The 71,039-nt window shown below is 43.8% G+C and overlaps 4 protein-coding genes and 1 non-coding gene across 5 annotated transcripts; 4 read left to right on the top strand and 1 right to left on the bottom strand.

Moving 5' to 3' along the window:
* The first annotated feature begins 589 nt into the window (after positions 1–589).
* Positions 590–4,821, top strand: LOC119934672 (keratin, type I cytoskeletal 24-like). Its single transcript, XM_038754237.1, has 8 exons — positions 590–1,153; positions 1,479–1,561; positions 2,803–2,959; positions 3,097–3,258; positions 3,362–3,487; positions 3,858–4,075; positions 4,492–4,583; positions 4,718–4,821. The coding sequence occupies exons 1-8, from the start codon at positions 590–592 to the stop codon at positions 4,819–4,821; spliced, it is 1,506 nt and encodes a 501-aa protein (XP_038610165.1).
* A 15,786-nt stretch (positions 4,822–20,607) lies between these two features.
* LOC119935112 (keratin, type I cytoskeletal 24-like) lies at positions 20,608–25,579 on the top strand. The gene is made up of 8 exons (XM_038754752.1): positions 20,608–21,204; positions 21,521–21,603; positions 22,591–22,747; positions 22,884–23,045; positions 23,155–23,280; positions 23,591–23,808; positions 25,226–25,332; positions 25,533–25,579. Exons 1-8 carry the CDS (start codon positions 20,608–20,610, stop codon positions 25,538–25,540), a joined length of 1,458 nt encoding a protein of 485 aa, XP_038610680.1. The 3' UTR covers positions 25,541–25,579.
* Positions 25,580–44,498: 18,919 nt separating this feature from the next.
* LOC119935113 (keratin, type I cytoskeletal 24-like) lies at positions 44,499–49,121 on the top strand. The gene is made up of 8 exons (XM_038754753.1): positions 44,499–45,074; positions 46,165–46,247; positions 46,649–46,805; positions 46,993–47,154; positions 47,250–47,375; positions 48,083–48,300; positions 48,542–48,615; positions 49,018–49,121. Exons 1-8 carry the CDS (start codon positions 44,499–44,501, stop codon positions 49,119–49,121), a joined length of 1,500 nt encoding a protein of 499 aa, XP_038610681.1.
* Positions 49,122–57,093: 7,972 nt separating this feature from the next.
* On the top strand, positions 57,094–65,002 carry LOC119935115 (keratin, type I cytoskeletal 27-like). The gene is made up of 8 exons (XM_038754755.1): positions 57,094–57,438; positions 57,787–57,869; positions 58,966–59,122; positions 59,350–59,511; positions 59,992–60,117; positions 62,896–63,113; positions 63,305–63,342; positions 64,834–65,002. The coding sequence occupies exons 1-8, from the start codon at positions 57,094–57,096 to the stop codon at positions 64,932–64,934; spliced, it is 1,230 nt and encodes a 409-aa protein (XP_038610683.1). The 3' UTR covers positions 64,935–65,002.
* LOC119935423 lies at positions 59,778–59,916 on the bottom strand. The gene has a single exon (XR_005453306.1). It is a non-coding gene; the product is annotated as a small nucleolar RNA SNORA7 (small nucleolar RNA).
* Positions 65,003–71,039: the final 6,037 nt, after the last annotated feature.

The raw sequence follows: 71,039 nt of genomic DNA, 5'->3' as shown, positions 1-71,039 counted from the left end.
AGTCAGACTGCAACCAAGAGAGCTTTGTCAATTAGGAAATTTAGAAATAACGGTGCATTATCGTAATAATAATAATAATGGCATTTATTAAGCACTTCCTATGTGCAAAGCACTGTTCTAAGCGCTGGGGAGGATACAAGGTGATCAGGTTGTCCCACGGGGGGCTCACAGTCTTAATCCCCATTTTACAGATGAGGGAACTGAGAGAAGTGAAGTGACTTGCCCAAAGTCACACAGCCGATTAGTGGTGGAGCCGGGATTAGAACCCTTGACCTCTGACTCCAGAGCCCGTGCTCTTTTCCACCGAGCCACGCTGCATTACCTGCAGAAGGATTGGCATATCTTAATAACAATTTGCATTCCTTCTTCTCCACCCTCGTCCAATCTCTTCTAATAGAAATTGGCCCGATAGGGAGGAGTTAATTGAGGCATTATCCCATTATGGATTAGGGAGGAGAAACCGTCACGATGAAGTCAAGAAAAGAAACACCCTAAAACTGGGGATAAAAGGCCCAAGAGCCACCAGATCAAACTACTCTTCATTTTCACCCTTTTCCTCTGGGACAAATCCAACCGCGGCTGAAGCATCATGTCTTGCCTCGCTAGAGCTGCCGGCCGGTCCGGAGGGAGCGGATCCGTCCGAGTGTCCGCCGGAGGAAGCAGTTTCAGCAGCGGAAGCCGTTGCGGCATCGGGGGAGGCTCGGCCTACGGGGCCGGAGGAGCCGGCAGCTGCAGGATGGGTGGGGGAGCAGGGGGCGGATTCGGAGGAGGCTTCGGAGGTGGATGCGGGAGCTCGGTAGTAGGAGGTTACGGAGGTGGCTTTGGGTCCGGCTTTGGTGGAGGTGCCGGCGGAGGACACGGCGCTGGGGCTAGTGGAGGATTTTATACGTACGGCGGTGGGGTCGGTGGCGGCTTTGGTGACAGTCCTGGGGATGGCGGCCTCTTCTCTGGAGGCGAAAAGCAAACCATGCAGAACCTCAACGACCGCCTGGCGAGCTACCTGGACAAGGTGCGAGCTCTGGAGGAGGCCAATACCGATCTGGAGGCCAAAATCAAGCAGTGGTACGAGAAATTCGGCCCTGGATCCAAGGATCCTGGATCTGGCCGGGACTACAGCAAGTATTACCCCATCATCGACGATCTGCGGACCAAGGTAAGAAGTCACGTGCTCCGCTTCCGTCTTTTGAGTTTTTCTAATGGCTAACTCAAAGTATGGAAAAATCTGCTTCCCCATAAAAAGCTCATGTCAGTAAACTGTTGTTTCAAATGCTCAAAACCGTAAATGCGTTTTAATTGAAAGAAACCCTGATGATATATCTGAACTCTGTTGTTAAATCTACTTGGAAATGATCACAAACGAAACAGTGGTCTTCAAATAGTTCTTCCTCTCTGAAAATAATATTGTTCAACTGGAACTGACCAATGACAGGGTCTATAGATGCACTGATCCATTCTTTCTGAACCTCTGCATTTCCTAGATCATCGCCGCCACTACTGACAATGCCAGCATCATCTCCCCGATTGACAACGCCAGGCTGGCTGCTGAGGACTTCAAGTTGAAGTAAGTTCTCCAGGATCCATTATTTCTAAGAACGTCTTAGTAAAAAGTTACCTAACCCTTTATTCACTCATTTATTTAGCCTCAAAAAGTATGCGGGGAGTCAACCTGGAGCCGGACCTCAAATACAATCTCAATATTCCAATAGCGCTTAGTACGGCACTTTGCACACAGTAAGCGTTCAATAAATGCAATTGAATGAATAAGTCAGATGTTCGTAAACCTGGTTCGTAAAGTCTGAATTGGGAATGAGAGTTAAAATGCTCTATGTAGATTAATAAATATAGAATTGGGGCCTATAGGGAAGTATAAAGCGTACTCTCCCAGCCGCTTAGTAGAGTGCTCTGCATACAGTAAGCTCTCAATAAATGATGATGGTGAGGTGATCAGTGCAGGAATACTGTTCCTGTCTTCACCTTCGAATTGACAAGGGTGCTTGTGGATTCATTCATTCAATCATATTTATTGAGTGCTTACTGGGTGCAGAGCACTGTACTAAGTGCTTGGGAAGTACAAATCGATGGTCCCTACCCAACAACGGGCTCCCAGTCTAGAAGATCCAATCCCCCAACCCCTCACCCTCAGACACATACTTTAATAATGGGTTGCATTACATGCATATTATGTGCCATATAACTATGGTCATCACAGTGCCCATGGAGCACCGAGGAGCAGCAATAGGGAGTACTGAGGTCCAGTCTTTCAGCCCAGGGTTACGGGGGATTTCTCAACGCATCTGCAGTGTTGAGCATGTTCCTGAGCTACTGCTGGAGGGTTTAGGGAGGAATGGGGACCTAGGACTGCTTACAGAGGGCAGAAGGGAGAGCAGTGTCTCAGATCCATAGTAGACAAAGCCCAGGGAATAGGATGGAACACAAAGCATGACAAAACTCAAAAGCTCAGTTATAGGGATTGGCAGCAGGAGGTGAGCTTTGGAGTCGGGCCCTGAAACCGGGAGGTGGAAAATCCCAGAAGCAGAGGGTTTACGCTACTTGCTGCCATTTTATTTTTGTGTCAAAAACTGCTTCCAAAGCTGAAAACAAACAGGGAAAGAGCCCCGGCTTTTTATGACTGGGGTTCGTGAGTCAAGGAAGGTTTGTGATCTTTGCTGTCTAGCATGTCCACACGGATGCCATTCTATTTGAACCCCTTCACACATGGTGGATATCGGAGAATTGTACACAGGACTTTTTCGAGCAATCCCAAGTGGTGATTCTCAAGCCACATACGCATAAATCTTTCAGGTATGAGAATGAGATGTATCTTCGCCACTCGGTCGAGGCTGATAACAATGGCCTGCATAAGGTTCTTGAAGATATGAATATGAGCACATCTGACCTGAAGATGCAGTTTGAAAGCCTGACCGAAGAGCTGGACTTCCTCAAGAAGAACCACGAAGAGGTAGGGGTGCTTAATTAGACTTTCCAACGAGTCCTCCCCTGAGATTTCCCATCTTATATCCTCTTGCCCCTCAATTACCAGCTGGCGCAGCTGAGAAATTCTGCTACCAACATTCCTGTTGCTTTCTCTTCCCCCAGGAAATGAAGGGCATGCAGGGAACCACGGCTGGGGACGTGACCGTGGAGATGAACGCCGCTCCGGGAACCGACCTGACCAAGCTGCTCAACGACATGCGTGCCCAGTACGAAGCTCTCGCTGAGCAGAATCGCAAAGAAGCCGAAGACCAGTTCAATAAGCAGGTTAATTTCCCCAAGATGAGTCACTGCAAAACGTTGCGAAACACTCTCTTGCCCCTCTCCTGCCCCGTGGCATTTTATTCACGGTTCTCTGATCTCGTCGTAGAGCACTTCACTGCAGGCCCAGATCTCCACGGATGCCGGGGCGACCAGCTCGGCCAAGAGCGAGATAACGGAGCTGAAACGCACTCTCCAAGACCTGCAGCTCGAGCTCCAGTCCCTCATGTCCATGGTGGGTCAATGCCTAAACCCAATATGCACCTCTAAAATTCCTAGAACGCTTGCGTGCATGTTCTTTTTACAAGGAATATAATTTGAATTCAGGGAGAGAAAGGATGCGTACAACAAAATTGATGCACTAAAGGAAGTAACCATATAGAAATCCTAAATGTTGATTAAATAATTGTCGTTAAAATATGGGGCAGGGTCGATAAAAGGTGAAAGTGACCCCACTGGGGTGGGAGAGAATCGTAGCGGTTTGAAGACTTTACAAAAACCCACCATCCGTGCCCCTGACTCCTTTCCTTGTGCTAACCACAAGTGCTTGACGCATCGTAAGCATTTAAGAAGAAACTAATACTACTTTCTTCACCTTTTTGTAGCAATGCTCCCTGGAGAGCACCTTGGCAGCCACAGAATCCGGCTACGTCACGAAGCTCTCCCAGATTCAGCAGCAGATCAGCAGTCTGGAGGAGCAGATCTGCCAGATCCGGGGTGAGACCGAATGCCAGAACGCTGAGTACGAACAGCTCCTGGACATCAAGACCCGCCTGGAGAAGGAGATCGAGACCTACCGCCGCCTTCTCGACGGAGAGGCAGGGTAAGCAGCGTGGCTCAGTGGAAAGAGCCCGGGCTTTGGAGTCAGAGGTCATGGGTTCGAACCCCAGCTCTGCCAATTAGCTGTGTGACTTTGGGCAAGTCACTTAACTTCTCTGTGCCCCAGTTACCTCACCTGTAAAATGGAGATTAAGACTGGGAGCCCCATGTGGGATAACCTGATCACCCTGTGCTTTGCACATAGTAAGCATTTAATAAATGCCATTATTATTATACTCTTTCTTGCCTCTGTTACCAAAATTTGAACTGGAAGTTTCACATCGCAGTATGGAATAGGAACAATTTCTGGGAGTCCCGAGAATGATCATGTGGATTTTTCCTCTCCTGCGATTTCTGAACGGGCCTGGAACTCGGAGGGTTAGCTATAATGGTCCCATTTATCCAACAATTTTCTTTTAGGGGTGCCAGCTCTGCAGGAACAGCTTCTAGGAGCACAGGATCCAGGGCTTCGGCATCTTTCGACGGAGCAAGCGCCGCCACCGCTCCCCGAGGTAATTAGAGCATCTTCAAACGCTATAGTAACTGTTTCAATCTGATTTATAGCCACTCTCTTTGACAGGCATTTGCTAATCTCCAAAAATTCTCCTCATTCTCCTTACTACCAATGTTCCTGTTTGCTGTACAGATCCCAACAAAACCAGAGTGACCACGACCATAGTGGAAGATCTTGTGGACGGTAAAGTCGTCTCATCCCAAATCAGCAACGTCTCCGAAGTGCGTGTGAAATAAACTCCAAGAAAGAGGAAACGGAGATCACGCTTTCTCTGCCATCCTACCTTTTGGGAAGTTCTTAGTCAAACTAGACACTCCACTAAATGTGCAACACTTTCCCTTCCTGCCTTGTAGGAGTAGTTCTGAAGCGGCTCTGCTGTCTTTGCTTTCTGTAACTCAATAAACCTTCGAGCTATTGCAAGTTACCCAAATCTGTCCTGGTCTTTTTATTCAATTACGTCAGCAGTTCTGACTTTTTAAGTTAGCATTTATCATAGACTAATTAATAAGTCCTGATCGATATCAGTCTTGTTTTTCCTTTCCTTATAGGTAAGCTAGGTTCCGAGTCATGAAACGTTCACAAAACTTTGGCAAATTCATTCATTCAATCGTATTTATTGAGTGCTTACTGTGTGCAGAGCACTGTACTAAGCGCTTGGGAAGCACAAGTCGTCAACATATAAAGACGGTCCCTACCCAACAATGGGCTCACAGATTGGACTCAGAATAACTTCAGCTTCTAAACATCCACTTACTGCTGTGTCCTCTTCAGGTTTTGTGCAATCAGAGTTGATGAAGAAATGTCAATCAATCCACCAAGCAATTAGTATTTACTGAGCACTTGCTACGTGGAAAGCACTGTACTAAGCGCTTGAGAGAGTACAACACAACAGGATCAGCAGACACATTCCCTGCCCCAAACTATCTCCTTCCCTTCCTGCCCAGGGATGGGGATCCCTGCTTCTTCCGACATCCAACTTTCTCCAAACGTTTTTGCCAATTTGGGACACAGTCACTTTTTTGTGTGGCTCCTGGGATGCTATCTGACAGAAAACAAGGATTACGTTCCAAATATTGGCTAGGAAGGCATTGGCTCCATGACTAGAGTCTTATAAAAGATAGTTTAATCCTCTCTTGAAATGATACACATTGAAGTAATTGAAAAATCTAAAAAAGCCTTTTTAAATTCATAGATGTTTTTGTACGATCACATCAGAGTTGGGTGGTGATTTAGAGTTTAAAAACAGGTTCATAACATAATTCTGTGTTTGCAGAATTACTACTGTTTTTTCAGAAGCAGCGTGGATTAATGGATAGAGCACAAGCCTAGGAGTCAGAAGGATCTGGGTTCTAATCCCATCTCCACCATTTAATAATAATAATGATGATGGTATTTGTTAAGCGCTTACTATGTGTGAAGCGCTGGGGGGATACAAGGTGATCAGGTTGGACCACGGGGGGCTCACACTCTTAATCCCCATTTTTACAGATGAGGGAACTGAGGCCCAGAGAAGTGAAGTGACTTGCCCAAAGTCACACAGCTGACAATTGGCGGAGCTGGGATTTGAACCCGTGACCTCTGACTCCAAAACCCGGGCTCTTTCCACTGAGCCACGCTGCTTCTCAAGTACTTCTCATGTACTAACTCAAATACACATATCCACTTTGTCGTCTTTTCATTCATTCATTCATTGAGCGCTTACTGTGTGCTGAGTACTGTACTAAGTACTCAGCTTGGAATGTACAAGAAGAATAATGGAGAATAGAAGGGGACGAAGAACTGAACCTTGGGGACCCCTGAAGTTCTTCCTTCTATCTGTAAAACTATTTGTCTCCCTTCTACATTGTAAGCCCTTCAAGGGTAGGGATACTAGGTAATAATAATGATGCATTTATTAAGCTTGGAAAGTACAATTCAGCAATAAAGAGAGACAATCCCTGCTGACAACGGGCTTACAGTCTAGCGGGGGGCGGGGTGGAGTCAGACATCAAAACAAGTAAGCAGGCATCAATATAAATATAAATAAATAGAATTATAAATAAATACATACATTCATATACACATCTATACATACATGCTGCGGGGCGGGGAGATGGGGGGAAGAGTAAAGGGAATGAAGACAGGACAGATGGAAGCGAAGTGAGAAAATTAGCATCAGAAGAGCGGAGCGTGCAGGCTGGGATGTAGAAAGAGAGAAGGGAGGTGAGGTAGGAGGGAGCGAGGTGAAGGAGAGCTTTGAAGCCAATAGTGAGGAATTTTTGTTCGATTTGGAGGTTGATGGGCAACCACTGGAGATTTTTGAGGGGAGGGTGGCATTCCCAGAAGGTTTCTGTAGAAGGATAATCCAGGCAGTAGAGTGAAGTGTGGACTGAAGTGGGGAAAGACAGGCAGTTGGGAGGTCAGAAAGGAGGCTGATGCAGTAATCCAGTCGGGATAGGATGAGTGACTGTACTAACGTGGTAGCGGTTTGGATGGAGAGGAAAGGGTGGAGCTTGGCGATGTTGGGAAGGTAAGCCGGGCAGGATTTGGTGACGGATTGGATGTGTGGAGTGAATGAGAGCGCGGAGTCAAGGATGACACCAAGGTCGCGGGCTTGTGAGACGGGAAGGATGGATGTGCCGTTCACAGCGATGGGAAAGTTTGGGAGAGGACAGTGTTTGGGAGGGAAGATAAGGAGATCTGCTTTGGACATGTTGAGTTTTAGGCGGCGGGAAGACATCCAAGTAGAGAAGTCCTGAAGGCAGGAGGAAATGTGAGCCTGGAGGGAGGGAGAGAGAACAGAGGAGGAGATATAGATTTGGGTGTCACCCGCATAAAGATGATAATTGAAGCCGTGGAAGCGAATGAGTTCTCCAAGGGAGTGAGTGTAGATGGAGAATAGAAGGGGATGAAGAACTGAACCTTGAGGGACCCCTGCAGTTCTTCCTTCTATCTGTAAAACTATTTGTCTCCCTTCTACATTGTAAGCCCCTCAAGGGTAGGGATACTAGGTAATAATAATGATGGCATTTATTAAGCACTTACTATGTGCAAAGCACTGTTCTAAGCGCGGGAGCACACTAACTCGACTAGAAAAGCAGCATGGTGTTGTGGATAGAGCCCGACCTGGGAGTTAAAGGGTCAAGGGTTCTAATCCCACTCTGCCACTTGTCTGCTGTGTGACCTTGGGCAAGCTGTGTGACTCAGTTCCCTCATCCGTAAAATGGGGATTGAGACTGTGAGCCCCATGTGGGACAAGGACTGTGTCCCACACAATTTGCTTGTATTCACCCCAGCACTTAGTACAGTGCCTGGCATATAGTAAGCGCTTAACAAATACCGTCATTATTAGTATTATCTCAGTAGAGTGCTTTGCACAGGGTAGGAACTTAATAAATACCATTAAGTGATTGATTGGTAATTGAGAGATGACAACCAGAGGAACTGCATGTGGATTTTAAGATAAAAGTAATTATATTAAAAAAATCAACTATTGGGTAGTGTGTGTTTACCAGGGGTGGGGTGGAAGGTTGGGGGGGAGGGGGGATAAGGGAGTGAGGATTCATTCATTCATTCATTCAATCGTATTTATTGAGCGCTTACTATGTGCAGAGCACTGTAGTAAGCGCTTGGGAAGTACAAGTTGGCAACATATGGAGACAGTCCCTACCCAACAGCGGGCTCACAGTCTAGAAGGATAGCATTACCATCAGAGAGACACCCCCATAATGGAGAGAAGCAGGGTGGCTCAGTGGAAAGAGATCGGGCTTTAGAGTCAGAGTTCATGGGTTCAAATCCCAGCTCTGCCAGTTGTCAGCTGTGTGACTTTGGGCAAGTCACTTCACTTCTCTGTGCCTCAGTTACCTCATCTGTAAAATGGGGATTAAGAGTGTGAGCCCATGTGAGACAACCCAATCACCTTGTATTCTCCCCAGAGCTTAGAACAGTGCTTTGCACATAGTAAGCGCTTAATAAATGCCATTATTATTATTATTATTATTATTATTATTATTATTATTATTATTATCTAAAGTCCAATGTTTCACTCTAATTTTCCTTGGTACTAATATTCCCTCCAATGTCGTGGAGAAAAAGGAACACACATATTTTAAACGTGTTTGCGCTCTACTTCTCCTATCCCTAATCTATTGTAATATCTGTTTCCCCCAAAGACTATGAACTCCTCGTAGGCAAAGATTGCTTCTTCCAACTCTGTGGAATCATACGTTCTCAAGTGCTTAGTAAAATGCTCAGCACACAGTAAGGGCTCAATAACTACCATCGATGATGATAATGATGGTGATTAAATACCATTGATTAATTGATTGGGGGAAGGGAAGAATGCAGGTGAGCCTTGGTCTGGGGCAACCCTAATTTCTATATCCTGGGTCTACCAGAGGTCACCCTCTTCCCTCATTAATTGGAAGGAATTAACTGTCCAGCCTTGGGACCCCGTAGCATCCTAAAGATTGCTGGAAAATGCCACCTTGTTCTTTAGGAAAAAAGAATTCTCCTAACCACCTGGTTCCTCCGCTTCTTCCTGCACCCTGCTCTAACTATGCTGCCTGAACAGTCTATCAATCAATCAATCAATTAATCAATCAATCAATGCTACTTATAGAATCCTTACTAAGAGCTTGGGAGAGTACAACACAGCAAAGTCGATAAACATGTACTCTGCCCACAAGAGAAGCTGTATTCATTCAACCGTATTTATTGAGCACTTACTGTGTGCTGAGCACTGTACTAAGTGTTTAATGGCCTAGTGGATAGAGCACGGACCTTGGAGACAGAAGGACCTGGGTTCTAATCCTGGCTCGATCGCTCGTCTGTTGTGTGATCTAGGGCAAGTCACTCAACTTCTCCATGCCTCAGTTTCCTCGTATGTAAAATGGGGATTAAGACTATGGGCCTCAGACGGAACAGGGATTGGGTCCAACCTGATTAGCCCGTATCTACGCCCGTGCTTAGTACAGAGGCCGGCACAAATACCGTAAAAAGGAGTTTACAGTCTTAATTCCATCAGAACTCTTAACAGTAAACCCACAAATCCAAGTGAAATTTAGTGACGGGGTGATTCTCTCCATGAGAGTGAATGACGGGGTGTGGCTGACCACAGGTGGATGCTTTTGTGTATACGTACTTGTGAGTTCATTAATCTCCCATTTTCCTGCCTTTGTCTTTCTATTTTTAATGGTACTTGTTAAGTGATTACAATGTGCCAAACCCTGGCCTGGCTACAAGATCATCAGGACGGATCCAGTCCCTGTCCCAGAAGGGTTTCACAGTCTGTAGGAGAAAGTAGGATGTCAGGAGAAGCAGCGTGGCTCAGTGGAAAGAGCCCGGGCTTTGGAGTCAGAGGTCATGGGTTCAAATCCCGGCCCCGCCAACTGTCAGCTGTGTGACTTTGGGCAAGTCACTTAATAATAATAATATTAATGTTGGTATTTGTTAAGCGCTTACTATGTGCCAAGCACTGTTCTAAGCGCTGGGGTAGATACAAGGTGATCAGGTTGTCCCACGTGGGGCTCACAGGCTTAATTCTCATTTTACAGATGAGGGAACTGAGGCCCAGAGAAGTTAAGTGACTTGCCCAAAGTCACACAGCTGACAAGTGGCGGAGCCAGGATTTGAACCCCGACCTCTGACTCCAAAGCCCGTGCTCTCTCCACTGAGCCATGCTGCTTCCCTAGTTAATGTAAAATGTTAATGCAAAAAGTTAATGCATCATTAACTTCTCTGGGCCTCAGTTCCCTCATCTGGAAAATGGGGATGAAGACTGTGAGCCCCCCATGGGACAACGTGATCACTTTGTAACCTCCCCAGCGCTTAGAACAGTGGTTTGCACATAGTAAGCACTTAATAAATGCCATTAAAAAAAGTCACTACACTTCTCTGGGCCTCAGTTCCCTCATCTGGAAAATGGGGATGAAGACTGTGAGCCCCCAGTGGGACAACTTGATCACTTTGTAACCTCCTCAGCGCTTAGAACAGAGTTTTGCACATAGTAAGCCCTTAATAAATGCCATTAAAAAAAGTCACTACACTTCTCTGGGCCTCAGTGACCTCATCTGGAAAATGGGGATGAAGACTGTGAGCCCCCCATGGGACAAACTAATCACCTTGTAACCTCCTCAGTGCTTAGAACAGTGCTTTGCACATAGTAAGCGCTTAATAAATGCCATTAAAAAAAAAGTCACTTCACTTCTCTGGGCCTCGGTGACCTCATCTGGAAAATGGGGATGAAGACTGTGAGCCCCCCATGGGACCACCTAATCACCTTGTAACCTCCTCAGCGCTTAGAACAGTGCTTTGCACATAATAAGCACTTAATAAATGCCATTAAAAAACGTCACTTCACTTCTCTGGGCCTCAGTGACCTCATCTGGAAAACGGGGATGAAGACTGTGAGCCCCCCGTGGGACAACCTGATCGCCTTGTAACCTCCTCAGCGCTTAGAACAGTGCTTTGCACATAGTAAGCGCTTAATAATGCTATTATTATTATTATTATTATTATTATTATTATTATTATTATTACCTTCCCTGAGACAGACCACGGGAACATACTATCCTGTTGCTCTACAACCCTGCCACCTTGTGGCCGAAAGGCCTCATTACAAGAACCAAATCCCTGCTTCTTAATAATAATTCCTCAATCTCTGACTTGATTCTTCAATCTATGACTGTCCCGGCACCAAACACATGACTCGAGGCCTTGGAAAATCCTTCTGAACTGTACGCTCCCTGAAGGCAGTGACTGTGGGCTTCTACCTCCATTGTACTCTGACAAGCACTGAGTGTAGTGCTCCATTGCACAGGTGCTCAAGAAATCCTACTGACTGGCTGTGCAAACTACAGCAAATCAGTACTATTTATTGAGCAATAATAACAATGATGATGATGGCGTTTGTTAAGCGCTTACTATGTGCCAAGCACTGTCCTAAGCGCTGGGGGGATACAAGGTGATCAGGTTGTCCCACGTGGGGCTCACAGTCTTAATCCCCATTGCCGACTTGTACTTCCCAAACACTTAGTACAGTGCTCTGCATACAGTAAGTGCTCAATAAATACGATTGAATGAATGGATGAGGGACCTGAGGCACAGGGAAGTGACTTGCCCAAAGTCACGCAGCTGACCATTGGCGGAGTCGGTATTTGAACCCATGACCTCTGGCTCCAAAGCCCATGCTCTTTCCACTGAGCCACACTGCTTCTCCAAGTACTGACACTCACTGTTTTAGCTGTTCATACAGATACTCCAAAGCCCTGACTGTGCCTTTAGGTAAACATTCCCAGTATCTTCAGATTTTACAAGAATATTTATATTCTTCTTGCCAATTCAGCTCAGTAATAATAATTGTGGTATTTGTTAAGCGCTATATGCCAGACTAAGCACTTGGTAGAGAACAATACAATTGCGTTGGACTCATTCCCTGCCCACAGTGAGCTTACAAGCTAGAGGAGGAGGGATTGTCCCTACTTTTTTGAATTGTATTTTATGAAAATCTTAGTACATCTTTGCACACAGACATTAAAATAAATTACAGGTGGTTAGGTATATTAATAATAATAATAATAATGACATTTATTAAGCACTTACTGTTCTAAGTGCTGGGGAGGTTACAAGGCAATCAGGTTGTCCCACCTTAATCCCCATCTTACAGATGAGGTAACTGAGGCACAGAGAAGTTAAGTGACTTGCCCAAAGTCACACAGCTGACAATTGGCAGAGCCGGGATTTGAACCCATGACCTCTGGCTCCAAAGCCCGGGCTCTTTCCACTGAGCGGGGTGAATATCAAAGTGCTTAAGGGGATCAGATCCAAGTGCATAGGTAATACAGAAGGGAGAGCTTAGGCAGGGAAGCCTCTTGGAGAAGTTATGATCTTAGTAAAGTTTTGAAGATGACGAGAGAGGTGGTCTGTCAGATATGTTAGAGAAGCAGTGTGGCCTAGTGGAAAGAGCACGGGCTTGGGAGTCCAAGATCGCGGGTTCTAATCCCAGCTCCACCACTGGTCAGCTGTGTGACTTTGGGCAAGTCACTTCACTTCTCTGGGCCTCAGTTACCTCATCTGTAAAATGGGGATTAAGATTGTGAGCCCCTTGTGGGACAACCTGATTACCTTGTAATAATAATAATAATAATGGCATTTGTTAAGTGCTTACTATGTGCCAAGCACTGTTCTAAGCACTGGGGGGGTACAAGGTAGGTTGTCCCACGTGAGGCTCACACTTTTAATCCCCATTTTACAGATGAGGTAACTGAGGCACAGAGAAGTTAAGTGCCGTGTCCAAAGTCACACAGTTGACAAGTGGAGCTGCATCTTGCTATGTGGGGCTAGGTTTGGACCCTTCTAGTCCCTTCTAGACTGTGAGCCCGTTGTTGGGTGGGGACCATCTCTATATGTTGCCGATTTGTACTTCCCAAGCGCTTGGTACAGTGCTCTGCACACAGTAAGCGCTCAATAAATTCGATTGAATGAATGAATGAATGAATGGTGGAGCCGGGATCAGAACCCGTGACCTCCGACTCCCAAGCCCATGTTTTTCTCACTGAGCCACACTGCTTCTCTGCTTCGCCGCTTTTATCTCCCTCAGCGCTTAGAACAGTGCTTGGCACATAGCACTTAACAAATATCAACATTATTATACGAAGGGGAAGGGAGCACCAAGCCAGAGAGAGGATGTGAGGAAGCGGTTGGCGCAAGAATGACAAGATTGAGGTAAAGTTCGAAGGTTGATATTACAGGAACTAAGAGGGCAGGTCGATCAGCGAAATAAGGCCGGGGTACCGGGGTAGAGAGCCAATTTGAATCCTTAAAATCGACGGTAAGGATGGATGGGAGGTGGTTTGAGGTGAAATGAGCACATCTCTGTTCTCTCCCACTAACCATTACTCCATCAACTTTGTACCCCCCATCTCTGGCCTGACAACCGCATCCTTACTGAGGGCAATCTCTTCCCCCGCCCTCCTCTCTGCCCACCCTGCTGAATGCTTCCACTGTGACCTGCTTCACCTTGGGATATCACCTTTATTTTGGATCCATTCCTGACAAAATCAATCCATCTCTTCATCCATTACGAACATCTGGCTCTCTGCTGATGACACCACCTTCCTTTACATTCCCTCACTTCCCTCAACTAATAGAGATTGTAGATTTGTCTATGATTCGCTTCCCGCCCTCCTCCTCCACTACCCGGGAAAACTTCTGGAACATCACATCCATCATTCAGTGAATGAATAGAAGCGTAAGAGTCCAGCGCCGACGAAAAGGTTGAGCACGACTCGCTTAGCATCCGAAAACAGCCACCAGAATGGTCATTTTCAGTTCATCCGGGTGATTTGGGTGCCCTTCCCGCTGCTTTCCCCTACTCTGCCTCTGCATTTATTTCAAAAACCAAACCAAGCCAAAAAAAGCCTCAAAATTTGTGCTCTAGGTTTTGGTTAAGGAGCTGTAGATATCATGAGAGTCATCCAGGGTGAAGGTCCTTATCCCTGAGATCACCAGGCACAATTGTTTTCACTAAATGCTGAGTCAAGTTGGAACGGCAGGGAGGTCACTGAAAACATTTAGACAAAGTTAAAAATGGGCCAGATTTGACTCATTGTTCTTTAATGCTGAGCAAGTAGTGTTGGACTCATCTTTGTACATATCTATTCTATTTATTTTCTTTTGTTAATATGTTTGGTTTTGTTCTCTGTCTCCCCCTTCTAGACTGTGAGCCCACTGTTGGGTAGGAACTGTCTCTATATGTTGCCAACTTGTACTTCCCAAGCGCTTAGTACAGTGCTCTGCACACAGTAAGTGCTCAATAAATACGATTGATTGATTGATTGATCATTCACTTCCCACCTTTTGAAATCCAACTCATTTAACTCTACCACCACTAAGCTCTAGTGAGAGCTTAGAGTTGGCGTTTTCCATTGCTCTCCTGGATCTACATCTACATGTGCGGATAATAATAATAATAATAATGGCATTTATTAAGCGCTTACTATGTGCAAAGCATTCATTCATTCAATCGTATTTATTGAGCGCTTACTGTGAGCAGAGCACTGTACTAAGTGCTTGGGAAGTACAAGTTGGCAACATATAGAGACGGTCCCTACCCAACAGTGGGCTCACAGTCTAGAAGAGTCTAGAAAGTCTAGAAAGCACTGTTCTAAGCGCTGGGGGAGATACGAGGCGATCGGGTTGTCCCACGGGGGGCTCACAGTCTTAATCCCCATTTTACAGATGAGGGAACCGAGGCACAGAGAAGTTAAGTGACTTGCCCAAAGTCACACAGCTGACAAGTGGCGGATGAACTCAATGCTTTGAAGAAGAGAGTATATATGGCCCTGACTACGCTAGCATACAAAATGTTTTTGGAAGGTTTCTAAGGAGTGGGAAAACAGTCACAGAATGATTTTTCTTAGAAAAATGATCCAGGCAGCAGAGTGACCCATGGACCGGAGAGGGGAGAGGCTGGAGACGGAGAGGTCAGTGAGGAGATTGACTCATTTTTGAGGTGGAATATGACAAATTCTTAGACCAGCAGGCTGGCAGTTTGGAAGGAGGAAAAGGGGTGGATTTCAAAGGTGTTGTGAAGGTACAACTGACGGGATTTTGGTGACTGAATATGTAGGGTGAATGAGAGAAATGAGTTAAGGATAAAGACTAGATTACAGGCTTTATGAGACAGCAAGGATGGTGGTGCTGTCTACAGTGATGGGAAAATTTGGGAGAGGACAGGGTTTGTGAGGGAAGATGAGGGGTTTTCTTTTGGACATATTAAATTTGAAGGGTCAATGGGACACCCAAGTAGAAATGTCCTGAAGACAGGAGGAAATGCAAGACTGCAAGGGGAGAGAGCTTGGGGTTGGTTAGGTAGATTTCAGAGTCATCTGCTTAAAGAGTGTATCTGAAGCTGTGGGGGAGAATGCATTCTCCAAGGGAGTGGGTATAAACGGAGAATAATAGGGGGCCCAGAACTGAGCCTTGAGGGACTCCCGCAGTTAAGAAGCGGGAGGCAAAGAAGCCAGGAAAAGAGATTGAGAAAGCGCAGCCAGGGAGGTAGGAGAAGAAACAGGAGAGGACAGTGTCAGTGGAAACACACCTGAATATTCTTTCCAGGAGAAGGGGATAGTTGAACAGTATCAAAGGCAACTGGAAGTCGAAGAGGATTCAGTTGGAGTAGAGTCTGTTGGATTTGGTAGGACGGGGGTCATTGGAGAGGGCAGTTTCAGGGGGGTTGAGGGAGCAGAAGCCAGACCACATGGGATCGAGGAGTGGCGGAGAAGAAGAGAGGCAGCAGGAAAAAGGCTGTCAATATTCATCTCAAAGCTCAGCAGCTTTGTCAATCAAGTTTATGGGCTTGAGTCAGACCTGGAGAATAGTACTCTTCAAGGTTCCAAAGCCATTCCGCTGTCATCCCAGCACTCACCCAACAGGAGTAGGTTTGGTCACGGGGACTTGTTCTGCATAATTCATCCATTCATTCAATCGCATTTATTGAGCACTTACTGTGTGCACAGCACTGTACTAAGTGCTTGGGAAGTTCAAGTTGGCAACATATAGAGACAGTCCCTACCCAACGGCGGGCTCACAGCAAGGTGTGTGGGCTGGGTTATAATAGGAAAATAGGATTGGGAGTATATGATCCCAGATTCCTTTATGTCTGCAGTTTTATTTCCATCTCCCAGCCTCCACTGGCCTCCGCCCCTGCTGCCAAATTCCGCATCTCAGATGGGGCGCCTGCCTTCACAGGGGACCCATGAGGGGGGATTGCATTGGCTCTGGAGCAAGTAAAAGGGGTAAGGGATTTCCCCCTCACCCCCTCGAAAGACATTTAAGCTTAGGGTCTGCTCAGCATTCCTCTGCAAAATGGCACAGATGACATCATGGTGTTACCCAATCTGCCCGCCGTAATGCATGGGATGTCTGGTGCATCTCAATGCCTGGAGTTCCTCAGTGTCATCAGCGGTCACCCTCGGGAAAGATATGAATATAAAGAATATATAATATATTATATTCATTCATATATAATATATATTATTTATATATATTATATTATTCATATATAAGATATGAATATAAAGAATATAATCGACGGCAATGATTGAGTGATAGAGTGCTTACTTGCAGGCAGAGCACTGTACTAAGAGGCAGTGTGGCTAAATGGATAGAGCATGAGCCTGGGAATCAGAAGACCTGGGTTCGAATCCCAGCTCTGCCACTTGTCTGCTACGTGGCAAATCACTTCACTTCTCTGTGCCTCAGTTACCTCATCTGGAAAATGGGGATTAAGAGTCTGAACCCCAGGGACTGAGTCCAACCAGATGAACTTGTATCTACCCCAGAGCTTAGAACAGTGCTTGGCACAAAGCAAGTTCTTAACAAGTATCATATTTATTAATAATTATTAAGCACTTGGGAGGGTACTCTACTATTTCCCCTCTCGGTCATTTATTTTAATGTCTGTCTCCCCCTGTAGACTGTAACCTCCTTATGGGTAGGGAATGCATATACCACCTCTATTGTGTTGCATTTTCCCAAATGCTTAATATAGTGCTTTGCACACAGTAAGCGTTCAACAAATACCAGAGATTGATTGATTGACACAATATGTTACAATTGATAGACATAATCACTGCCCACAATGGCAGTCCAGAGGAAGCCTACAGTCTACAGCGTAGTCGACACCACCTAATACGGTATTATTCCTGGCTTTCTTTGGCAAGAAGTGGCTAACGAATGTCCCCCTTTCAATATCCAAAGAAACTAGCCTGCAATACTCGGTCCCTAGACTCCACTCAGCTGCAAAGAGATGGGGGGGAAGCAGCGTGGCTCAGTGGAAAGAGCCCGGGCTTTGGAGTCAGAGGTCATGGGTTCAAATCCCGGCTCTGCCAATTGTCAGCTGTGTGACTTTGGGCAAGTCACTTAACTTCTCTGGGCCTCAGTTCCCTCATCTGTAAAATGGGGATTAAGATTGTGAGCCCCCCGTGGGACAACCTGATCTCCTTGTAACCTCCCCAGCACTTAGAACAGTGCTTTGCACATAGTAAGCGCTTAATAAATGCCATTATTATTATTATAACGAATGTCCCCCTTTCAATATCTAAAGAAACTAGCCTGCAATACTCAGCTGCAAAGAGATGGGGGGAAATATACCACCAAAGCCAGAAAAAGAACCAGGACACTTCGAGGTTAATTGGCTTCCCTTAAGCATAGAACTGTGGCAGAACAATTCGGTGAGTTTACCTTGAGTTTACACGGCAGGATGAAAAAGAAACTCCCGACACCACAAAAAGTTTCTTAAATCCTCCCTCCAGAAACCCGTAGCAAACATCTGATTCAGAGGGGCTTTGGTGAATCTAGGCTCGCTGACCTTAATCTGCTCTCATTTCTTTACAAACCATCTCTCAGAACATCCTAACGCCTACTTAGTCAGCTACTTCATCCTGAGTGGGTATGCTGAGGCTTGCTGACTAAGACGCTCCACGGATGTGCAAAATCAGACATCACCTTGGCTAGGGTGGCTGCGATGCCCATTGGGAACCCCAAAACGTGGGGAGGGAATGGTGCTTGTAATTACCTCTGGATTAAAAAAATAATAACAAGCGTAAGACGGCCTGTCAGTTTACCAAGGCGTCTCTGAGGGAAACTGAAATGTGACTAACTCTGACCTAGAAGCAAATAATTCTTTGGAAACGAGCCACGAGCAGAGGGGTTTAGGTACCACTGCAGGGGTCTCGGCCCTCTGCAACTTCCTACCTTCAGCCTGTGGGTACATGTGTACAATTTTCATGTACTTTTATGTTCTTTATCTGAACATTCAATTATTTGTTGTGAAGCAAGGCGTCACTGAGGGAAACTGAAACGTGATTAACTCTGACCGAGGAGCAAATAATTCTTTGGAAACGAGCCACGAGCGGAGGGGTTTAGGTACCACTGCAGGGGTCTCGGCCCTCTGCAACTTCCTACCTTCAGCCTGTGGGTACATGTGCACGATTTTCATGTACTTTTATGTTCTTTATCTGAACATTCAATTATTTGTTGTGAAGTAAGGCGTCTCTGAGGGAAACTGAAACGTGACTAACTCTGACCGAGGAGCAAATAATTCTTTGGAAACGAGCCACGAGCGGAGGGGTTTAGGTACCACTTCAGGGGTCTCGGCCCTCTGCAACTTCCTACCTTCAGCCTGTGGGTACATGTGCACGATTTTCATGTACTTTTATGTTCTTTATCTGAACATTCAATTATTTGTTGTGAAGCAAGGCGTCACTGAGGGAAACTGAAACGTGATTAACTCTGACCGAGGAGCAAATAATTCTTCGGAAACGAGCCACGAGCGTAGGGGTTTAGGTACCACTGCAGGGGTCTCGGCCCTCTGCAACTTCCTACCTTCAGCCTGTGGGTACATGTGCACGATTTTCATGTACTTTTATGTTCTTTATCTGAACATTCAATTATTTGTTGTGAAGCAAGGCGTCTCTGAGGGAAACTGAAACGTGACTAACTCTGACGGAGGAGCAAATAATTCTTTGGAAACGAGCCACGAGAGGAGGGGTTTAGGTACCACTTCAGGGGTCTCGGCCCTCTGCAACTTCCTACCTTCAGCCTGTGGGTACATGTGTACGATTTTCATGTACTTTTATGTTCTTTATCTGAACATTCAATTATTTGTTGAGAAGCAGTGGCTCAGTTGGAAAGAGCACGGGCTTTGGAGTCAGAGGTCACGGGTTCAAATCCCAGCTCCGCCAACTGTCAGCTGTGTGACTTTGGGCAAGTCACTTCACTTCTCTGGGCCTCAGTTCCCTCATCTGTAAAATGGGGATTAAGACTGGGAGCCCCACGTGGAACAACCTGATCACCTTGTATCCCCCCCCCAGCGCTTCGAACAGTGCTTTGCACATAGTAAGCGCTTAACAAATGCCATTATTATTATTATTATTATTCTCTGTGCCTCAGTTACCTCATCTGTAAAATGGGGATTAAAACTGTGAGCCCCCCCGAGACAACCTGATCACCTTGTAACCTCCCCAGTGCTTAGAACAGTGCTTTGCAAATAGTAAGCACTTAACAAATGCCATTATTATTATTATTATTATTTATTTGTTTTGGCTGTTCAGCCCTGATATATTTGAACTGCTTCCTGCTTCTTACTTGCCCTTTCTCTGCCTTTCATGGTCAGTAAATATTTTTTGTCAATCTTCCCCATTAAATTGTACAGTGCTTAAGGGCAGGGAATGCTATCACTGTTCTCACCCGAGCGCTTAGTTTAGTGCCTAATTCTCCAAAGGCGCTCAGTAAATGCTGCCAGTTGACTCACTGCTGTCTTCTCAGGAGAGCAAGAGCAAAGTAGTTGATGACCAGGGACAAAGCTCCACCCAGAGCCGGGACCACATCTAATTCCCAACTGGGTATTCTTTCCCAACGGTTAGTACAGTGTTCTGCCCACAGTAAGCGCTTAATAAACACTATTGTTCCTCCCAACAGTTCAGGGGTGATAAACCTGGATTAGAGCTCATTTTTAAAAACTTTTGCCTTTCCAATTTATTAGAAATGCTTTGCCCTCTCTAAGTTCGAAAAAGAACCAAGTGGGAATGAAATAAAAAATGTCCAGTTGGATTTTAAATCATCAGAAATCAAGCACAGGAGGATCCCAGATGAATCTCTGGCCCAAGACCTCAAAAAAATTTTGTACACCTCAGACGTTGCCAAAGTACAGCGAAGTGAGCTCTGTCACTAACTGAGCAGAACTAAGCAATTTAGAAATAACGGCTCCTGCCCTTCTAAAGGATTAGCATGAAGCAATTTTCACTCCACCCAACCTTTATCCGACCTTTTCCAATAGGGAAATTGGCCCAATAGGGAGGGGTTACTTAACAAGAATTAACCCATCATGGATTAGAGAAGAAAAACTATCATGATGAAGCGAAATGAATAGTAGGAACACCCTGAAAAGCGGTATAAAAAGACCGAAGAGCCTCCAGATCGAGACACTCTTCATCCTCACTCTTTTCCTGTGGGACAAGATCAACTGCAGCTGAAGCATCATGTCTTGCCTCGCTAGATCTGCCGGCCGGTCCGGAGGGAGTGGATCCGTCCGAGTGTCCGCCGGAGGAAGCAGTTTCAGCAGCGGAAGCCGTTGCGGCATCGGGGGAGGCTCGGCCTACGGGGCCGGAGGAGCCGGCAGCTGTAGGATGGGTGGGGGAGCAGGTGGCGGATTCGGAGGAAGCTTCGGCGGTGGATGCGGGAGCTCGGTCGTAGGAGGTTACGGAGGTGCTGGGGCAGGATTCGGCGGAGGTTACGGCGCTGGAGCCAGTGGAGGATTTCATATGTATGGCGGTGGTGTCGGTGGCGGTGCCGGTGGTGGTTTCGGCGGCGGTACTGGTTTCGGTGGCGGTGCTGGTTTTGGTGGTGGTCTTGGGGATGGCGGCCTTTTCTCTGGAGGCGAAAAGCAAACCATGCAGAACCTCAACGACCGCCTGGCGAGCTACCTGGACAAGGTGCGAGCTCTGGAGGAGGCCAATACCGACCTGGAGGTCAAAATCAAGGAGTGGTACGAGAAATTCGGCCCCAGATCCAGGGATCCTGGATCTGGCCGTGACTACAGCAAGTATTACCCCATCATCGATGATCTGCGGAAGAAGGTAAGAAATCACGTGTTCCGATTCCTTCTTTTGAGTTTTTCGTTCAGCTAATTCAAACAGAGCAGGGAAAAATCTGCTTCTCTGTGAAGATCTTGGGCCAGTAAACTGTTGTTTCAAATATCCAAAACTCTAATTGCATTTTAACTGAAAGAAACCCTGATGATATAATATCTGAACTGTTGTTAGATCCACTTGGAAATTGCCTCAAACAAAACGTTGGTCTTCAAACACTTTTTCCTCTCTGCAAACGGAACTGATCAGTGGCAGGGTCTATAGATGCATTGATCCTTTCTTTCTGAACCTTTGCATTTCCTAGATCATCGCAGCAACTATTGACAATGCCAGCATCGTCTCCCCGATTGACAATGCCAGGCTGGCTGCTGAGGACTTCAGGCTGAAGTAAGTTCTCCTGGAGTCATTTTATTCCAAAAATGTCCGAGTAAGATGGGATCCAACCCTTTATCCGCTCATTTACTCTTCCTCAAAAAGGACGAGGAGAGAGTTTATCCAGAGCCAAAGCCCAAATATTATCTGTAGAATCAGTGGAAGATGTTTCGTAAAGCCTGAGTTGAGAATATGTGTTCAAATAATGTACACATCCAAAAAAAAATAGATTTATGGTCTTCCTGGCAGTAAAAGGTGATCATTATAGAATAATGTTCACATCTCCACCGTGAAACTGAGAAGGGAGCTTCTGGAACCATCTCTCCTTTACCTCACCCTATCGTGTTCACGGTATAATTATGGTATTTATTAAGCATTTATGGAGTGTCAATCACTGGAATAACCACAGTGCTCATGATTTCTGGGGAAGCACTGAGCTTGAACCCTGAGGAACAGCATTAGGGAGTACCGGGGGCCACTCTTGCAGCCCAGAATTATTGGGGATTTTCCTACTCCCTATTGTGGTATTTCTGGAGTGCTCAAAAGGAATGGGGAACTAGGACCCCTCTATCACAGAAGGCAGAAGGGAGAGCAAGGTCCCAGATCTATAGGAGTCAAAGCCCGGGGAGTGAGATGGAACCCAAAGCACGATGAAATCCAAAAGTGAGCTTTGGAGCCGAGCCCTTGAACAGGGAGGGGGAAATAATCCCAGAAGCAGAGGGTTTAAGCTACTTGATGCCGTTTTATTCCAGTGTCAAAACTGCATTTAAAGCTGAAAACAAAAAGGGGAGGAATGCTGATTTTCTATGTCCGGCAGAATTCTTTGACAGGGGGTTTGCGAGTCAAGGAAGGTTTGCGATCTTTGCTTTTTAGCATGTGCAAAAAGGATGCCACTCAGCTTGAACCCCTTCACACAAGGTGGATATCGGAGAATTGTAAACGGGTCTTTTTAGAGCAATCCCAAGTGGTGATTCTCAAGCCACATTCGCATAAATCTTTCAGGTATGAGAATGAGGCATATCTTCGCCACTCGGTCGAGGCTGATATCAATGGCCTGCATAAGGTTCTGGATGATCTGAAACTGAGCACATCTGACCTGAAGATGCAGTTCGAAAGCCTTACTGAAGAGCTGGCCTTCCTCAAGAAGAACCACGAAGAGGTAGGGGCACTGAATAAGACTTTCCAACTTGTCCTCCCCCGAGATTTCCTTTTTATATCCTCTTGCCCCTCTACTGCGAGCTGCTGCAGCTGAGAAATTTCACTATCAACGTTCCTGTTGGTTTCTCTTCCCCCAGGAAATGAAGGGCATGCAGGGAACCACGGCTGGGGACGTGACCGTGGAGATGAACGCCGCTCCGGGAACCGACCTGACCAAGATGCTCAACGACATGCGTGCCCAATACGAAGCTCTCGCTGAGCAGAATCGCAAAGAAGCCGAAGACCAGTTCAATAAGCAGGTTAATCATTTCTCCAAGATGAGTCACTGCAGAACACTGCAAAACCAAACTAACTTGCCCCTCTCCTGCCTCGTGGTGTTTCATTCACAGTTCTCTGATCTTGTTTCAGAGCGCTTCGCTGCACGCCCAGATCTCCACGGATGCCGGGGCAACCAGCTCGGCCAAGAATGAGATAACGGAACTGAAACGCACCCTCCAGGGCCTACAGATTGAACTCCAGTCCCTCCTGTCCATGGTGGGTCAAGGCCCAAACTCAATTGGCCCCTCTAAATCCCTGAAACACTTTCATGCACATTCCTTGTGACTTAAGAAACTCTCAAGGTGTCACACTGAAATGTAGGTGAGAAATAGGTTTGTGCCACAAAATATGAGCAATTAAAGGAAGCCACCAAATAGAAGTCCTAAAGCCGGGAGAAAATAACTTCCTGCAAAATATGTGGCCAAGTCGATAAAAGTTGGGAGGGAAGACTTTGCCGCCACTAAAATCCACCACTTATGCCCCAGACTCCTGTCCTTGTGTTAACCGTTTCTTCACTTCTTTGCAGCAAAGCTCCCTGGAGAGCACCTTGGCGGACACAGAATCCAGCTACGTTATGCAGCTCTCCCAGATTCAGCAGCAGATCAGCAGTCTGGAGGAGCAGATCTGCCAGATCCGAGGCGAGACCGAATGCCAGAACTCTGAGTACGAACAGCTCCTGGACATCAAGACCCGCCTGGAGAAGGAGATCGAGACCTACCGCCGCCTTCTCGATGGAGAGGCAGGGTGAGTGAAAGAGTGAATTTTCTTCATTTGGAGAGCTCATAAAGGGGTGAGTTTCTGAAAACGTGAAACAAAAAGATGTAGACTGCATTTATGAAACGAGAGTTGATTTTCTAAGTAATTACTAGGGTGTGCCCAGGCTTAAGATATTGTAAGCATTATTCAAATGCCTCGCGAATTTTATTTTTGATATTTTTGCCCTTCTCTATCTGATTTTGAAGAAAGTAAATCAGATCCTGGCAGTAGAAGCCCTGTTTAAGCCTTCCCTTCTGCACTTGAGCCTGTATCCCTTCAGCAGTTTGATATTCACTCCACCCCCAGCCCCACAGCACTTCTGTACGAGTCCACCTGTAATTCAGTTTCTCTCTCCCCCTCTAGTCTATTAAGCTCCTTGTGGGCAATGATCATGTCTACTTACTCTATGGTATTGTACTCTCCCAAGCACTTAATACAGTACTCTGTGCACAGTGAGAATTCAATAAATATCATTTTGGGGGGTATTTGTTAACCACTTACTTTATGTCAGGTACTATTCCAAGTGCTGGGGCAGTTACAAGCTAATCAGGCTGGACACAGTCACCGTCTTACACGGGGCTCACAGTCTAAGTAGGAGGGAGAACTCGTATTGAATTCTCCTTATTGCAGTTGAAGAAACTGAGGCACAGAGAAGTGACTTGCCCAAGGTTCCACAGGAAGCAAATAGCAGAGGCAGAATTAGAACCCAGGTCCTCTGGCTTCTAGGCCTGTGCTTTATCCACCAAGCCCCGATCAGTCAGTGATTGACTGATTAATTGAATAGATGTATTTATGCACTCCTACCAAAGTCAGGCATCTTAATCAATCACTTTCTGGCATCTGAGCACTTACTGTGAGCTGCACATTTTTACTAAATGTTTGGGAGAGTTTAATAGTTAGAAGATACGATCTTTGCCTTCAAGAAAGTTACATTCTAGCAGGGGAGGTGGATGCAAAATAATTTTCAGATGAGGAAGAAGAGAATGGAAATTTGGATATATGGGTGAGGAAAGTGACTGAGTAGCAGGGTATGTAAGCTTAGTTGCAGATAAGTGCTACAGTAAGAGCCTAAATTCAGAGATGGTGCAGAGGTGCTGGAGTTGGTCCCTGGGGTAAGCGCTTAGTACAGTGCTCTGCACATCGTAAGCACTCAATAAATACGACTGAATGAATGAATGAATGGAGGCTACGACCTGGGAAGAAGGATTAACCACTCCTGAAGGAGGTGGGATTTCAGAAAGGCTCTGGAAATGAGAGAGCCGTGGTCTGGGGAAAATCTGATGATCCTTGCTCCAGGTGATGGGGAGAGTTTGAAATCCACCCCCTCCCACCCTCCCTCCCCAACTCCTTTCACCACAGAGAAACATTGAAGTATCATCACTTTTGTTTCTTTCCTTTTTTACAGTGGCTCTGGGGGCGTAGCTTCTGGCATGGGTATGACCTCAGTCACAGGCTCGAGGAGTTCTGGAGGTGTGGACGTACGACGGGGAAGCAGCACAGTACAATTAAGAGGTAGCTAAGATTTGGTTTCCCTTATCAGTGCTCGCTTGCATTTTTCAGAGAATTCCATTTTTCTATATAAAATTAAATTGGGTGGCCATCTCTCCAGCCCTGCCGAAGTTTTCTGAGACTGGGGTTGAAACTGAGATTTAGCATCTTGAGTGCTTCTCGGTCTGAGATTCTGAAATTCTTGCTTTTTCATTTTTTTACAGAGAAGTAAAACCAGCATAATCAGGGCAAGGATGGGAGAATTAACGGCTGGCAAGGTTGTCTCCTCATAAATCAGCGATATGAGGTTAAAGTTAAGCAAACAAGACTACGATAACCCGGCAGAGTGTTCAGCACAGAGCTGTCAACTGAAGAATCCCCCCAAACAGAGGAGTGCGCCAATTCTCCCTGCCTTAAAAGAATAGCTTTTCGGTGTCTGTTGGAGCTGCTCATTTTTCCTCTCATTCTTTCTGTCTCCATACCTATCATTCAATAAACCTTTAGCTGTTGCAAGTGAACTAATTTTGTCGTTTTGGTTTTGAGGCAAATGAAACACTTTAAATCTTACTCACCCACCTCTGCCACCTAATCCAATTACTTGTTACAGTCATTTGAGGCCTTTCCCTAGGCCCTGCCTCCAACTTTCTGAACCCTTCTGATGCCTTTTTCACATCCTTTTTCTCCTTCCCCATCCCTACACTACTTCTCAGGGCCCTCAATATCCATGTAAACGTTCCTGACGACCCTTACAGCCACCAGTTTCCTCTTATTCCTGCTTCACCCCACCTCTCTCACTAATTTAGACACACGCTTGATCTCATTATGTCTAAGCACAGTACGATCTCTAAATTCAGCAACCCTGAAATCCCACTCTCCAATGACAACCTCCTCAACTGCCTTCTCTACCACACAACCCCTTCCCAAGAGAATTGTTCGGCCTCCCACCCCCACAGAGACATCTATCTCTTGGGCCCCTCCAATTATCCCAAATCATCAGACTCCCTTTGGTCTCCCTACTCAAACTACCACCTTTTGACTCACAAATCCACGCCCTCGACTCCGCCCTCTCCACTGCACTCGATTCCTTTCATCCTTCTCCCTCCATCATCTCCTACCAACAACCTTCAGCCCTGGATCACCTGTTCAGTAGAGTTCATCCACTCTTGTGCTACCTACGCAGAGCGTTGCTGGAGGGAATCCAAACATCAGGCCAACCTTGTCTACCTCAAACTCTTCCTCAACTGCAATACAGTGCTCTGCACATAGTAAGCACTCAATAAATATGATTGAATGAATGAATGAACTCTGCCCTCTCCTCAGCCCAGCAACAATACTTCTCCAACCTTACTGATGACCATGCCCATTGCCTGCACCTATTTCTCACTTTTAACTCCCTCCTTAGACACCGCTCCACCAGCCTCCTCCATCTCCCACCCCAGTGACCTTGCCGTCTATTTCATCAAGAAAATTGAAACCATCGGGAGTGAATTCCCTAAGCTCTCCCCCACACCTCTCCAGTCTTCCTGCTCCCTCATCGACTCTCTAATCTGTCCAGCCATGTCTCTAGAAAATAACTCTGGCCTCTTTTCACAACCCCACCCCTTCTACCTCCAACCCCATCCCTTCTCATTTTATTCAAGCACTCAATCCCCTCCCTTTTTCCCTCACTGACCACCATCTTCAACTACCCCCTCTCCAATGGCTCCTTCCCCACTGCTTTCAAACATGCCCACATTTCCCCTAGATTGTAAATTCTTTGTAGGCAGGGAACATGTCTACCAAATCTGTTACTCTCCCAATGGCTTAGTAAAGTTCTCTGCCGACAGTAAGTACTCCATAAATACCATTAATTGATTGATTGATCTCTTATCCTAAAAAAACTCCCTTATCCTCACGGCACTCTCCAGTTATCACCCCATTTCCCTCCTTTCACTCCTTCCCTAACTCCTCTAAAAAGGGTGGTTACACCCAATGCCTCCTCTTCCTCTCCTCCAACTCTCTCCTTGACCCCCTAAGACATGACTAACAACCCCTCCACTCCACAGAAACTGCACCCTTCAAGGTCTCCAAATGACCCCTTCTTACCAAATTCAATGGGCCCTAATCCATCCTAATCCTCCTCAACCTTTCAGCTGCTTTCAACACTATAAGACCACCCCTTCTCCTGGAAACACTATCTAACTTGGTTTCACTAATACTGTCCTCTTCTGGTTTTCCCTGTATCTCTGGACACTCCTTCTTAGTCTCTTTAGCTAGCCCCTCCTGTGTCTCCCACCCCCTTACAGTGGGGTCCCTCAAGGCTCAGTTCTGGGTCCCTTTCTATTCTCCATTTGCACCCACTCCCTTGGAGAACTCATGTGTTCCATGGCTTTTACTACTATCTCCACATGGCTGATCCCCAAATCTACCTCTCCAGCCCCAGCCCTCTCTCCTCTGTAGTATCGCATTTCCTCCTATCTTCAGGACATCTCTAGTGAACGTCCTGCCAACACCTCAAATTTAACGTGTCCAAAACAGAACTCCCCATCTTCCTACTCCAGCCCTCTCCTCCCATCAACTTTCCCATCACTGTAGACAACACCGCCAAACTCCCTATGAGTCCCCGACCTTGGCATTATCCTCAATTCATTGTTCAAATTCAACCTGCATTTGCAGTCAAATATCAAATCCTGAGGGTTCTACCTACTAGTAGTAGTAATAATAATAATAATGGCATTTATTAAATGCTTACTATGTGCAAAACACTGTTCTAAGCGCTGGGGAGGTTACAAGATGATCAGGTTGTCCCACGGGGGGCTCACAGTCAATCCCATTTTGCAGATGAGGTAACCGAGGCACAGAGAAGCTAAATGACTTGCCCAAAGTCACACAGTGACAATTGGCGGAGCCAGGATTTGAACCTATGACCACTGACTGCGAAGCCCGTGCTCTTTCCACGGAGCCACACTGTTTCTCTAGTAGTAGCTCTAATACTAATATTCTTACCCTATTGAGTCCTTAATGTGTATATAGCACTGTATTAACTGCTGGGGAAAAAACACACAGGAGGGGATTGGATGTGCCCCCGTCCCTTGTGGGGGACTCAGAATCTAAGTGAAAAGAAGGGACTTGAGACAAATACATGAGGAATGATGAAACATTAAAACACAACACAGACAAATAAACAAAAAAAATGAAATCAGTAGAGTACCGTGATTAGAGGAACAGAATTACAGGCTTTTCAGAGCTCAGAGTTCAGGGCACCCCCATTGCTAGAGCAACCAATCCATCCCCTCCTCACCATAAAAACTGCTACCACACTGACCCAAGCACTTATCATAACCTGACTCGACTTCTCCATCAGACTCCTCACTGACCTCCTTGGCTTCTCCCACTCCAACCTTCCAATCTTCCTTGGCTGTCTATTCCACCCCCGCACATGGTTAATTAATAAATCAATCACATTTACTGAGTTCTGTACTTAGCGCTTGGAAGAATACAATATAACAGAGTTGGTAGATACGGTCCCTGCCCACAACAAGTTTACAGTCTCGAAGGTTCTGCCTTATGTCCAACAGACACCTGCTTTAAATTGGGTCCATCTCCTTCTGTTTGGTAATAATAATAATAATGATGGTATTTGTTAAGCGTTTACTATGTGCAAAGCTCTGGGGAGGTTACAAGGTGATCAGGTTGTCCCATGGGGGGCTCACAGTTTTAATCCCCATTTTACAGATGAGGTAACTGAGGCACAGAGAAGTGAAGTGACTTGCCCAAAGTCACACAGCTGACAGTTGGCGGAACCGGGATTTGAACCCATGACCTCTGACTCCAAAGCCCTTGCTCTTTTCACTGAGCCACGCTGCTTCTCCATGTTCTCCATGGTACTCAGTGGACATGGAGAACAGCAATACCCTCCCCTCAAGAACTAACTGGTAATCCAAACTGGGCATGATACTCTAACAAGGATCTGATCAACACAGGACAGAGCAGAATCACCGTTTTCAAGTTCTTACATAGCATTGTCCCATTGATAAATACAAAAAAAACCCCACAAAAGAAACAATGGCGTATGTTAAGCATTTACTTCATGCCAAGTGCTGTACTAAGCACTGGGGTAAATACAAGATAATCAGATGGGACACAGTCTCTGTCCCTCATTGGCTTCAGTCTACGTAGGAATACCAAAACCATGAGCCCATTGTTGGGTAGGGACCGTCTCTATATGTTTCCAACTTGTACTTCCCAAGCGCTTAGTACAGTGTTCTGCACACAGTAAGCGCTCAATAAATACGATTGAATGAATGAATGAATGAATGAATGAGCAGGGCTTCTAGTATTTGGACAAATGACTCTCACATCAACAATCCCATTTAATGTTAGATTCACACCTACTACAGTGCTCTGCAAACAGTCTGACGATAATGATGATGATGATTATCATAATGACACTACATTATGACTCACATTAGGCTCATAATTGACTCCAACCCCCATGTACGCATGATGGTGACGATGATAAAGACGTTAACAATGACAAAACTCTGAACTGACCTTCATAGCTTCCCTTCTGGTTTCTGAAACTAGGAGTACATAGAGCTTAAGATACACAATTCAAATATGCATTCATTCATTCATTTAGTCATACTTATTGAGCGCTTACTGTGTGCAGAGCACTTGGAAAGTATAATTTAGCAACAAATAAAGACAATCCCTGCCCAACAATGAGCTCACAGTCTAGACGGGGGGCGGCAGATATCAAAACAAATAAACAGGCATCAGTAGCATGAATATAAATGAATAGAATTAGAAATATATACACACCAGTAATAAAATTAATAGAATACACAAGTGCTGTGGGACGGAGAGGGTGAGGGGGAAGGGAGGAGGAGCAGAGGAAAAGGGGGGCTTAGTCTGGGAAGGCCTCCTGGAGGAGGTGAGCTTTCAGTAAGGCTTTGAAGGGGGGAAGTGTGCTAGTTTGGAGGATGTGAGGAGGGAGGGCATCCCATGCCAAAGGTAGGGTCAGAGTCGACGGCGGGACAGGCGAGACCAAGATACAAGGAGAGGTTTAGCACCAGAGGAGCAGAGTGTGCAGGTTGGGCCATAGAAGGCGAGGAGGGAGGTGAGGTGAGGATGGAGAGCTTTGAAGCCAATAGTGAGGAGTTTTTGCTTGATACAGAGGTTGCTAGGCAACCACTGGAGATTTTTGAGGAGGAGGGGTGACATGACCAGAGCATTTCTGTAGAAAGATAACCCAGGCAGCAGAGTGAAGTATAGACTGAAGTGGGGAGAGACAGGAGTCCGGGAGATCAGAAAAACTCTAACCCCTTATATTCCTGAATTAAGGTTTCATTTTCAAAAGGTTTACAATCAGTGTACGGAATGCTCATCTTGAGTCAAACCTCAAAAATGAAACACAAAATCTGAAGTCTTCCTTGCAAAGAAAACTAAACTTCAATTTTTACTGCCTTTTTAAAGACCCCTTGCCCACTATCTGCATAATACTAAACTCCTGGAAATCGGATTCTCATCTGAGGCTCTGCTAGTTCCCATTGGGATTAAAACCTATGATTTAAGGAATTATGACTCCATACTTTACCTGACAAACACCATTCCTCGCTCACCCATTCAACCACAAACATATCGCTGTCCTTTGTACCAAAAGACGAGTTGATTCACTATGTGCATTTCAGAGTAAAGTTGGCCATACCAGAGTCTGATCAATACTCTCTTTCACCAGTTTTCATGCAAAAACTGCCTTGTTTGGCTGGAATTTCTTCAACTCCAATACCCAGCCCTGTCTAACAGACTGCCTCTTGGACTCAAATTTCAAAGTCACTCCATTCTTAAGCGCTGTTCAAAAAGTCAGTCTGTACAACACTTCTACCTCCATCCACTTATCTTCACCGCATCCCCCTGCTTGACCTTATTTTCGCCCACCTTATCAGTATCTACTGAGCACCTTTACGTCAAAACCCCAACTTGTTTCCAAGTGGGAATTGTAAAGAAACGTTCAGATTTGTCCCTCACACTCAAGAAACTTATAATTTGAAAGAGAATAAACATTAACGCCTGAACTTTCATTTACACAAAAAAGTGCAAGTATCATAGGCATAAAACTTTGAGTATTGAGAGACAGATAACTATCCATAAGATTGACAAAAACCCAGATAATACTGGGGCAGCCAGAGTTCGACTAGGGAGTCATTCTTCCAGGAAGGCTCATGGAGATGCAACCTCATTGGAATTTAAAAGAGGAAATGGATCGGGATAGAATTGGGATTGGGGCTGAGATAGGATTGGGATAGTGAGGTGGGCATAGCAGGAAAGAGAAAAGAAACAGGCGACCATTTGGAGGCACTTAGAGAAGCAGCATGGCCTAGTGAACAGACAATGGACCTGGGAATCAGAAGGACGTGGGTTCTAATCCTGACTCGGCCACTTGCCTGACATGTGACCCTGGGCAAGTCACTTAACTTCTCTGTCTTCAGTTTCCTCATCTGTAAAATGAAGATTAACACTGTGAACCCCACGCGGGACAGGGACTGAGCCCAACCTGATTAGTTTGTAGCTACCTCAGTGCGTAGTACAGTGCCTGGCACATAGTAAGCACTTAACAAATACTATTTAAAAAGAGTTGTATGGGGGAGCAGTAAGCAGATTTGGATAGAGTAGAAAGCACAGGATGGAGGGTGGGAACGCGATGAGGCCAATTAACTGAGAATTTTTAGTCTGATGTGAGAGGACAAGAGGAGTCAGTGTAGGCTTTTAAATAGACAGAAGACATGAATAAGATTCTTGTGGGTAGGGAACATACTATTCATTCATTCATTCATTCATTCATTCAATCGTATTTATTGAGCACTTACTGTGTGCAGAGCACTGTACTAAGCGCTTGGGAAGTACAAGCAGGCAACATATAGAGATGGTCCCTACCCAACAACGGGCTCACAGTTTAGAAGAGGGAGATGGACAACAAAACAAAACATGTGAACAGGTGTCATCAGAATAAATAGAAGTAAAGCGAGATGCACATCATTAACAAAATAAAATAAATAGAATAGTAAATATGTACAAGTAAAATAAATAGAGTAATATATAAATCTATCAACTCCGTTGAATTGTACTATCCCAACCACTTGGTACAGTGCTCCAGCATGGCTTAGCGGAAAGAGCCCAGGCTTGGGAGTCAGAGGTCGTCAGTTCTAATCCCGACTCCGCCGCTTGTCAGCTGAGTGACTTTGGGCAAGTCACTTTCATTCATTCATTCATTCAATATTATTTATTGAGCACTTACTGTGTGCAGAGCACTGTACTAAGCGTTTGGGAAGTACACGTTGGCAACATATAGAGATGGTCCCTACCCAACAGTGGGCTCACAGTCTAGAAGGGGGAGACAGACAACAAAACAAAACGTATTAACAAAATAAAATAAATAGAATAAATATGTACAAGTAAAATAAATAGAGTAATAAATATGTACAAACATATACACATATATACAGGTGCTGTGGGGAGGGGAAGGAGGTAAGGTGGGGGAGATTGATTGGTAGCCACTGGAGATTTTCGAGGAGGGGAGTAACATGCCCAGAGCCTTTCTGCACAAAGATGATCTGGGCAGCGGCGTGAAGTATAGACTGAAATGGGGAGAGACAGGAGGATGGGAGATCAGAAAGGAGGCTGATGCAGTAATCCAGTGGGGATAGGATGAGAGTCGGGATAGGACTTTACTTCTCTGTGCCTCAGTTCCCTCATCTGTAAAATAGGGATTAAAACTGTGAGCCCCACGTGGGACGTCCTGATAGCCTTGTATCTACCCCAGTGCTTAGAACGGTGCTTGGCACACAGTAAGTGCTTAACAAATACCATAATAATAATAATAATAATAACAGCAAGTTCTCAAAAAATACGATTGATTGATTCATTGACTTGATTGAAGCTCATGACAATTCTTATTGCAGAGGGGAGGATTGGGTGGAGGGGTGAGATGGAAGGCAGGGAAACCAAAGTGTTTAGCGATGGGACTATGTGAGCCCACTGTTGGGTAGGGACTGTCTCTATATGTTGCCAACTTGTACTTCCCAAGCGCTTAGTACAGTGCTCTGCACACAGTAGGCGCTCAATAAATACGATTGATGATGATGATGATCTCAACTTGACTATTGTTAATCAGCCTCCTCAGTGGTCCCCCTGCCCGCAGTATCTCCCCTCTCTGGACTATAATTCATGCCACTGCTCAGAATGCTTTTCTACAGTGTATCTCCACACTTACCTAACCTCCAATTGTTATTTATTCATCTTTGCATTATCAAACAGAACCTTCTAACCATTGGTTTTAAGGCATTCAGTCAGCCCCCTCCTTCTTGTCTTTCATCCCTCCATATGTATCTGTCACCAGTCCTCTCTTCCCACTTACCTTCTTACCTTATGAGCTCCTTGAGGGCCAGGAACCATGCCTAATTCCCATTTCTAGGGACCGTCTTTATATGTTGCCAACTTGTACTTCCCAAGCGCTTAGTACAGTGCTCTGCACACAGTAAGCGCTCAATAAATACGATGGAATGAATGAATTTCTGTATTCTTCATCATGAGAAGAAGGTCCTGGGTTCTAATCCCGGCTCCACCACTTGTCTGCTGGGTGACCTTGGGCAAGTCTCTGGGCCTCAGTGACCTCGTCTATAAAATGGGGATTAAGACTGTGAAGGGACCTGATTACCTTGAATCTACCCCAGCGCTTGGAACAGTGCTTGGCACATAGTAAGCACTTAACAAATTCCCAGACTGAGCCCCCGTTTTCCAGACGGAGCCCCCTTTTTCCTCTCCTCCTCCCCACCCTCCCACCCTACCTCCTTCCCCTCCCCACATCACTTGTATATATATATTTGTACAGATTTATTACTCTATTTATTTGACTTTTACATATTTACTATTCTATTTATTTTGTGAATGATGTGCATAGAGCTTTAATTCTATTTGTTCTGATAATTTTTACACCTGTCTCCATGTTTTGTTTTCTGTCTCCCCCTTCTAGACTGTGAGCCCGTTGTTGGGTAGGGACCCTCGTTATACGTTGCCTACTTGTACTACCCAAGCACTTAGTACAGTGCTCTGCACACAGTAAGCGCTCGATAAATACAATTGAATGAATAAGCACCTGATATTCACCCCACCCTCAGCCCCATGGCACTGAGGTACAAATTCATTCATTCAATCGTATTTATTGAGTGCTTACTGTGTGCAGCGCACTGTACTAAGCGCTTGGGAAGTACAAGTCGGCAACATATAGAGACGGTCCTTACCCAACAACGGCACACAGTCTAGAATGCTTTTATTCTGCCATTTCCCCATCTGTCTTTTATTTTAATGTCTAAAATAAATTTCTTCCTCTCTAGACTGTAAATTTTCCGTGAGAAGGAATCGTGACTACTAACTCTATTGTGCTTTTTAATGGTATTTGCTAAGCACTTAAGTGTACCAGGCACTGTACAAAGCACTGGGGTAGAAACAAGATAATCCGGTTGGACATAGTCCCTTTCCCAAATGGGGCTCAAATCTTAATCCTCATTTTACAGATGAGGTAACTGAGGCACAGAGAAGTTCAGTGACTTGCCCAAGATCACGCGGCAGAGAAGCAGTGTGGCCTGGTGGAAAGAGGACCTGGATTCTAATCCCAGCTCTGCCAGTTGCTTATTATGTGACTCTCCTACTTAGACTATGAGCCCCAAGTGAGACAGAAACTGAACTTGTATCTGCCCCGGTGCTTAGAACAGTGCTTGGCGCATGGTAAGTGCTTAAAAAATGCCGTACTAATAAATAAATAATATCATCATCATCAATCGTATTTATTGAGTGCTTACTATGTGCAGAGCACTGTACTAAGCGCTTGGGAAGTACAAATTGGCAACATATAGAGACAGTCCCTACCCAACAGTGGGCTCACAGTCTAAAAGGGTGGTGAATAATAGAATAATAGAGTGGTGAAGCCGGGATTACAACCCAGATCCTCTGACTTCCATTCGTTCATTCATTCAATCGTATTTATTGAGCGCTTCCTGTGTGCAGAGCACTGGACTAAGCGCTTGGGAAGTCCAAGTTGGCAACATCTAGAGACGGTCCCTCCCCAACAGCGGGCTCACAGTCTAGAAGGGGGAGACAGACAACAAAACAAAACTTATTAACAAAATAAAATAAATAGAATAGCAAATATGTACAAGATAAATAGAATAATAAATCTGTACAAACAGATATACAGGTGCTGCGGGGAGGGGAAGGAGGAAGGAGGGGACTCAGTCTGGGCCCATGCTCTCTCCACTAGATATTGTACTCTCCCAAATGCTTAGTGCAGTGTCCTAAACAATAAGCTCTCAATAAACACCACGGATTTTTGAAGGAATGATTACTATTACTTTTAGACTGTGAACCCACTGTTGGGTAGGGACTGTCTCTATATTTTGCCAATTTGTACTTCCCAAGCGCTTAGTACAGTGCTCTGCACATAGTAAGCGCTCAATAAATACGATTGATGATGATATTACTACTACTAGGCTGACCTTTCTACTCTCTTTGCATACTGTACCCCAGAGCGCACTCTCCATTCCTACTAGTTTGCTTTCTCACTCTGCTTTTTTCACAACTCTCCCATCTCTGACCTCTGGTTCATGGTCTTTCTTCTGCCTAAAATTTAGTCCCTCTTTAAATCCACAAGACCACAGGTCTTTCCGGCTCTCCCTATTTTCAAGCACCTTCTGAAATCCCACCTGCTTCAGGAAGCTTGCGCCTCACTTTTATAGCCAGGTGCTCCAGGCATTAAAATCTCATCTCCTCCAAGAGGCATTCCCCAATTAAGCCCTCATTTCCTCTACTTCCTCTCCCTTCTGCATCGCCCTTGCACGTGGATTTGTCCCTTTTATTCATCCCCACATCAATTATGTACATATTCATTATTTATTTATCGATATTAATGTCTGTCCTCCCTTCTAGACTGTAAACTCATTGTGGGCAGGAAACGTGTCAACCCAATTCCGTTATACTTTACTCTCCCAAGCGTTCAGTACAGCGCTCTACACACAGTAGGCACTCAATAAATACAATTAATACAGCTAATGTTTCTTCTTCGTCCCCAGTCATATCTTCCCTACTATCATCTCAGTATTCAGCACTTTTACTCACTACTTCTCATCACATTTTCACCCGTTAATTCACCAACTTGGTCTTATTTGTAAATTATTCTACGTTGGTCTTCCAAATCAGATTTTAAACTAATTGGGTTTAGGGATTTACTCACTACTTCTCATCACATTTTCACCCGTTAATTCACCAACTTGGTCTTATTTGTAAATTATTCTACGTTGGTCTTCCAAATCAGATTTTAAACTAATTGGGTTTAGGGATTTACTCACTACTTCTCATCACATTTTCACCCGTTAATTCAGCAACTTGGTCTTATTTGTAAATTATTCTACGTTGGTCTTCCAAATCAGATTTTAAACTCCTTGGGTTTAGGGATTTCGTCTTTCATCTCTCTTGTACTTTCCCAAGCACTCTGTACAGTGCTCTGCATGTATTGGAAGCTTAATAACTACTACTGATTTATTGATTCTGAAGCCGAAAATGTAGCGGTGGAGAGGGAAAGGACAATTCATTCATTCATTCATTCATTCTTCTTCTTCAATCATATTTATTGAGTGCTTACTGTGTGCAGAGCACTGTACTAAGCACTTGGGAAGTACATGTTGGCAACATCTAGAGACGGTCCCTACGCAACAGTGGGCTCACAGTCTAGAGGGGGAGACAGACAACAAAACAACATATTAACAAAATAAAATAAATAGAATAGTAAATACGTACAAGATAGAGTGATAAATCTAATAATAAATCCCATGGCCAATCATAAAATACTGTTGAAGAATGTACAGGACTACATGGTGGTTAGGATGTGAAAAGTAAATGAGAGGGAAAAGTCAAAAGTAACTCCAAGGTTACAAGCTTTTAGCCAGGGGGGCTAATCAGTAGGGTCACTGATTGTGAGCTCCTTGAATGCAAGCTCCCAAGTACATCATTCATCGCTCTGCAGGCAGAGGGTTTTGAAATAAATATTGACAATGATAAAAGAAAACGAATTTGATTTTTGACATGGTGTATTTGAGGTGGCGGTGGGACATCCGAGGACAGATATCCCAGAGATGGGAGGAAGATTTCATTCATTCATTCAATCATATTTATTGAGCGCTTACTGTGTGCAGAGCACTGTACTAAGCGCTTGGGAAGTACAAGTTGGCAACATATAGAGACGGTCTCTACCCAACAGTGGGCTCACAGTCTAGAAGTGAAATAATGGGAATTGGATTAATGGCAGAAAACTACTGGGATTCATTATGGGTCTCCAGGCTGCCAGGTGTTATCTGAGGGAAATGTGAGCACAAAAAGCAAGCTGGACCTTAGGACTGCCTCGAGGTTTTCATACAATGAACAAGTGATTTTGAGACTCTGTGGTTCTATTAGGTCAAAACCACTAAAACTGCAAATTAAACTAAAGCTCTGGGAAACTTCAATAACCAACAACAACTTACTATTACTACTCATAGGCACATCTTGTTCTACAGGTACTTTGGAGAACCCATGAAAATAATGCCCAGAATGAACTACCTAACCGCACTCACAAAAATGAAACAAATTGCATCATACGAATCAGGTAATTTAAAGGAAAATTAGAGCCAATATTACCCACCCATTGCACTATTCCTGCTTATATCTGTTCTAGTTGCAGAGAATAATGGTACAATTGAAGCCATAATGCAATAAGTTTGAGCACTAGAAGCCACCAGGTTTCCCCAAGTATCACACTTTTCATGGTGCTGCATGAAAGTAAAATTTAACTGAGCAAATGCAAGATACAGTTTGATCTGTCCCCAGATAACTGAGCTCTTTGAATTCTGCTTCACAAAAGCTCATTCCTCTGAATGAAATTCTGGGAGGGTTCCAATGCTACTCCTTAGTAGTCAAGTTTTGCTGGGGAATTATTATCATAATGAGGAAGAATGAGAATGGAGAGCCAGGGAAACCTATGAAACCTAGAAACAGGCTTGTGGATATAGCACAGACCTGGACTAATCCTAAATGTGCCACATGTCTGCTAGAGACCTTGGTCAAGTCACTTAACTGCTCTATGCCTCAGTTACCTCATTTGTAAAATGGGGATTAAGACTGGGAGCCCCATGTGGAACATGGACTTTGTCCATCCTGATTAGCTTGTACTTTCCCCGGCAGAATAACTGTTTAGCAAAAACCATAAACGGCGTGGCTCAGTGGAAAGAGCCCGGGCTTTGGAGTCAGAGGTCATGGGTTCAAATCCCGGCTCCGCCAACTGTCAGCTGTGTGACTTTGGGCAAGTCACTTCACTTCTCTGGGCCTCAGTTCCCTCATCTATAAAATGTGGATGAAGACTGTGAGCCCCCCGGGGGACAACCTGATCACCTTGTAAGCACCCCTCAGTGCTTAGAACAGTGCTTTGCACATAGTAAGTGCTTAATAAATGCTATCATTATTATTATTATTATTATAAAGAGTCAATGCATTTCTTCACTGCTTTATCTGTGGCAGAACAACTTGAACCAACATGTAAACATAAAGTTCCATCTTTGCTTGAAAATACCTTCTGTTTGTCTCCCTTGTTAGAGCGTAAGCTAATCGTAGGCAGGGAACATGTCTTGGTACTTCTGTTGTATCTTTCACTGTACTGTCTCATTGACTGGACTCAGTAGACATGCAATAAATATAATTAACGCCACTACTACTTTGCTTGGAGATTTCGGCAGAAGCCATGAGAACCTATGGTAAATTTAACTGCAAGAGAGAATTCCTCAAAAGTTCTCAATCCTCATCCTCACACAAGTTCTCAAAATAAAGGCTAGCAGCTATTCATTAAGTACCCTAGGATCTCAAATACCATTTAACTGTTTCTCTCCCTGACTAATTTGTAAGAGAAAGCTTTTCACTTTTCATCTTTCAAGACAAATGAAAATAAATCTCAAAAACCTCTGCATTTTATTCCTCTGACAACAATTTTCCCTTTGTAACTAGCAGAGATGGCTTTCAAGAGTCTACCACAGCCTAAGATAAATTTGGATATTAGGATTGAAAAGCTAGAATTCAGGCAGTGACAGTGGGGTGGGCCTTTCGACAGAATCCCAGGCAATTTTTACAGAAGAAGTGCGCCTAATACTTTTTTCCGCTTTCATCCTCATTTCACCTTCTATGTATAACCTTTTTTCCACCTCTTTTTCTCTCTCCCTTTTTTCAATCTTGGCCTTCTTGTTTATTCTCTATTTTTTTCTTTGCTTTCTTATAAGCATCTGTATCCCCTTTTACGGGAGAAGTGCGCCTAATACTTTTTTCCACTTTCTTCCTCATTTCACCTTTGATGTATAACCTTTTTTCCACCTCTTTTTCTCTCCCTTTTTTCAATCTTGGCCTTCTTGTTTATTCTCTATTTTTTTCTTTGATTTCTTATAAGCATCTGTATCCCCTTTTACAGGAGAAGTGCTCCTAATTCTTTTTTCCACTTTCTTCCTCATTTCACCTTTGATGTATAACCTTTTTCCACCTCTTTTTCTCTCCCTTTTTTCAATCTTGGCCTTCTTGTTTATTCTCTATTTTTTTCTTTGCTTTCTTATAAGCATCTGCATCCCCTACTAGATTGAAGGGTCCTTGAGGGCTGGAAGTGTGCCTATCGACTCTAGCGTAGTTTCCCAAGTGCTTCGTTCAGTGCTCTGCACACAGTAAGTGCTCAATCCATATAATTGATAATGATGATTCGTTCATTCATTCAATCGTATATATTGAGCACTTACTGTGTGCAGAGCACTGTACTAAGTGCTTGGGAAGTACAAATAGGCAACATATAGAGACGGTCCCTACCCAACAATGGGCTCACAGTCTAGAAGGGGGAGACAGATGACAAAACAAAACAAGTAAACAGGTGTCAATACCATCAGAATAAATAGAATTATAGCTATATATACATCATTAATAAAATAGAGTAATAAATATGTACAAATATACACAAATGCTGTGGTGAGGGGAAGGGGTAGGGCAGAGGGAGGAAGGGAGGGTGATGGGGAGGGCAGAAGGAGGAGAGGAAAATGGGGGCTCAGTCTGGGAAGGCCTCCTGGAGGAGGTGAGCTCTCATTAGGGCTTTGAAGGGAGGAAGAGAGCTAGTTCGGCAGATGTGTGGAGGGAGGGCATTCCATGAGAAGCAGCTTAGCTCAGTGGAAAGGGCACGGACTCAGGAGTCAGAAGTCATGGGTTCAAATCCCAGCTCCGCCACTTGCCAGCTGTGTGACTTTGGGCAGGTAAGTCACTTCACTTCTCTGGGCCTCAGTTCCCTCATCTGTAAAATGGGGATGAAGACTGTGAGCCCCGGGACAACCCGATCACCTTGTATCCCCTGCCCCAGCACTTAGAACAGTGCTTCACACATAGTAAGCACTTAACAAATACCATTATTATTATTATTATTATTCCAGGCCAGAGGTAGGACATGGGCCAGGGGTTAATGGCGGAACAGGTGCAAATGAGGCATGATGAGGAGGTTAGCGGCAGAAAAGCAGAGTGTGCAGGCTGGGCTGGAGAAGGAGAGAAAGGAGGTGAGGTAGGAGGGGGTGAGGTGATGGAGAGCTCTGAAGCCGACAGTGAGGAGTTTCTGCTTGTTTCGAAGGTTGTTAGGCAACCACCGGAGATTTTTGAGGAGGGGAGTGACGTGCCCAGAGTGTTTCTGTAGAAAGATAATCCAGGCAGCAGAGTGAAGTGTAAACTGAAGCGGGGAGAGACAGGAGGATGGGAGATCAGAAAAGAGGCTGATGCAGTAATCCAGTCGGGATAGGATGAGAGATTGAACCAGCAAGGTAGAGGTTTGGAGGGAGAGGAAAGGGTGGATCTTGATGATGTTGTGGAGGTTTTGGTGACGATGATGACGATAGGTAAGACCTCATAAATATCACTGATTGATTGAATGATTGAAGCATCCCAAGTACAGGGAAATGGAAGCAGCACAAAAGGTCATCTAAGAAACAGAGAGCAAGCAAACAAACTAAGTGAGCCATCATCAGCCATGAAATAACTTGCAGTGATTAGCACTGGAGTTTCTTTTGATTCTACTGTAGCTCTGGTGAGGAGTAGAGTTACAAAATCAACAAATTATCATCTTTCATGCACATTTTTAACCTACTTCACAAGGGAGTTGGGACGATTACTCCCTGCTGAACAGTTTCCTTCATTCATCCACTCATTTGTATTTACTGAGCACAGTCTGGGCTGCGGGGGGGAGACAAACATTAATATAAATAAATAGATAAATAAATTTATAGTTTACAAAACATCTTGCTTTCCTTTTTTCTTACGGTACTTGTTGACTGAGATGAGAGTCAAGAGACCACGGTCCTGGTCCAGCCCTGTCTCCTGTGTTACCTTGAGCAAGTCATTTACCCTCTCTGGTCTTTAATTTCCACATCTGAAAAAATTGGGCATCAGACACCCACTCCCCTTTATTTCTGAAAATGTAAGCCCTGCGTAGGAAAAGAACCACGTCTGGTCTTCCCCAGCACTTAGCAAAGTGTTTTGGCAGGTAGTAAGTACTTGATAAATTACATAATTATCATTAGTAATAGCGTTAGGGTTAGGTTAGAAAAAAGAGGATAGTCATGGCTAGGAGAAACCCTACCCATTCTTAGCCGCCTTCTGACCTTAATAAAAATTTACCTGAAAAACGCCAAAAATCTGCCCTGTCCGTGACAACACCTGCATGGGACAAACTTAACTTTCTGTGCTGACCTTTTATTAGCAAGGATTACTTCAGACAGACAAGAATGTTTCCAGAGCAATGGACCATTACTTCCACCTTCCTGCTTATCCCAGAGGCTGACACCAGCACATCCGCCTAATTGACAAGTAGCACGTTAGATTTTTCCAGTCTACACGCTCCCGCCACATCAGTGAAGTTTGAAGGGCCGAACAGAGCCCCAGAAAGAAGCGGTCAACTGGACGTCCTCCAGGCCAGTCTGAAATATTTCAGGAAGGAGCCTTTTTACCAATCTAAACCCCTACAATCCCAACCTAATGCATTTCGTTCTCTCCAAGGTGATTTGGGCATAATCCCCCTATCATTTGTCGCAAATCCCCCTAATAAAGTAGATTCCATTTGGTGGTAGAAACATGTAGATTCTCCAGTTTTTCCAAACTAAGCCAGTACAAGTTGATAAAGATAGTATCGGGCCTGGTTTCTGAGGAGAATTGTCCAGCAGACAAACCAGGAAGAGTCCCGGAGTGCGGACCTCGGCAGCTAGCTGATGAACTCCCAACGTCTGGGGGTCCAGAATGGATCCTCTCCCCGATTCTAATCTCTGCAAGGATCCTAAAACACGAAGGGCCGAAAACAATCTCTCTGAGGAGATGCAAGTGGGGTGAACTTTGACCTTTGGGGACTTCCAGGCTTCTGCAGTCTAGTGAACTGCACGGATTTAAACGGGCCGTGCCTCTTGGAAACTGGTCCAGAAATCTGCCATGCGGATCTTTTCCTTCGAAGGGTCAGTAAAGAACCTAATTACTTCACCAACAGGAAAACTAGAAACCCTCCGCCCAAATTGGAATCTACTGAAAGGTAAATACAATTTGAAACCACCAGAAGGTTAGAGGATTAACCACCCTCTAGACGTAAGCTCACTGTGGGCAGAGAACTCTGTTGTATTGCTGTTGCTTAGCACAGTGTTCTGCACATATCAGAGCTCAGTAAATACCACCGACGGCTTGATCGATCCATAGGACTAACATTCACAGGTGTCAACTTCACAGGGGTGACAGGGGCTGTTGTCTCCCGGCTGTGAAGTAAAACCACAGTTTCCCCAACCGTGGGCTTTAAGGAACTCATTCAGCCATCTTGCCACTACTTAGCCTCACTCCTTTCCCACTTCACCCCCATCTTGCCCACTTCCCTCTTCTCAAGCCAAACTATTCACTGTGCTTCCTTCTCCTCTCTCTCACCACTGACTTCTTACTCAGGCCTTCCTTCCTATCTGGCACTTCCTCCCCATCCCATTCGGCCCACCACTGCTCTCCCCAGCTTCAAAGCCTTGTTGAAATTGCATTTCTTCCAGGAAGCCTTCCCTGATTGATTTCTACCTCCTTATGTTATTTCCTCCACCACTGCCACTTTGGGACTTGGGTAACATCTCAGCAATTGGGCACTTACTTCTCTCCTCCCACGCTCCATCTAGTAGTAGTAGTAGTAGTAGTAGTAGTAGTAGTTAGGAACCTATCTTCAAACGCTGTTGCCTGCCCCTACTTGTAATTCAGTGGCTCTCTCCCCTACTAGATTGCAAGATCTTTGAAGGCAGGGATAATATATACCAATAATCATGTACACTCCTAAGAGCTACAGGGTTCTGTACAGAAGAAGTGCTCATTCAATACTATTAATTGATTGATTGATTTCCCAACACAGCAGTCTGGGCTCAACTCCCAGCCCCACTCGCCACAGATCTCCACCAAGATCTCAGAGCTCCCAAGCCTGGATGAAAGTATCTAAAATAGGTTCTTTCAAAACCCTTTAGTTCTTTCGAAGCCTTCCGGCAACTATCAAGCCCCATTCCACTTGCTATCCCCTTAAAAGCCCCTCCTCACTTTGGTCCCAAATCTCAGAATGAAAAATTGGCATCTCTGCAGGCATTAATCCTAGACCTAATTGTTCCTCAGGGAAACATGGACCAGAAAGATGTGTCTGACGAAGAACTTCATCATCGCGTTCGAGACAGTTTCGTGAGATTTCCTGTAAAGCTGGGGCTATTTTGTTTAAAGTTGGAAGGCCATGAAGCAGATTTAATGAAATTCACTTAGGACTAGAAATGATTGATCATCAAAATATGTAGGATTAAACGTATAATAATGAAGTTTTTTGCTTTGCTCCACCCTTCTTTCCCTTCTCAATACAGGCAACGCCCTCGAGCTGTGACCTGGCTTCAGAAATGGAGCCAGTAGAGTAGGTTTACTGAAAAGAAATTATCCAATTATGGATTAGCAAATAACAACTGGAATTAAGATGTGACATACAGAAAAGAAACACCCTAAAATGGTGTATAAAAAGACACGAACGTTGTCAGATCAAAACATCCTTTGGTCTCGCTCCTTTCCGCCGGGACAAGGTCAATTGCGGCTGAAGCATCATGTCTTGCCTCGCTAGAGCTGCCGGCCGGTCCGGAGGGAGCGGATCCGTCCGAGTGTCCGCTGGAGGAGGCAGCTTCAGCAGCAGAAGCCAGTGCGGCATCGGGGGAGGCTCGGCCTACGGGGCCGGAGGAGCCGGCAGCTGCAGGATGGGTGGGGGAGCAGGTGGCGGATTCGGAGGAGGCTTCGGAGGTGGATGCGGGAGCTCGGTCGTAGGAGGTTACGGAGGTGGCTTTGGGTCCGGCTTTGGTGGAGGTGCCGGCGGAGGACACGGCGCTGGGGCTAGTGGAGGATTTTATACGTACGGCGGTGGGGTCGGCGGTGGGGTCGGTGCTGGCTTCGGTGGCGGTTCTGGGGATGGAGGCCTCTTCTCCGGAGGCGAAAAGCAAACCATGCAGAACCTCAACGACCGCCTGGCGAGCTACCTGGACAAGGTGCGAGCTCTGGAGGAGGCCAATACCGACCTGGAGGTCAAAATCAAGCAGTGGTATGAGAAATTCAGGCCCGGCTCGACGGATCCGGGATCCGGCCGTGACTACAGCAAGTATTACCCCATCATCGACGATCTGCGGAGTAAGGTGAGACATCCTGATCGGTCGCACCTCTGCGGGGATTTTCTTTGCGCTGAGCTCCGATTCAGGGAAAAAAAATCCCAAGATACATTGTCTGAAACGTTTTACTCAATGAATTGGTCTGCACCTTATAAAATGCATTTCCCAGAGCAATTTTCACAGTGAACCTGAATAATATCACTTGAAATTGCTTACATGAAAATTATCCAGGCATTCTGATGGACCAGAATCCTTTCCCAGCTGAGCACAACAGGAGCACAACATTTCAACTAAATCTAGAGATCACTTGTTAAGACTCATGTTTATAGAAAGACAGTAGTAGTGTACCAACCTTTGCTGAATTAGTGATGGTTCTAAGTTACAACTGCAGCATTTCTGTGACATACTATAAAGCATCCTTTGACCCGATGGCTTTTATGGTCCTATGTCTATGTTCCAAAACTAGCAAAAGATTTGTTTAACTCTGTGCAAGGATGAAGGGCCTCCTATGGTGTCTTTGCCAAGATTTATAATTCTCTATTACTTAGAGTCACTTCCACTATTAAAACAGGATAAAGCACCTCACAATATATGCTGAAAGTTCTGACCTGTATTCAGCAAGGTTAGGTAAGCTTATTCCTTAGCTTTCCCTGGGAAAATGGAATGGACTTGAAAAAGTCAGAATTTACTTAGGTTCAATTTCTCTCTCTCTCTCTCTCTCTCTCTCTCCCCTCCACACCCCCATATATTCATAAAGTACTAAATGTGAAAGCCATGTAATTCTTCAATTGCTTCTCTGCACCAGTGTTCTGGTCAATGTAGTTTTCTTAGAGAAAATGTATGCCAGAGACACAAGTTACAGTTAGTCCTCCTAACTTTGTAGTAAATACCAGTCAGTCAATCAATCAGTTATATTTATTGAGTGCAGGGCACTGAATTAAGCGCTTGGGAGAGTACAACACAACAATATAACAGACATATTTCCTGCTCTCAATAAGCTTGCAGTCTAGAGGGATATAAATATACAGCATAATATAAATAGTAAAAATATGAATGTAAATACACATTTAGAGTAACTATAACACTAACATTCTTTACCCTATCTTCAATTTTCTAGATCATAGCTGCTACAACTGACAATGCAGGGATGGTTCTGCAGATTGATAATGCCAGGTTGGCTGCCGATGACTTCAGAATGAAGTAAGCCGTTACTGAACTTTGATGATCGTAAGAGGATAAATGGTCACCACTAACTATACTTGAGAGACTATCCTAAAGTCCTCCTCTCCTCCCACCCACCCCCACAGGCCAGTCAATATCCAAGAAACAAAATTTCACAAAAATTACTATTAAAAAAATGAAGGTAGAGGGGAGAACCTTACCAAACATAAAATTTCAAGCGACTAGAAATTGCATTCAGTTCTTGGATTTTCCTAGGAAAACTCACTTCTCAATCATCCCCTTAAAGCCTTAATGTTTTTCTGACTGAATGAATGCACAGGTGTTTTTGACCGGAACAGTTGCTCTTCTGCATTTTCCCTCCGTTGGAAGTTTATCCTATAAAAGATGACTGTTAATTCATTTACTACGACCCATTTCAGATATGAGAATGAGATGGGCCTGCGTCAGAGCGTGGAGGCCGATATCAATGGCCTGCGTAAAGTCCTCGATGACCTGACCATGACCAGATCTGACCTGGAGATGCAGATCGAAAGCCTGAATGAAGAGCTGGCTTACCTCAAGAAGAATCACGAGGAGGTAGGAACACACCCATTTGAGCAGTTTTGACCATAAGATTGTCCTCCTTATTTAACTCGGTGGAAAATAATCCGCCTGATTGAACTTCCAACACCCTACGAAAAGCATTTCTGATTCTCACCTCACTTCGGGGGAGGTGATTCGACTGTCCGACCTTCTTCCATCTGATTTCCACTATCTTTTCCAGGAAATGAAGGGAATGCAGGGAAGCTCCGGTGGGGACGTGACCGTGGAGATGAACGCTGCTCCGGGAACCGACCTGACCAAGCTGCTCAACGACATGCGTGCTCAGTACGAGGCTCTGGCTGAGCAGAATCGCAAAGAAGCCGAAGACCAGTTCAATAAGCAGGTAAACCGTCAGCAGTAAATTCCCAGAAAACATAACCGTGTCGTAAATTAACTTTATGTATGATGAATAATTTGAATGTCCACGTTCATTTGCAGAGCGCTTCGCTGCAGGCCCAGATCTCCACCGATGCCGGGGCGGCCACCTCGGCCAAGAGCGAGATAACGGAACTGAAACGGACTCTCCAAGCCCTGGAGATTGAGCTTCAGTCCCTCATGGCCATGGTACACACCACTGGTTTTCAAGATTCTTAATTTCAGAACACGAAAAAGGAATTCATTTTGAATTCAAAGCTTTGTGTGTTGCTAGATGGTTCTAGAGGGACACAATTTTAAAACTGCTGCTACAAAACTATTACTTGCAAAAGAAATGAGAACTTCTGAAGCATTCCAACCGAACGATCAAATACAATAGCTTGACGATAGTTTTCAGAAAATATTGCTACGAAGGACTGTCAGGGAATAAAATGGCACAATTGAGAGTTAAATCAGGCAACTTCTATTGCTTCTTAGATCGGGAACCCCATGTGGACATGGGTTCTAATCCCTGCTCCCTCACATGTCAGCTGTGTGACTTTGGGCAAGTCACTTAGCTTCTCTGTGCCTCAGTTCCCTCATCTGTAAAATGGGGATTAAGACTGTGAGCCCCACATGGGACAACCTGATTGCCTTGTATCTACCCCAGCACTTAGAACAGTGCTTGGCACATAGTAAGCGCTTAACAAATACCAACATTATTATTATTATAATGTGGGACAAGGATTGTTTCTGACCCGATTATTTTTTCTCCGCCCCAGGACTGAGTACAATGTTTAGGACATAGTATGTTCGTGACAAACACAATTATAATTATTTATTCTTTTTTATTGTTCCAAGTAATCTATTACTTCGCAGACAACACCAATTTGTTTTGTCCTTCCATTTACTCTCAGAAATGCTCCCTGGAAGGCACCTTGGCAGACACGGAATCCGGCTACGTTATGCAGCTCTCCCAGATTCAGCAGCAGATCAGCAGTCTGGAGGAGCAGATCTGCCAGATCCGAGGCGAGACCGAATGCCAGAACTCTGAGTACGAACAGCTCCTGGACATCAAGACCCGCCTGGAGAAGGAGATCGAGACCTACCGCCGCCTTCTCGACGGAGAGGCAGGGTGAGCGAAAACTGTCAAATGAAATTCCCTGAATCTTTAGGGTACAGTGTACCCATTCCTTAAGGTATAAAACAACTGAGGAAAGGAGGAAATATGAATAGCCTTCACTTTCCCGGGAAGGAAGAGCTAAGACTCTGGTGTGGTCCAGGAGAAAACAAGTTCTGCCTTGGAAGGAGTTATTTTCTGCAAATATCTAGGGCATTATAATATGATGACCAAATGGTTTGTCTTTTTTCTCCAGTGGTTCCGGTTTTGGTTCGGGAGGAGGATCCAGGAGCTCCGCGGCGGTTGATTCAAGAGTAGGACAAGGAAAAGGTAATTAATGTACTAAACTGCTCCTTCTCTTTGGTTCTCTTTATTCAGTTTGGTGGGATAGAGAATCAATACCTCGGTTGTCACACTGAAAAGTTACAGCTGTATCTCAGCCATCTAACACATACTATAGGAAATACAGTTCTTAAATAGAGCTGTAATTATATATATATATATATATATATATATATATATATATATATATGCACATATGAACATGCACCCGGTTGAAATTATATGCATATATATATATGTGTGTATATATGTGTATATATGTGTATATATATATATATATATGTATATATTTGTACATATGAACATGCACCTGGTTGAATTTTGCCTTTTTGGTAATGTAATACTTGGTCTTATTTCCAACTTTTGACTGCTTCATTCTCTCTTTTTCAGATGCCAACAAGACTAGAGTGACTAAAACCATTGTAGAGGAGCTGGTTGATGGAAAAGTTGTCTCGTCTCAAGTCAGCAACGTTTCTGAGATGAAAGTTAAATAAGCAATTCAATTCAACTGCCGTGTCTTTTTCAGAAGCAAAGTAAAAGACACGAATGAAGACACCGCCTGGACAAGACATCATTCCCTTTAGACCAAGGAAATAATTGTGATTCTGAAATAGCTAGATGTCTATTCAAATCTTCTGCCTTTTCTTCTTGCCTTAGAAAACTGTTTCAAAAATGCAAAAATTACTGCCATCTTACTTCATAGTACTTCACTGCTTTAATAAACTTTATTACTGTTGCAAATCAACTAAACTAGTCTTGGTTATTTTCAAGTTTTCATACGTTAAAACTCCAGGTCAAAACCATTTAAGTTTTCCTTCCTAAGGGGCTAATGTCATCAATATATCGGTAACATAATTATCTTCAGGCATATAAAGAAACTCCACTTAATGTTTACTGTCCAGTGATCAAATATGGGTCATTATTATTATAAATTTGAATAGCCCTCTCATAGGAAAAATATTAGTAATTCATTACAGTGATTTAGGTTTCCACTTTACAGATGGGGGAAAAATCACTAAATTTCTCTGGGTCTTGGTTTCCTCAAGCTTATCTAGACATCCGGACAATCACAACTAAGATGAAAATTCATAGGCTTGACTACACAACTAAATTGCTTAGTCCTTCTTTTTTTTTTAAAAAAAAAGGTATTTGTTCAGCACTTACTATGTGCCAGGCACTGGACTAAGAATTGGGGTAGATGCAAGATAATCAGGTTGTACCCAATCCATGTCCCACCTGGGGTTCAGAGTAAAAAATCCCTATTTTCCAGATGAGGTAAATGAGGCACGGAGAAATTATTCATTCATTCACTCATTCAATCGTATTTATTGAATGCTTACAGTGTGCAGAGCACTGTACTAATCAATCAATCAATCAATCCTATTTATTGAGCGCTTACTGTGTGCAGAGCACTGTACTAAGTGCTTGGGAACTACAAGTTGGCGACATATAGAGACGGTCCCTACCCAGCAACGGGCTCACAGTCTAGAAGGGGGAGACAGACAACAAAACAAAACATGTGGACAGGTATCAAGTCGTCAGAATAAATAGAATTAAAGCTAAATGCACATCAAATTAGTACAATCACTCATCCTATCTCGACTGGATTATGGCATCAGCATCCTTGCTAATCTCCCAACCTCCTGGCTTTCCCCCCTTCAGTCTATACTTCACTCTGCTGCCCAGATTAACTTTCCACAGAAACGCTCTGGGAATGTCACACCCCCGTCCTCAAAAATAATTCAGTGGTTGCCTAGAAACCTTTATATGAAGCAAAAACTTCTCACTATTGGCTTCAAAGCTCTCCATCACCTCGCCCTCTCCTACCTCACCTGCCTTCTCTCCTTCTACAGCCCAGCCCGCATACTCCGTTCTTCTGCCGCTAACTTCCTCACTCGGCCTCATCTTCGCCTGTCCCACCGTCATATATATATAGATATACATCTATATATCTATATATAACCTATATATATATATGTAGATATATATAACCTATATATATATAGGTATATATATATACCTATATACCTATAATTCTATTTATTTATATTGACGCTATTGATGCCCGTCTGATTGTTTTGCTTCATTGTCTGTTTCCCCACTTCTAGACTGTGAGCCCGTTGTTGGGTAGGGATTGTCTCTACCTGTGGCCGAATTGTACTTTCCAAGCACTTAGTACAGTGCTCTGCACACAATAAGCGCTCAATAAATACTATCAATCAATCAATCGTATTTATTGAGCGCTTACTGTGTGCAGAGCACTGTACACGATAAGTGCTCAATAAATACTATCAATCAATCATTCAATCGTATTTATTGAGCGCTTGCTGTGTGCAGAGCACTGTACTAAGCGCTTGGGAAGTACAAGTTGGTAACATATAGAGACGGTCCCTACCCAACAGTGGGCTCACAGTCTAGAAGGGGGAGACAGACAACAAAACAAAACATATTAATGAAATAAAATAAATAGAATAGAATAGAATAATAATCATCATCAATCGTATTTATTGAGCGCTTACTGTGTGCAGAGCACTGTACTAAGCGCTTGGAAAGTACAAGTTGGCAACATATAGAGACAGTCTCTACCCAACAGTGGGCTCACAGTCTAAAAGTCTAATAATGGCATTTGTTAAGCGCTTACTATGTGCAAAGCACTGTACTACTGAATGAATTAATTAAGTGACTTGCTTAAGGTCACACAGTGCTTCTAAGTGCTTCTCGCCAGCACTTAGAACAGTGCTTTGCACATAGTAAGCACTTAATAAATGCCATCAGTATTATTATTATTATTATTATCAAGAGGGCAAATAAGTGACCAAAGTCACTATTGGCAGGGACCTGTCTGAATGAGACAGGACAAGTGGTGGAGCCGGGCTCGGAACCTGGGTCCTCCGACCTCAAGGCTCGCTCTCTTTCTCCGAGGCCACACTACTTCTCAAAGTGAAAACCTCCCTCCCCGTCACGTTGTCAGAACATTACACAACTACAAGTCACAGGTAGCACCTGGAATCAACAAGGGAGAAAATCTGAATCACGGCTGGCATGAAAATTAGCCTTAACACAACCAGCAAACAAGCCGGATCGGGCTCCCGGATGAAACAGTTTCTTCGATTCGCCCGGTATCAGACTTAACTCCTGAGTCAGATTAAACATAGGAAACACTGAAAGGCACAAGCATGAAATACCATTATCATAAAAGGTCAGATCTTCTGTTGTCCTGCCATGGAGCAGCGTGGCTCAGTGGAACGAGCACGGGATTTGGAGTCAGAGGTCATGGGTTCGAATCCCGCTCCGCCACATCTGCTGTGCGATCTTGGGCAAGTCACTTAACTTCTCTAGGCCTCAGTTACCTCATCTGCAAAATGGGGATGAAGACTGTGAGCCCCACATGGGACAACCTGATCACCCTGTATCCTCCCCAGAGCTTAGAACAGTGCTTTGCACATAGTAAGCGCTTAACAAATGCCAATTATTATTATTATTATTATTATGGAGAAGCAGCACGGCCTAGTGGAAAAAGCGGAAGTCGGAGAACCCAGGTGGGTTCTAATCCCAGCTGCACTACTTGTCAGCTGCGTGACCTCGGGCAAGACATTTAACTTCTCGGGGGCCTCGGTTACCTCATCTGTAAAATGGGGATTAAAAGCTACTCCCTCCTTCTTCGACCGTGAGCCCCATGTGTGGGAAAGGGATTGTGGCCGACCTGACAAGCTTGTCTCTACCTCAGCATTTAGTACAGAACTTGGCACACAGTAAACGGTTAATAAGTCCCATTAAAAAAAATTGTGTTATACAAGAGGATCAAGCCGATTATAGCAACCGGAAAATATGGGTATGTTTCATCATCCTCTAGTACAGCATGAAAATGGACCTCTAGGCACATTCAGTCTCTAAACACAGAAAAAAAAATCACCGGTCAGGTGGGTGGGGGAGAAACCGAGGCAACAGAGGTGTGTTTTGTGGCTCAGTGGAAAGAGCCCAGGCTTTGGAGTCAGAGTTCATGGGTTCAAATCCCGGCTCCGCCAATTGTCAGTTGTGTGACTTTGGGCAAGTCTCTAACTTCTCTGGGCCTCAGTTACCTCATCTGTAAAACGGGGATTAGGATTGTGAGGCCCCCGTGGGACAACCTGATCACCTTGTAACCTCCCCAGCACTGAGAACAGTGCTTTGCACATAGTAAGCGCTTAATAAATACCATCATTATTATTATTATTATTATCAAGAGGGAAAATAAGTGATCCTCATGCCGATGAATACCAAAGTCACTATTGGCAGGGACGTGTCTGAATGAGACAGGAAGGATTATACTAAACCATCAACTTCTGTGCCCCTAAAATAGCCTCATTTTTTTACTCAGTGGCTCCTTTCCCTGAATTCCTGCCATAACACTGCATGGGAAGCAGCGTAGCTTAGTGGCAAGACCCTATGCTTGGGAATCAGAGGATGCGAGTTCTAATTCCAGCTCCGCCACTTGTCTGCTGTGTGACCTTGGGCAAGCCACTTAACTACCCCGTGTCTCGGTTACCTCATCTGGAAAATGGGGATTAAGACTGGGAGCCCCATGTGGGGCAACCTGATTACCTTGTATCTACCCCATAGTTTAGGACAGTGCTTGGCACATAGTAAGCGCTTAACAAATACCATCGTTATTATCATTATTATTATTATGGGACCAGACTGAAACATTTTGCTGCAACAGGTAATGAGGAGAATCTTCTTGAGCTCTTTAGGAATCACAACATCTCCCCAGCCTGATAGGATTTCAAAGATACGCTGCATACCACCTCCCCGCAGGATTTAAGAGCCTAGTTTCAATTCCCCGACAGAAACCTATCTACAAACCAAGCCAATATTAAACTTTTAAACTCTTCCCAGAGAACTAAGCTTCTGCCGCCATGTCAGGGTTCCACCAGGTTAATGTACAAAAACAAGTATTTGACTCACTCGATGTTTGTCTAAGTGAACAAAGATTTTGAATTTTCTCATTGTTTCTCTCACCCAGAGGGAGAAATTCCACTGAAGCCATCAACAAACAATAGGAAAACGTGTTCGTAGGATTATGAAATCTTTGGAAATAGCTCTACTCATTCACCCAACCACTACAAGGTGAAACAATCAGCGTAATTTCTCAGGTAGAAAAATAATTTATGCTTTAAGGCCAGATCCCTGCTTTTATTATCACTGGCAGCAACCACAAAAACAGATTACCACGGTCTGTCTCAACAAGTACGGATTTTCTTGGGCACCCCTGGATTCGTAGCTTCTTTCATTAGCGGCTCCTGAGCCTCAATTTAAATTTACTTCAGTTTCTGTGCAGGCTTTTGAGCGTACAATAGCTTCAGTCTGGAAAATTCTGAGTTGAATTAAGGTGTTTTTTCCCGTTACTGTTCCATTCCTAAAACTTTCCATGCAGGTGCAATGATTTAAGTGTTGATGATTCTTATCAGATATCCAAAAGAAAAGGAAGTACAATCCACACTGTTCCAAGGCCAAAGACTCTAGTCACTAGGCATTAACAGTAATCCCTTCTGCACGCTTTTTCACTTATCAATCGGCAGTATTTATTGAGTGTCTATACTGTGCGGAGCACTGTACTAAGCTCTTCGGAGAGTACTGTACAGCAGAATTGGTAAAAATGTTCCCTGCTCCCAAGAAGCTTACAGTCTAGAGGGGAAGAAAGGCACTGATATAAATAAGTAAATTATGGATATGTACATAAGTGCTGTGGGGCTAAAGGTGGAGTGAGGTGCTTAATAATAATAATAATAATAATAACAATAATAATGGCATTTGTTAAGCACTTACTATGTGCAAAGCACTGTTCTAAGTGCTGGAGGGATACAAGGTGATCAGGTTGTCCCACGTGGGGCTCACAGTCTTCATCCCCATTCTACAGATGAGGGAACTGAGGCTCTGAGAAGTTAAGTGATTTGCCCAAGGTCATACAGCAGACATGTGGCAGAGCCGGGAATCGAACCCATGACCTCTGACTCCAAAGCCACTGAGCCACAGTCTTTTGGATACTACAACAAAGATTTTAATGTTTTATTTACAATTTGCTTCATTATGTACAAAGCACTGTTCAGGGAGAATTTATTAAATGGTAAAATATTTGAATATAAAGGATCAGACAGACTCAAATGGGGTCTCGCCTAATTCTTTTAAGTGACTCATCAGTCATCCTTGTAGAAGTTCCCAAGTTAACTCAAAAAAAAGTTGTCTATATGAAATGTCACAGCACAGATAGGATAATCATCATCATCAATCGTATTTATTGAGCGCTTACTGTGTGCAGAGCACTGTACTAAGCGCTTGGGAAGTACAAGTTGGCAACATATAGAGTCAGTCCCTACCCAACAGTGGGCTCACAGGATAATCTGAAAGTTGTATCAACCTTCCCCTTCCATCCTTCATTATTCTACTTATTTCTCCCAACTTTAGTAGGTTTGGCAACCCAAGTCAGGTACGTCCAGGACCTTGGATGCTAAGCCCATGGCTTTTCCTAGTAAGGAAAGAATTTTATCACTGCACGGATTCAACAGCAAACAAAGCAACTTTGGGGCCTTTGGAGAAGTTGGGGAATGAAAATAAAGGAACACATGGCAGCGTGGCCCAGTGGAAAGAACACGGGCTCTGGAGTCAGAGGTCATGGGTTCATATCCCGGTTCCACCACATGTCTGCTGTGTGACCTTAGGCAAGTCACTTAACTTCTCTGAGCCTCAGTTACCTCATCTGTAAAAATGGGGATGAAGACTGTGAGCCCCCCGTGGGACAACCTGATCACCTTGTATCCCCCCAGCGCTTAGAACAGTGCTTTGCACACAGTAAGTGCTTAACAAATGTATTATTATTATTATTATTATTATTATTATTATTATTATTATTATTATTATTCAATGGCACAAATCTTTGGCCAACCCTTCTCTCCATGACTTCCCCACCAAATTTACCTAGGTAAATTTACCTCACTGAACTTGCCTAACAGAATTCAAAACTTATTCACTGACAAAAATCAATATCCATTCTGAATCTAGTACGCTCTCTGCTCATTTTACAGTAAAGAAGTTTCTAGAAATGGGAAAGGAAAAAGTTCTAATGTAGTCATTCGCTCTACCCATGTCACCCAAAGCAGACCTACTAAAAATTATTACTTTTGTTACTGTTTCAGAGACCCTTATACAGAGCAATATCTCTAAACCTCAGCAAGCTATTCATTCAATCGTATTTATTGATCACTTACTGTGTGCAGAGCACTGTATTAAGCACTTAAGCAAGCTATTCAAGAGGTTTGCTGGGATTTCTGGTTACAAAGGGACTACTTTGATTTCTGTTGATATTCCGAATCTAGGCCGGATGAATTCACTTATCCTTTGCAAGACATAGAGTCACATCTAAAGATAATTATCCACTGATTAAAACCATGGACTGGGGCATGGACTCTTCCCATGTATTGGATGCTTTCTGCTACATTATGAAAACCACCTAGTCTTTTTTCTGGTTTTTGCTTGTTTTTTTAATGGCATATGTTAAGTGCTTACTGTGAGCCAGGCACTGTACTAAGTGCTAGGGTAGATACAAACTAACCGGGTTGGACACAGTCCATGTCCCACATGGGGCTTTCAGTCTTAATCCCCATTTTACAGATGAGGGAACTAAGGCATAGAGAAGTTAGTTGACTTGCCCAAGGTCACCCATGAAACAAGTGGCAGAACTGGGATTAGAACCCAAGTCCTTCAACTCCCAGGGCTGTGCTCTTTCCACTAGGCCACACTGCTTCTTCACGCTATGCACAAAAAGTGAACAGAAACCACAGAATTTGAATTTCCCTTACATAGTTTCAAAGACACACCAAAACTAATCCAAAGTAGCACACTGAATCAGACTAAACAACTCCTTCTAGGTTTAATGAAAAAGGAATTATTTCTCATTCAGTGTACAGAACCAGTCATTCCTAGAGTGTTACCTAAACTGAGATTTTAGCCCACGCTATTACTTCACCCAGTAAATCCCTGAGACAGACTGTGAGAAGCTTTCAAATCACCTCATCTGCAAAACTGCATGCCTGACATGACCTTCTGGGGGAAAATGAATTGTGAATCAAGTCACAGAAACAGGAAAAAAGCAGGGGGGCAGAAATACGAGGAATGAAAAAAAAATGCTTAATGAGGCTGATATCATTTAAAGATGAATATTTCATTCCTCCCACAGTGAGATAGTGCACAGCTGGAGGCGTCTGTTGTACTTTGAAACAAATACAGAAGCTCAGCACAAAGTAACGAATAATAAATGAATATAAAACCATCTAGGATTGCAGACGTCATAAAAAAAGTCTTTTGAGCGATTGGTATCAGGAGCGCAACACCCCATTTATCTTGTATAAAAAGGGCTTCGAACAGACTGAACTCAGCAGTTGCCGCATCAGTTTATCACTTGCATTTGGCAACCCTAAGCTTCTCTCCCATACCATGTCCCACTCCCGGCAAAAATCAAGTCTCTGGCAATTCGACTCTGGTCTTGGAGGAGGAGGTTTTGCCGGGAAAAATCGCGGCCCCGTAGGAGGAGGCTTTTGTACTATCTTCGGGGACGGTGAGAGAGGCCTGCTCTCTGGCAATGAAAAGATAACCATGCAGAATCTGAATGACCGCTTAGCTATCTACTTAGACAAGGTCAGAGCTCTGGAGGAGGCCAACAAGGAGCTCGAGTTCAAAATCAAAGAGTGGTATAAGAAATTCGGTCTGGAAGCTGGTAGTCGCGGAACCAAGCGAGACTACAACAAATATTTCCAGCTAATTGAAGAGCTTCAGAATCAGGTAAGTCATTTTTCAATACCGCTGATTTGACGACTAGACCACGATTTGGTGAAAGCTTTCCGAGTCCATCCTCCTCTCTGCCCAGAATAAGTAAACAGTCGACTATGCGGATTCCCATTCAGATGCGTGACGACGAGTGTGGAGATATTGCTAATACCAAACGTGGGATAATTAAAAAGGTATTTCCGAGATCCTAAAATTCTCAGCACAAATTGAACCGGGGGTGATATTTCATAAGTGTTCAGTTAGCCGGAGGACAGAAATGCCTGAAGGTTAAATGGTCAAAAATTTGAGGGAATATCACCAATGAGGCGGTATCTTATTACTTTATAATCCTTCTGTTTCCAGATCTTGGATGTGACCACTAGCGGTGCCAGCATCATGCTCCGGAATGACAATCTGCGATTAGCTGCGGATGACTTCAAACTGAAGTAGGTTGATTAATCTGGTGTTATCCCCTAAAACCTCAAATTTATTTTAGTGCCTGCCTCCAAAGCTAAACTGTCAACCCTTGAGGGCAACGTTCTGATCTGCTAAGTCTAACATATTTTTCCAAGCACTTAGTAATAATAATAATAATAATAATGGCATTTATTAAGCACTTACTATGTGCAAAGCACTGTTCTAAGCACTGGGGTGGTTACAACGTGATCAGGTTGTCCCACGGCGGGCTCACAGTCTTCATCCCCATTTTACAGATGAGGTGACTGAGGCCCAGAGAAGTTAAGTGACTTGCCCAAAGTCACACAGCTGACAATTGGCGGAGCCGGCATTTGAACCCATGACCTCTGACTCCAAAGCTCTTTCCACTGAGCCATGCTGCTTCTAGTACAGTGTGAGCCTGTTGTTGGGTAGGGACCGTCTCTATAGGTTGCCGACTTGTACTTCCCAAGCGCTTAGTACAGTGCTCTGCACACAGTAAGCGCTCAATAAATACGATTGGATGAATGAATGAATGTTCTGCCCACAGTAACTGCTATTAACTGATTGCATCAGAAATGGTACAAGACACTTCACAGTGGGAATTGCTTAGTATCTTAACATTTGCAAAACATTTTGCTTTGTCCCTTCTAAATAAACAACTATTCATGCACTCAAGAACATTTTTGGAAATACTGAGCTTTGCTGTTTTGGAAGCATGGCCACTTAAAAAAAGTGGAGAAAGGAGTGATTTTTTCAAGTGAATTTGATCCACGTAGGCACAATATTCAGCCCGAAAGACAACTTTCCCCTTGGCTCCCAATCTCCCCGTGCCTGTTCTGATAAAGCCCTATTTTTACAACCCTTCCTTCTAGGTTCTGTTTTCTGGGAAAACAGAGGTTGGTTAATCGACAGACAATTCTGTTCTAAAAAATCAAAATAACTCCTTTCTTTAAAAAATGTAACACATCTAACAGAATTGTAAGACCTTGTTAGGCTAAGGTGGCCAAAGTAAAACTGCAAAACGTTTGTTGGGCAGACATAATTTTCTGCCTAGCGACGCGGTTCTTGTTTAAACTGAAAGTGTTTAAAATCTTTTTTTTTAAGGTACGAGACCGAGCTGGCTCTATGCCAGGGCGTGGAAGCCGACATCAATGGCTTGCGTAGGGTTCTGGATGACATGACCTTGTCTAAGACTGATCTGGAGATGCAGGTGGAAACTCTGAGGGAGGAATTGGCCTACCTCAAGAAGAACCACGCAGAGGTGTGTACGGGGCATACGAATAAGTCGCCTCTCACGTATTCTAGAATGACTGTAAATTTGTTATACTCGTGTCCTCTCCCAAGTAATTAGTACAATAACCCACTTCAGTGTAGGACATTCTCCACATACAGCCATTTGAAGGAAGAAGCAGTGAGGTCACTGGGCAAATGAAACGAAGAATAGAACCCGTTTTTCTCTTTCTATCTCGTGTATTTGTCTCTACCCAGGAAATGAAAGGCTTGCAGCCTGCTTCGGGCTCGGATGTGAGCGTGGAAATGAACGCAGCCCCGGGAACGGATCTGGCCAAACTTCTGAATGATATGAGGGCTCAGTATGAAAATCTGGCGGAACAGAACCGCAAAGAGGCTGAAGCCTGGTTCCGCGACAAGGTGAGCCATCCCTCCTAGAGAGGTCTCTGTCCGAATCCCGTCTTGTCTTATGCTGTCCAGTCGTTTCCGATCCGTAGCGACTCTAAGGATACATCTCTCCCCAAACGACCCACTCTCCATCTGCAATCATTCTGATAGAGTATCCATAGAGCTTTCTTGGTAAAAAGAGGGAAGTGGTTTACCGACGCCTCTTCCCGTGCAGTAAACTCGAGTCTCCGCCCTCGCCTCTCTCCCATCCCGCTGCTGCCCAGCACAGGTGATTTTTGACTTGTAACAGATTGACTTCCTCTCGTTAGCCACTGCCCAAGCTAGGAATTGGAAAAGGTTGGCCTCTGCTTGACTCTCCCTCCCATAGCCAAGACTGGTAGAGTACTGGAAACTCTCCAGGCGCGATCCTGAGAGGGGGACAGAATCCTAGAGCCTGTGAACCTGGAACTTGTTCTATTCACTCCTGATGACCACTCTGAAAATGTATTTCAGAGTGAATCATTGCAACAGCAGATTTCCATGGTAACTGATGAATCCAACACAGCCAAGAGTGAGATGATAGAGCAGAAACGCACTCTCCAAGCCCTTGAGATCGAGCTCCAATCTGCCATGGCCCTGGTATGTAAACCAAACATTCAAATTTGGTTTTTTCCGTCTATAGATTCTTCAGTTGCTGGCCCTAATTTCTGAATTTAACAACAGCAGCATACCATCACTGCATTTTTTTAAATTTAGCTCTATTGAGCACCTATTGTGTGCAGAGTACTGTACTCGGGGAGAGTACAATAAGAAGCTTGCAATCTGTTGGAGGAAAAGAACAATTAATCTATGAAAGAGTGCAAACTGGAGAAAGAACAAAGCTACATCTGGTAGAATCATGAGTCTGATCAAACAGGGTTCTTTCAGTGGTTAGAAAACGAACAATCTAGTATTTCATGTAGGCAGATCACCATTAAATTTGGAGGGGTAGCATCACTTTAAGTCCCTAAATTATTGCAAAGATAGCGTTCATAATGAGTCACGCTTATGGAAACACCGGCAGAGTTCTGAATGAGATCACTTGTGTTTTTCTAGGTAGGTGGTAAAGAGTAAAGAGAAGCAAGCACTTGACAGATGAAGGGAATTTATCTCCAAAGATGTTATCTTCATATGGATTTCAACAGGAGTTTTAATCGTACGAGTCCCTGCTCAGTTTTAAATATGGAAATGAGAGGAAGTTTAAACGCACGCATTTTTTTTTTACCCATTTATATATTAAACTTAGGGCATAGGATTTGAGGGTTTAAAAACAGAATATTCAGGGGATAATTAATTGGGATTTTTAAAATTCAAATACAGAGTTTTATTTTTGCTTCTATTTTAACATTAACACGCAACAATATATGCACGGCAAATATTCGGTAACACTAATCAGTCAATCAATTGTATTTATTGAGTGCTTACCGTGTGCAGAGGACTGCTTAATATTACTTATTTGAAGGATCTGTAATAGATGTGAATGCTTGATATTCCCACTACCACATCAATGTTAAGGAAATCTTTCTTAATCCGGGCCGTTCAACTCTAAATCAACGTAAAATTTAGCAATATCCAAGTCTTGAGTTTTGAGATGAGGGCTCTCTCAACTGGAGCAAGAGTAATGATGAAACAAAGGCAAAAAAACCTGGCAAAAATAGATGATAGTCACACCCAAAAACTCAGGATTTTTTAGTGTGGGAAAAAGGGGAAATCTTTCAGGAAAATATGCCTCTGATGAATTTTAAAATATTGAAGCTTTCCAAGTATCACATTCCAAAATGTACTTTGCTGACATTGTAAATATTGACAATTTATTTCACAAATGTGCTTAAATCGACTTCTATCAACCAGCGCCGAATTAGGGTGGATTGATAAAGTGGCATGTCTGTTTTGGCAGTGAAAATGGTAAGAAAAGCCTAAACTTTAACAAAATAATTGTTTTCAGATACATTCAGATCAGGTTAATTATACACTGGCCCATAAGTGTCTGAGTCTAAGTCAGAAGTATAAGTAAAGGCATCCCTAGTCCCCTTCCTAAATGTAACAAATTGTAGTAGCACAAAATTTCACAACCCTTGAGTCAGGTATTATTATAGTCATAATATATTATAATTATTATAATAATAACAATAGTTTTTGTTTAGCTCTTATGATGTGTCAAGCATTGTTCTAAGCGCTGGGGTAGACGGAGTCAATCGGTCAGACACGGTCCTTGTCCCATGTGGGGCTCACAGTCTAAGTAGGAGGGAGAACGGGTATTGAATCCCCATTTTACAGATGAGGAAATTGAGGCACAGAGAAGTTAAGTGATTTGACCAAGTTCATAAAGCAGGGTGAATGCTGGGGCAGGATTAGAACCCAGGTCCAGTGACCGGCCCAACGATGACTGTACTCCCTTTTCAGTATGAGAAGGTGTTGACAAGGAAGACGATCTATAGATCTATATGTTCATATGCTATAGATCTTTCTTATTCTTCTTATACAGAGAATCACCACAGGCCTAAATCTCATGGTACACCTACCTTTTAGTGAAATAATAATAATAATGATGATGATGGTATTTATTAAGTGCTTACTATGTGCACTTACTAAGCGCTGGGAAGGTTACAAGGAGATCAAGTTGTCCCACGGGGGGCTCACAGTCTTAATTCCCATTTTACAGATGAGGGAACTGAGGCACAGATAAGTTATTAAGCGCTTACTATGTGCAAAGCACTGTTCTAAGCACTGGGAAGGTTACAAGGAGATCAGGTTGTCCCACGAGGGCTCACAGTCTTAATCCCCATTTTACAGATGAGGGAACTGAGGCACAGATAAGTTATTAAGCGCTTACTATGTGCAAAGCACTGTTCTAAGCGCTGGGAAGATTACAAGGAGATCAGGTTGTCCCACGGGGGGCTCACAGTCTTAATCCCCATTTTACAGATGAGGGAACTGAGGCACAGAGAAGGTATGTGACTTGCCCAAAGTCACACAGCTGACAATTGGTGGAGCCGGGTTTTGAACCCATGACCTCTGACTCCAAAGCCCGGGCTCTTTCCACTGAGCCACGCTGCTTCTCTAATAATGAGAAGCAGTGTGGCCTGGGAGACAGAAGGACCTGGGCTCTAATCCCGGCTCTGCAACTTGTCCGCTGTGTGACCTTGGGCAAGCTACTTAACTTTTCTGTGCCTCAGTTACCTCAACTGTAAAATGGATATTAAGACTGTGAGTCCCACGGGACATGGACTGCGTCCAACCTGATTAGCTTGTATCTACCCCCGACGTTTAGTATTGTGCCTGGAACATAGTAAGTGTTAAACAAATACAATTAAAAGAAGTATTCCTTCATTTCTGAACTCATTACTTTAATCATCAATGAATTTTTTTTCTTGCCAGAAAAACTCTCTTGAAGGAAGCTTGGGGGAAACGGAAACAAACTACAGAGCTCAGCTTTCACAAACCCAGGTTCAAATCAGCGCGCTGGAGGCTCAGCTACTTCAGATCCGGACTGAAATGGAAAGCCAGAGCACGGAATACAACCAGCTTCTGGATGTCAAGACCCGCCTGGAGAATGAGATCGAGACCTACCGTCGCCTGCTAGAAGAAGAGGGAGGGTAAGTGGTTGGGAGCAAATGAATTAATCGCCCCTCTTTCTGATTGTTTTCCCTCTCAATCTCCATCTGATAAAAACTGAAAGCCAAGACTCTGGTCAAACTATACAAACCGTATTACACTTTACAAACCGTAGAATCCTCTTTGGGATTTATGGCTGTTGTCAAAATGAGCATGTCAATTTTCTTTTCAGTCACGGCAGTGGATCCAGAACAGGAAACCTAGTCAAAGGTGAGTAGGTTCTGCAGGAGTTTATCCAAAACTGTGGATCATTTTCAGAGTGAGAGAGAGAGTGCACAAATGCAGTGTGGCCTAATGGAAAGAGCGTGAACCTGGGAGTTAGAGGACCTAGGTTCTAATTCTGACTCTCTGCTGCTTGCCTGCTATGTGACCTTGACAAGACACTTAATTTCCTTCTGCCTCACTTCACTCATCTGCAAAATGGGGAGGTAATTACAGGGTAATTACATTCTGTGAAAAACCCACTTCCATACAGCTAAGTGGGAGGAGACTTTTAAAAATATTCAAATGACTGCAATTTGCCATTCGATTACAAAATACTGGACTCTCATGCCCAATCTGGATTTGGCATCGTTGGTGGTCCAATATTCCAATGCTTATCATAGAAAAGTGTTACAATAAGAATAGTAGTAGTAATAATAGTCCCCATTGCGACCACAAGCTCTCCTTCTAGACTGTAAGCTTGGTGTGGGAAGGGAATGTGTCTGTTACAGTGTTATATTGTAGTAGTAGTAGTATAGTAGCAATAATAGCAGCAGTAGTAATAGCAGCAGCAGTAGTGGTTGTATTTGTTGAGTGCCCACTGAATGCAAACAAATATGGTTGAGTAATATAAAAGAGGAAAAGTTGAGCTATGTGAAGATAAAACATAATACCGTGCTCTGCACACAGTAAGCGCTCAATAAATACAATTGAATAAATGATGTGAATATGCTTTGACTACACAAAAAACACACGACTCAGAAACAACTGCTGTTGTTATTATGAGAAGCCGCGTGGCTCAGTGGAAAGAGCCCGGGCTTTGGAGTCAGAGGTCATGGGTTCAAATCCCGGCTCTGCCAATTGTCAGCTGTGTGACTTTGGGCAAGTCACTTCACTTCTCTGGGCCTCAGTTACCTCATCTGTAAAATGGGGATTAAGACTGTGAGCCCCCAGGGGACAACCTGATCACCTTGTAACCTCCCCAGCACTTAGAACAGTGCTTTGCACATAGTAAGCGCTTAATAAATGCCATCATTATTATTATTATTATTGCTGTTTTTACTACCATTATTATTATTATTCTCTACCCCTGGGGTAGAAAGATAGCAGTCGATCCCTCGGCTTTGTGAGCTAGATATCCGACTTCCTCAGATCTCTGAAGGGATCTGAGAGTTTCTAATCAAGGTTTAAAGACCCAAAATGATGGCTTTTTGGTCTACTAGCTTTTGGAGGCTTGCCCCTCCCAATCCTCTTCCCATGAAAATTCCTGTTTCCTCCGCATCTCCGAGACTCAAAATGAAAAATTAGCACCTCTGGAATGAAGCCCAGTGTTCACCTCCCTATTGTTCAGCTATAGATGCTTTGCCAACTCTGACCCATTAGTTTCCAGACTCGCCCAGAATATCTACCATTCGCTTTCTCGGACTATTTCAACTAAGTGACTATTTGTCTTACGTTGATCCAGGTCAAATTGTACATTTTATCCCATTTCCTTTACAGAACCAACAAAAACATTTCTGTACAAAACCATCGTTGAGGAGCTGGTCGATGGAATTGTTGTTTCATCTCAGATAAAGAATGTCCACCAAAGATCGGCTTAAAAGAGACCTTGGGAAAGAAAACCCATGATTTGAGGACCCTTTAATCTACTGCATTTAGAGATGCAAAATTCCCTCTCCTTTAGAGTAGGATCGAGTCCTAAATATCCTGGGAAACAAGGGATGTAGTCATTTCCTGCTTGGGTTATGGAAGCAAAACGTGGTATATTTTGGAAGTTCTTTGATCTTATTCAATAATCGTCTTTTGGACTTTTTAGAGGTTTCATATTTGGGGTGTTTTTCAATCTTTTTATTTGCTCTACCCCAAGATTAATATCATCCTTATTTCAGACAGCCTGTCCTGAATGGATCCTCTGTCAGAAGTAAAATCAGTTGTTAGTTCCATTTAAACTTTACATCTGTGCTAAGACTTTCAGTCCTTGCTTAAAAATTAACAAGATTTTAAGTAATTGAAACTACTTGCTTCAGATGATGATGTATAAGAATAAAGTTACATTTTACCATGCCCAAAATGCATGATTTTAAAGTTGGACTGATCAAATAAATGCTTCGAGTGCTGTTGATAAAAAGATCCAAATATTTGTTTTGAATTTTAAAATACATTTAAGAAATGTAATTCAGGGAAGTCAATCGACAGATCTCTGAACATTTCATCTACACACCTGGGTAAACAGTTAACTGTAAAGTGAATATTCTGCAGGAACCTGAATATTGCTGGACACTGCTTCAACTTTAATAAACACCCACAAAGAGAGCAGAAGTACACAAAGGGCAGGATTCAAGTCTTTTACTTCTATTATATTCTCCTAAATATTTAGCACAGTGTTCGCGATGACATATTATGATCATTTTTTGGTAAGAGCTGTTCGAAACACGCAGTGATCCTGTTGAAGGTGGACAACGGAAATGCAGGGAAGGAAAGGAAAAATCACACTTCCCAGGAAATGAAGGAGCTGATTCATGACTTCCCTGCACCATGGGGTGGTCTTGGGCTGAGTCAAGCCCCCGACTTCTCTTGATAAGGGGAAAGAAAGACCTAGAATCTGTCTCTTGGCTCCCGAAATGTTGGTTAGTGAGGAGTCTTCTCAAAGCTGGCTCCACTACTGAAACTAGTGGGGAGGTAGGCTGGAGAAGTGAAGGTTGATGATCAATTCTGTAATTTTTCTGGTATAAATCTTTGTTTGGGCTTTTAAATGTTTGAATTTACTTTCATGCATTCTTTTCAACTGCACCTATGATTAAAATATTGCACCTGGGCAGCTACATGTAATCAAAGTTTTATAGTTCTTCAAAATAAAATCACAAGGCAGAATTATCTTGTGGATTCTGGATGGATTCCACATCTCTTTTATTCCTTTTGAATGCCTGATCTGTAGATGGGCTTCTCACTCTAAGTATTTTAAGACAGTTTCTAGACTGTATGCCCGTTGTTGGGTAGGGACTGTCTCTGTTGCCAAATTGTACTTTCCAAGCGCTTAGTACAGTGCTCTGCACACAGTAAACGCTCAATAAATACGATTGAATGAATGAATGAATGAAGAAAGTGTCTCACCTAATATACAGTGCTCTGTGCTCAGTAGACCCTCAGTATATGGCTTGATAAGCAACATCCTATCAAGCATCATTTTATTGGAAGGTAACTACAGTACCTTATTGATTCAGCGTAGCTCTCCAAAGAGGCAGGCTTTATAATATTCCAGTAAGTCCATGATTATTCCAAATGCACCTTCAATTTTCGCTCCTGTGGATGAGTGAAAGCAGAAAATCTTGATTAGCGATTGCCCAAATAGCCAGTTGGAACTCCCGATTTTCCACATTCCCTGCAGAATTTCAACAGTCTGCCATGAAACATGATGCACATCCATAACATTTGATAAACGCGCTGGGGAGAGGGTGGTTCCCCTGGCTACAAAGGAGCGCTAGCCTAGCTGCCCCTCCTTTTAGCACTGCTCAGCACCAGGGCCGACTTCTCTGAGAAAAGCTGCACATCTAAAGCAAAAAGTAAAACAATCTAAACCGTTTATTTTCAACTCTGCCAACACAGGAATATATATACATTATGATTTCACATTAAATGCTAACAGCAAGCCACCCGCTTTCAGATGGAGAATCTAAGCGGCTCTTCGGTCAGAGAGGCCTATGTTCATTCATTCATTCAATCGTATTTATTGAGCGCTTACTGTGTGCAGAGCACTGTACTAAGCGCTTGGGATGTACAAGTTGGCAACGTAGCGGCAACATATCCCTACGTTCTAACCAGAGAGTCAATCAAAATGCAAATTAACCAATTTTTAAAAAAGAAATATGAAAACATCAAAGCCTAGATGAGATGGGGTCTATTATCTCCCCTTAAAAACCTCAAAGTAGGCATTATGTTCTTGAAGTGAATCAACCTGAAAAATACGGCATATAACCTAGAAAACGTGAGTCGGAGTAATAGTAGTATTTAATAATAGTAGTTTGCTAAGTGCTTACTGTGTGCAAAGCACTGGGAAAGAATACACAGATGGGATTAGTCCCAATCCCTGGCCCTATGGAGCACACAACCTAAAAAAATAATAAAGATGATATTTGTAAGAGCGAACTCTGTGCCAGGCACTATACTAAGCGCTGGGGTGGATACAAGGAAATCGAGCTGGACACATTCCCTGTCCCAAGTGGGGCTCACAGTCTCAACCCCCATTTTACAGATGAGGTAACTGAGGCACATAGAAGTGAAGTGACTTGCCCAAGGTCACACAGCAGACACGTGGAGGAGCTGAGATTATATGAGCTGGGGAGCGGGGACTGGAGAAAGGCACAAGAAGAGATGAAACGAGACACTAAGACAACATAAAGATATAGGTGAATACGGAAAATAATAAAAAAAAAAGATTTGTGGGTTTTGGGCAAACGGAGCAGAACTTCAGGCTTCTCACTAGTTCAGTCAACGGTTACAACCACAGCTCCAGTGAACACTTTTCCCCTTTTAGACTGTGAGCACACTGTTGGGTAGGGACTGTCTCTATATGTTGCCAACTTATACTTCCCAAGCGCTTAGTACAGTGCTCTGCACACAGTAAGCGCTCAATAAATACGATTGATGATGATGAACACTGCATCAACAGCCATCTGAGCTATCCCACATAAGCATCTTTTCCTCTTTAGATTATAAGCTCTTTATGGAAAGGGAACGTGGCCACTAATTTGGTTGTATTATATTCTCCCAAGCGCTTAGTACAGTGCTCTGCACATATTAAGAGCTCAATCAATATCACTGACTGATGGATTGATTGACTGGGAAGGGCCCAGCACTGGGAGTCAGAAGACCCTGATTCTACTCCCAGCTCCGACGTTTGTATATATGTATATATATATATATACATCACCTGCATATATGTATATATATTTGTACATATTTATTACTCTATTTATTTATTTATTTATTTATTTTGCTTGTACACATCTATTCTATTTATTTTATTTTGTTAGTATGTTTGGTTTTGTTCTCTGTCTTCCCCTTTTAGACTGTGAGCCCACTGTTGGGTAGGGACTGTCTCTATATGTTGCCAATTTGTACTTCCCAAGTGCTTAGTACAGTGCTCTGCACATAGTAAGCACTCAATAAATATGATTGATTGATTGATTTGCCTCCTGCAAGATGTTGGATAAGTCACTTAACTTCACAGAAGCAGCGTGGCTCAGTGGAAAGAGCCTGGGCTTTGGAGTCAGAGGTCACGGGTTCAAATCCCGGCTCCGCCGCTTGTCAGCTATGTGACTTTGGGTAAGTCACTTAACTTCTCTGAGCCTCAGTTCCCTCATCTGTAAAATGGGGATTAAGACTGTGAGCCCCACGTGGGACAACCTGATCACCTTGTATCCCCCCAGTGCTTAGAACAGTGCTTTGCACATAGTAAGCGCTTAACAAATGCCATCATTGTTATTATTATTATTATTCTCTGGGCTTCAGTGACCTCATCTGTAAAATAGGGATGAAGACTGTGAGCCCCCCATGGGACAACCTGATCACCTTGTAACCTCCCCAGCACTTAGAACAGGGCTTTGCACATAGTAAGTGCTTAATAAATGCCATCATCATTATTATTATTATTCTCTGGGCTTCAGTTTCCTCTTCTATAAATTCTGGGTAAAATGCCCTCCCTTCCTCTAAAACTGTAAGTCCCATGTGGGACAGGAACCGTGTTTGGTGTGATTATCTTTTTATCTACCCCAGTTCTTGGCACACAAAAAGCACTTAATGAATACCATAATTATTATTCAGTCACACACTCAGAAAGGAGCAATTCTAACTTCGCAAAATCTTTAGCTCTTATAGATTGTCAAAATGTATGGAATTTAGTCTTACTACTTGAAAACAGGCATGCTTTTTCTTCCATACCTCCTTAATATATGAGTAATTGACCTTTGCAGCTGCATGAGTTCGGGAGTAATGATTTTGTTTGTGGTAGATCTTTATCTATGTGTCAACGCTTCACAGAGTCATATTTCAGGAACAAACATTACAGGGTGGCATAAAGCCACTGGTGTAGACTGGTCTGAGTAAAACAATTAAGAGGGGAAAATAAGGATTGATGGATTAGTGATACGAATTCTTCAAGGGGAAGGAGCGTGAAAATGCTTTTAGAAGGCGTCACAATGGGTAAAAATGCCTGTGGCAAGTATTCCTGTCCATCTGCCTTTCCCACATAGTTGTACTGATCTTCAGAAATATGTCACTTTCATGAGGGAATTGGTTTTTAATCTAGGGAGAAAAATGAAGCATTCATCAATGATCAGTGTTTAATCAAAAAGATCCAGGCACTCTACTACCTGATATTTATCAATTGCCCCTCAGGTTATTTTGGTTTTCTGACCAGGCAACTTATCACAGACCAGTTTCTTACCATTTAAACAGGGAGGCAGTAATGAAGCTGGAGAAAACCAGAAAATGGCCATTGAAAAGAACAGGGATAGAAACGCTTCCACAAGAGGAGAATTAAACTAATTGAATCCTTCAGCCTAGCAGGATAAGGGTTGAGAGGGGCCATGGTTGAAATTTACAAATCCCTGAGGGGTGTGGAGAGGGAAAACATCATCATCAATCGTATTTATTGAGCACTTACTGTGTGCAGAGCACTGTACTAAGCGCTTGGGAAGTACAATTTGGCAACATATAGAGACAGTCCCTACCCAACAGTGGGCTCACAGTCTAAAAGATCAAATTGTTGCTTGCATGTCCACACCACCAAGATATTAATTTATATTAATATCTATCTCCCCCTCTAGACTGTAAACTCACTGCGGGTGGGGGAAGTGGCTACCAACTCTGTTATACTGTACAACTCCCAAGCGCTTAGTAAAGTGCTCTGCACCCAATAAGCCTTCAATAGGTAAAATAAATTGACTGATTGATGAAACGGCGCCCATCGAACTTTGAAGTTGGAAGGTTCGAAATAAGAAGAAATGGCTCTTCACCTACTCATTCAATAGTATTTGCTGAGCACTTACAGTGTGCAGAGCACTGTATTAAACGCTTGGGAGAGTACAATACAGCAATAAACAGACACATTCCCTGCCCACAAGGACCTCATAATTAACCTGGGAAGTCATGCAGCCAAAAACATCATCAAGTTCCCGAGCGGCTTGGATCAATTCATGAATAAGAGGTTCATTTTGGGTTACTAGAGAGAAAGAAAAGGATGTTTAATGGTATATCCCTAAACACTAAAAGGACAGCCACCTCTCTTTCCCTCCACTCACCTGCTTCTCAACCAATCAATGGTATTTATTACCAAGCGCTTGCTGTGTGCTCTGGGAGAGTACAATACAACTGGGTTGGTAAACCCAATCCCTACCCCTAAGTAGTTTAAGAATTCACAGATTAATTGGTGAAGGCGGCAAACATGGCAGTAACGGTAATGATTGTGATAATAATAATAACTTTTTTGTTAAATGCTTACTATGTGTCAAGCACTGTTATAAGCGCTGGGGTAGATACAAACTGATCAGATTGGACACAGTCCCTGCCCAACATGGGGCTCACAGTCTTAATCCCCATTTTACAGATGAGGTAACTGAGGCACAGAGAAGTGAAGTGACTTACCCAAGGTCACACAGCCGACATGTGGAAGAGCTGGGATTCGAATGCAGGTCCTTCTAACTTCCCAG

The sequence above is a fragment of the Tachyglossus aculeatus genome, chromosome 11 (assembly GCF_015852505.1).
Source record: "Tachyglossus aculeatus isolate mTacAcu1 chromosome 11, mTacAcu1.pri, whole genome shotgun sequence".
Taxonomy (NCBI): domain Eukaryota; kingdom Metazoa; phylum Chordata; class Mammalia; order Monotremata; family Tachyglossidae; genus Tachyglossus; species Tachyglossus aculeatus.
This window is presented reverse-complemented; position numbering and strand designations above follow the sequence as displayed.

Excerpts from the sequence above, each read along its gene's own strand:
- LOC119935113 (XM_038754753.1), top strand. The coding sequence starts at position 44,499 with ATGTCTTGCCTCGCTAGAGCTGCCGGCCGGTCCGGAGGGAGCGGATCC. Across the intron at positions 45,075-46,164 it reads TCGACGATCTGCGGAGTAAG|ATCATAGCTGCTACAACTGA; the intron begins GTGAGACATCCT and ends TCAATTTTCTAG. Across the intron at positions 48,301-48,541 it reads CTTCTCGACGGAGAGGCAGG|TGGTTCCGGTTTTGGTTCGG; the intron begins GTGAGCGAAAAC and ends TTTTTTCTCCAG.
- LOC119935112 (XM_038754752.1), top strand. The coding sequence starts at position 20,608 with ATGTCTTGCCTCGCTAGATCTGCCGGCCGGTCCGGAGGGAGTGGATCC. Across the intron at positions 21,205-21,520 it reads TCGATGATCTGCGGAAGAAG|ATCATCGCAGCAACTATTGA; the intron begins GTAAGAAATCAC and ends TGCATTTCCTAG. Across the intron at positions 23,281-23,590 it reads TCCAGTCCCTCCTGTCCATG|CAAAGCTCCCTGGAGAGCAC; the intron begins GTGGGTCAAGGC and ends ACTTCTTTGCAG.
- LOC119935115 (XM_038754755.1), top strand. The coding sequence starts at position 57,094 with ATGTCCCACTCCCGGCAAAAATCAAGTCTCTGGCAATTCGACTCTGGT. Across the intron at positions 59,123-59,349 it reads TCAAGAAGAACCACGCAGAG|GAAATGAAAGGCTTGCAGCC; the intron begins GTGTGTACGGGG and ends GTCTCTACCCAG. Across the intron at positions 63,114-63,304 it reads CTGCTAGAAGAAGAGGGAGG|TCACGGCAGTGGATCCAGAA; the intron begins GTAAGTGGTTGG and ends TTTTCTTTTCAG.
- LOC119934672 (XM_038754237.1), top strand. The coding sequence starts at position 590 with ATGTCTTGCCTCGCTAGAGCTGCCGGCCGGTCCGGAGGGAGCGGATCC. Across the intron at positions 3,488-3,857 it reads TCCAGTCCCTCATGTCCATG|CAATGCTCCCTGGAGAGCAC; the intron begins GTGGGTCAATGC and ends ACCTTTTTGTAG. Across the intron at positions 4,584-4,717 it reads CGCCGCCACCGCTCCCCGAG|ATCCCAACAAAACCAGAGTG; the intron begins GTAATTAGAGCA and ends TTTGCTGTACAG.